The sequence below is a fragment of the Narcine bancroftii genome, chromosome 9 (assembly GCF_036971445.1).
Source record: "Narcine bancroftii isolate sNarBan1 chromosome 9, sNarBan1.hap1, whole genome shotgun sequence".
Classification (NCBI taxonomy): domain Eukaryota; kingdom Metazoa; phylum Chordata; class Chondrichthyes; order Torpediniformes; family Narcinidae; genus Narcine; species Narcine bancroftii.
The window spans coordinates 96,989,410-97,051,438 of record NC_091477.1 but is presented as its reverse complement, the minus strand read 5'-3'; the positions used below and the strand labels follow the sequence as shown (position 1 = coordinate 97,051,438).

The 62,029-nt window shown below is 39.2% G+C and overlaps 3 protein-coding genes across 7 annotated transcripts; 1 reads left to right on the top strand and 2 right to left on the bottom strand.

Annotated features, from left to right (window-relative positions):
• Window positions 1-8,051: 8,051 nt before the first annotated feature.
• On the bottom strand, window positions 8,052-19,842 carry ndufb5 (NADH:ubiquinone oxidoreductase subunit B5). Of its 3 annotated transcripts, none has more exons than XM_069896983.1 (6): window positions 19,695-19,842; window positions 15,213-15,316; window positions 12,974-13,040; window positions 12,612-12,673; window positions 9,585-9,691; window positions 8,052-8,285 (listed from the first exon to the last, which is right to left on the bottom strand). In XM_069896983.1, exons 1-6 carry the CDS (start codon window positions 19,807-19,809, stop codon window positions 8,165-8,167), a joined length of 576 nt encoding a protein of 191 aa, XP_069753084.1. In that variant the 5' UTR covers window positions 19,810-19,842; the 3' UTR covers window positions 8,052-8,164. The 3 variants fall into 3 exon arrangements, with proteins under 3 accessions (XP_069753084.1, XP_069753085.1, XP_069753087.1); XM_069896984.1 differs by having other exon boundaries at window positions 15,213-15,298; window positions 19,695-19,840; XM_069896986.1 differs by lacking the exon at window positions 19,695-19,842 and adding an exon at window positions 16,318-16,508 and having other exon boundaries at window positions 15,213-15,298.
• Window positions 19,843-19,903: 61 nt separating this feature from the next.
• mrpl47 (mitochondrial ribosomal protein L47) lies at window positions 19,904-28,881 on the top strand. 2 transcript variants are annotated; one of them, XM_069896982.1, is made up of 8 exons: window positions 19,904-20,590; window positions 23,462-23,619; window positions 24,090-24,150; window positions 24,305-24,401; window positions 24,598-24,728; window positions 25,829-25,924; window positions 26,516-26,624; window positions 28,808-28,881. In XM_069896982.1, exons 1-7 carry the CDS (start codon window positions 20,502-20,504, stop codon window positions 26,607-26,609), a joined length of 726 nt encoding a protein of 241 aa, XP_069753083.1. In that variant the 5' UTR covers window positions 19,904-20,501; the 3' UTR covers window positions 26,610-26,624; window positions 28,808-28,881. The 2 variants fall into 2 exon arrangements, with proteins under 2 accessions (XP_069753083.1, XP_069753082.1); XM_069896981.1 differs by lacking the exon at window positions 28,808-28,881 and having other exon boundaries at window positions 19,905-20,590; window positions 26,516-27,207.
• Window positions 26,512-52,131, bottom strand: actl6a (actin-like 6A). 2 transcript variants are annotated; one of them, XM_069896979.1, is made up of 14 exons: window positions 51,991-52,131; window positions 48,728-48,804; window positions 46,076-46,250; window positions 44,578-44,678; window positions 38,819-38,916; window positions 38,012-38,106; window positions 36,829-36,935; window positions 33,505-33,594; window positions 32,271-32,332; window positions 32,059-32,173; window positions 30,866-30,946; window positions 29,441-29,536; window positions 28,936-29,022; window positions 26,512-27,176 (listed from the first exon to the last, which is right to left on the bottom strand). In XM_069896979.1, exons 1-14 carry the CDS (start codon window positions 52,013-52,015, stop codon window positions 27,096-27,098), a joined length of 1,290 nt encoding a protein of 429 aa, XP_069753080.1. In that variant the 5' UTR covers window positions 52,016-52,131; the 3' UTR covers window positions 26,512-27,095. The 2 variants fall into 2 exon arrangements, with proteins under 2 accessions (XP_069753080.1, XP_069753081.1); XM_069896980.1 differs by lacking the exon at window positions 51,991-52,131 and adding an exon at window positions 51,654-51,834.
• Between the last annotated feature and the right edge of the window lie 9,898 nt (window positions 52,132-62,029).

Here is a 62,029-nt window from a genome sequence, read left to right as displayed (position 1 = left end):
CAAAAATAATCAATAAATTTAGCTTCCAAAATGAAGACAGGCGCCCAAACAAAATGGTGAAGGGGAGAGGCAGGGAGAGGAGCACAAGGGAAGGCAGGCAATATTAAAGAAGGGGGAAGGGGTCAGTGGTCAATAGGTGGACCAAGGAAGGAATAATTCTGTTATCTTATTGAAGATCAGAGTTCAATGGGAGATTAGATATTTTGAATCCCCTGGACATTGTGGAGTTTTCTGTAAAGGACCCTACCCATAATTAAGAAAGACCATATTGTAATGCATGTCGAAAGAACAAAGACTTGTTGATCCAAACCAAGGCTTTTATTAACTAAAAGACTGGAGCATATCACAAGTAGGTCGACCAGTCCAGAATGACCTGGTCTGGCTAGGAGCAATCCTTTAAGACCTGCCATTGGCTACACTCTCAGCCAATCACAGTCATCCTACACTACCATCTGTACATATCCACATTGGTGATAGAATCTGTACTATCACACATATAACATTTGTACTTCCTGATAGACATGTTAAGTAAAAACTGAAAGTAACTAATATTTTGTGACATGAAATATAACGTCTTCCAAGTATTATCGCACGTTTAATTCAAAGATTTTTTAATGTCAAGAATATTCTAACAATGATTAGTAGCTTCTGGGTGTCACAAACTATTCTTTAAATGGCTGAGTTCCCAGCTGTATCTTGATGTCAAGGTTCAAGGGCTTCCTAAGACACTATGCTCATAAAAAGAAAACAATTCCATGAGGACAATTCATGCATCTGAGTCATGGTCTTGTTTTCAACCTTCTGTGGCCACCTAGTTCATCACCAACAATGGAATGGTGTATACTTACCATCTGTCAGATCTGCAATCACAAAACCCTGACGTTTACTTTTAAAAGGCGAGGTATGATTTGCACTATTAAATGAAGTTTACTAAAAAAATAAAGCAACACTTCAAAAGCCACAAAACATCTTTAAAGTAATGTAACGTGAATATGTGACAACAATGGCTAATGCAAAATGTTAAATCAAGTTGCTATGTACAAATACTGCAGATAAATTAAAACACTTTAGATTCCTATGCCCCTTTATAAATTATTGCAGGTGGTGTATTTATACTTTGCAAGGTCCTTTAATCGTATGTAAATTGCTTGATTTTGTAGCTAATTGGAAATTGAGCCAAAGTTTTGCTCCCATTCCCTAAGGCAGATGACAGCAATGACGTGAGGAATCAACATGTTACCACCTTCATTCATTTTAACAGTATTTTCAGGAATTAACAGGAATTGTTAATTCCAGCAACAGTTATGGAATTGGTTAGTGTATTGCTATTGCAGTTTCAGAGACCAGGGTTTCTTATCCAGTACTTTCCTCATGGCTGCTTGGGTTTCCTCCATGTCCTCTGGTTTCCTGCCACCCTATAAAAAGGCCCAGGCTTGTAGGTTATTTGGGGTATTTGGATGGCACAGACTCATTAGCCAGAAGGGCCTGTTACCATGCTCTATGTCTAAATTTAAATTTTTTAAAGTAAATTAAGTTATTAAAAGGTGTAGAACCTAAATCCTTTGCTTAGTGTTGATAAAAATAGTTCAAACAATGCATGTCCTCAGAATATTATATTCTTCATACTATTTTTTATTGATATACAATAGAAAGTATCCTGTTGAGAATTTTTCAAGTCAAGTTTATTGTCATCTGATTACACAAGTACAACCTGACAGCACTCACTTGTCCTCGGTGCAAGAAATACACAACCAGACATTACACACATACACATAGACAAGCAATACACATGCAGGATAAGTCTTTGAAGAGGAATATACAAATAAATAAATAAATATTGTTTTGTGAATATGAGAGTTTCAGATTGTTAATGTGAGGAATTCTTTTGGTCGTTCAGCATTCTCACTGGTCGTGCAAAGAAACTGTTCCTCAGCTTGGTAATTCTGGCTCTGAAACACCTATATCTCTTTCTCAAAGGGAGCACCTGAAAGATACGGTGTGTGGGGTGGAAGGGGTCCTCAATGATTTTGTGCCCCCACTTCAGACAACAATCTTCAGACGTCAATGGGAGATGGAGACTCCAGTGATCCTCTCTGCAGCTCTTATAGTCCTGTGGATTGACCTCCAATCCATTTCTCTGCAGCAACCATACCACACTGTTCAGCCAGGATGCTCTCTATAGAGCTCATGTAGAAAGTTGACATGCATCGCAGCTCTAGACTGCAAGAAATTGTAGTGAGTTGTGAATGTAACTGAGGCTCCAGCAGTCCAGCCTTCCTTCCATTGCCCCCATCGGCACTTCCCACTGCCTCATGAATACAACCAACATAATAAAAAATTCATCCACCCAATCATATTCTTTCCCCTTTCTCATCTGGTGGAAGATACAAGAGTATGAAAGCATATAACACCATATTTAAGTACAGTTTTCTTCCTGTTGTTATCAGACACTTGAACCTCCCATACATAATCATGATCTCCTGATCTCACAAAACCTAATTTCTACCCTTGCATTTTGTAAAACAGTACTTTTCTCTGTAATGCTATATTCTACGATTTTGCACTATCTATTGTACTTGAGGGTTGATATACCCATATAGCACACAAAACAAAGCTTTTTGTTGTATCTTGATACATGAAGCAATAAACAATTCAATTTGAAATCGTATTAGGAGGCAGGAGAACAGGGTTGAGAGGAAAAATCAGCCATGTTGGGCTGAATGGCCTAATTTGTTCCTATGTCTTGTGGTCCATGGAAAGACATTGTAAGTTAAATAGTTAATAGTGCCAAAAATCAGCAAAAGGTAAAAATAAAATAGTGATGGCTCATGACATATACAAAGTAATTACTAAAGATCTAGTGTAAGTTTAAAGTGCAGCTAACAAGGAATATACAATCTTTACTCTAGTGCTAGTTAAGTGGATTCCAATATCCAAGACAGCAAAGTTTTTAAGTAGTGTAAATTATATCCTTGTGGTATCCCAAAGCATTTTATAGCCAGTTTCATTAATTTTGAAAGACAGGGTGCTTTAAAAACACATGGAAACCAATTTAAGTACCAGCTGACATCCATCAACAAACACCCAACTCAACAGCTTTTGACAGAGTAATTCAAGACTAAATGTAGGTTAGGATATTGAAAATCTCTCCTGCTCTTTTTCTTTTTTTAATTTAAAAAAAAATTTTCACACTGTGAACCATATCAATCAAAATACATACAAATATTTCCCTCTTAAATATACACAGTGGCATTTTCTTCCCTTTTTCCCCCTATCTTCCCTCCCCCTTCTCACTCCCCACCCCCCTCCAAACCCTCGCCTGCTCTTTTTCAAAGGGTATCATTGGATCTTTTACATCAACCTCATATAAAACCTCAATTTAATGTCACATCTAAACAATAACAGTTCTGTTCCTATAGAATGAATTATACATTCTGGAGTTTTTTTTTAAAGTTGAGGCTGCTGTCATTACTCCAAGTCTTGAAAATATGATAAGTAGACATAGGTGTCCTTGGGGTGGGTGAATCACAATTATTCCAGTTTAGACGCAGTCATAAATGTGTTCAGCTATTAAAAACTGTCAAGAGTTGTTTGCTTAGATTGAGATTTGCAACTTTAAAATGATACTTAGAGTAACATTATTAAAAACTGACCATTTTACAAATTAAGAATATACACATTGCTTGTTCTAAGATGCAGTGCTGGTGTAATGTACAATTACAAACACAAGCCATGTTTCAAACAGAGTTTAGAAGACTGAAGGTGATCTTATTGAAGCATATAAGATCGTAAATGGGCATGTCAAAAGGAAGATGTCAAGATGTTTTCACCAGTGGGAGAGTCTCAACTGAGGGGACCTACTTTCAAGGGACCTGTCACTTAAATCAGAGATTCCAGACAGCAGTAGGTTTCTGCAATTCTTTATCCCAAGCATCTGGAGATTTTAGCACATCTAAGTCAGATTGTGAAGAAATAATCCAATTAAATGCCAAAGTGTTGATTGTAAATGGAACAGAAAATAAATCATGATCCTGTTAACAGACTCAGAAACAAATTTGTTGCCATTTTTGACAGGACAGTTTGAATAAACATTGCATCGAAAAAGTTGGTAATACACTTTGGATACATATGGACAAGAAATTTCAGTATTCCCACTCATAGTTTAAAAGACAGCAAAAGGTGAAGAAGTTTGAAGTATGAAAACAGCTTAAATTAATTGTACAATGCACTTCAATCAAATGGACATAAAATATTTGTTGTTAACATGCCATAATTCTAACAACCCAATCATGGGTAAGCTTCTTTAATTCACAAAAAATCCACCCTTAAACATTGGATAGGCAAAGCTGAATCCAAATAACCACGTTGGGCCGCACGGTTGGCGTAGCAGTTCACATAATGCCTTTACAGCGCCAGCGATCAGGACCAGCGTTTGAATCTCATGCTGTCTGTACAGAGTTTGTAAGTTCTCCCTGTGTCTGTGTGGGTTTTCCCCGGGGGCTCCAGTTTCTTCCCACCATTCAAAACGTACTGGGGTGTAGGTTAATTGGGAAGCAGAGACTCATGGGCCGAAATGGCCTGTTACCATGTTGTATGGCTAAATATTTTAAAAATAATAATTTAAAGTTGAATTTCAAAATCACTGGAAACAATAAGCATATGGAATAAAAAGATGTATTTACAACAATGTTCTTTATGGGTTCAATCAAATTACATATTTGAATTAAAGACAGAATTATTAAGATAAATTATATTTTGTGTAATTAAAACAAAATTAAAAATCTGTATTTGGGATGCAGTGTGATACATATTACAGTAGAGGGCAGTAAAACCCTGACATTATTTGAGGAGGAAACATTGATGACTATTCTAGTTATTTTTAATCTGAAATAAATATTTCAGCTCAAAGGAAATGTACTTTCCATAATTTGTTCAAAGGCATGAGGATTCACCAGTACTAAGGCCACTGCCTAATGAGACCATAAGGTACAGGAGCAGAAGTTAACCATTTAGCCCATTGAGTCCACTCCACCATTCCATCAAGAGCTGATCCATTCTCCCACTCGACCCCATTCACCTCCCTTCTCGCCATATCTTTTGATACCCTGACTATTCAAATAACTATCAATCATTGCTTTAAATACACCCAACAACTTGGCCTCCACAGCCACCCCTGTAAGCAAATTCCAATGGTTCACCACTAACTAAATTCCTCCACATTCCTGTTTTAAATGGGGACCTTTCAATCCTGAAGTTGTGCGATTTGTCTGAGACTACTCTACCATTGGAAGCAACTTTGCCACATCTACTCTCTCCAGCCCTTCCAACATTCAAAATGCTTCTATGAGGTCCACCCTCATTCTTCTGAACTCCAAGGAATACAGTCCAAGAGCTGTCAAATGTTCCTCAAATGCTAATCCATTCATTCCAGAAATCATTCTTGTCAATTTTGTTTGAATCCTCTCCAATGCCGGCACATTCCCTTTGAAATAAGAAGGCCAAAACTGTACCCCGTACTCCAAGTGAGGTCTCACGAATGCCTTATAAAACCTCAACATCATATCCCTGCTCATGTATCCTATCCCTGCTCATGTATCCTATCCCTCTAGATATGAATGAAGACTGCATTCATCTTCTTCACCACTGTCTCAACCTGGAGGTTAACCTTTAGGTATTCTGCACGACCACTCTCATGACCCTATGCATTTCCGAATTTTTAATTTTCTCCCCATCCAAATAATCACTGTCCCTTTTACTCCTTCTACTAAAGTGCGTGACCGTACACTTTCCAACATTGTATTTCATTTGCCACTTCGTTGCCCATTCTCCTAATCTATCTGTCCCTTTGCAGCCTTTCCATTTCCTCCTCACTACCTGCCCTTCCACATATTTTTTAATTATCTGCAAACTTAGCCATGAGTGAAACACAGAAGTCTGCAGATGCTATGATTGCAGTAAAAACACAGAAATGCTGGAGGAACTCACAGAATCTATAGGAGATAAAAACACAGAAATGCTGGAGGAACTCACAGAATCTATAGGAGATAAAGATATATAACCAACATTTTGGTACTGAGTCCTTCTTCAAGGTGCACATAAAAAGCTGGCAGGTGCCTGAATTAAAAGGCTGGGGAGATTGAAGAATGGGCAAGGGGAGGGGTACTAAGGTGCAAATTGGATAAGAATCAAATGCAGGAGAGAGGAAAGGTGAGAAGTGACTGGGGGAGGGGTGGATTTGGCTTCTGCTGAAGCAGAGCTGGGGAAAGAAGATAGAGGGAAAGGGGAAAGGGGATAGGGGATAGGGGAAAGAGACAGACTAGAGGAAAGGAAATACAGGGAAAGATGGGGTGGGACTAACAGAAACAAGAGAAGTCGATGTCAATGCCATCCTGTTGGAGAGTGCCCAGACAGAAAAGCAATTTATTCTGTAATCCAAATCATTACCAAAGGAAGTAAAAAGATGTGGCCCCAACATTGACCTTTGAAGAACACCACTGGTAATCGGTAGCCAACCAGAATAGGATCCCTTTATTCCCATTCTCTGATCCCTGCTGATCAGCCAATGCTCTACCAATGCCCCAAAAAGTGGTCCAAAAAATTCAATCACATAAATATATACAGCATTCATATTTCAATTTCACTTTTATGAGTTTTCCATTTCAGATATTTACCTAGTTCCACAGAACATAAACATACTGTTCATCATAGCAGCTCCACGTCAGTATTTATGGACTCAAAGAAAATTCTGTCCATATTTCATCTAACTCATTTACTTCCTTCCATTCTTTTCTTTAAAGAAACATGGAAACAAGATTGGCCTTTCGAACTTTTTAAGCCTCTCATTACTCATTAGGCTCAATGACCTGATTTTCTGTACTAGTCTTTCCTCTACATCCTCTAACACACAACCTAAAGAGCTGAGAACAAGGCTACCAGCACAATTGAGATTGTCTTGTCTGGCTGCATCATTGTGTGGCATGGTTGCTGCAAAGCTTCGGACTGAGAAGATCACGGTGTCTCCCTTTCCTTGATTAATGGCATTTAGCAGGAGAACTCCTTAAATAGGGGCTCAAAGAATTATAGAAGGCCCTTTCCATTGAGCACACAGCATCTTTGACCCACTATCAAGAGAAACAGCTTCTTCCAACAGGCTGTGAGATTGATAAACAGTATCCTATAACTGAGTAAACTATCCCCAAATATTTATATATATTTGTTTTAAATTGCATCTCTATAGATATATGTGATTATTATGTATGTATGTGTGTGCATCATGCTCTGGAGAAGTGCTGTTTCGCTGGATTGTGTATACACAGAAGATACTTTTTAAAAACATGAATTTGACATTGGGTCATATATCTATCAATTCCAGATTTAAAGTTAACGATTGATTGATTGATATATCAATTGATATTTTCAGAGGTTTTAAAATTCTACTTTTTAATGTTTCCATACCATTCCTGAGATACCTGGCTATAACCTTTGACTATTTGGTCCCAGAGAAGCTAATCAGCAAAAATAGCTTCTCTCCATTTGCTCTGACTCTATTTGTTTAAACTTTCTATTAAATTGCCTTTAAAATCTTCCATATTCTCAGGAAATATACTCCTACTTCATATAATCCTTCACTGAATCCTTGAAGTCCAGGTATCATTCCACATTTCCTTACAAGCTAATATATTGTGGCTGGATGATCCTATTCAGAATAGGACACAAATAACAGAGTTTTGAACTTTATTTCTATTGTACATATTTGATAATATAAATTACATTTATTTTTTTAAATAAAAACTATCAGGACAAGGACTTCAAGGGCAAGATATAGAAATCTACAGATCAAGTACTGGCAATGAGATAAATTACGATGTGTACTTGGTCAGCATGGACATTCTGGCAGAAGGCTGATTTTTGTGTTATAGGACTCTATAAGGAGGCATTTCAATCTTTTTCTCGTCACTAAATGCAGATTTGCATCCATAAATCTATCATTGAAATGTCAAAAATCAGGGGAGAATAGCAATAAAAGAATGGTAACTTAAAGAACAAACATGTTTTGATTGGAATAAGAAATTTTATTTGTCAAAATGATGCAAACACAAACATGATAATTTAACTATTTCTTCATTCATTCTTGATAATGGTAATCTTATTATCTTTTGTTCATTTAGAAATCTGGGTTTGATTTTGGAGAATTATCAATCAAATTTTTATCCAATGTTTCATACTGATACCAAGGACCATCACCTCTTTCTCTCATCAGCCGGCGAACCTCAAGCTGTTTAAGCCTATAATTAAACACAAACAGGCATACACTGTCAACAGTTTTCAATCAGATTCATTATGTATGTTTTAAACAGTAAACTATTTCAATTCCAACCATTTTTGATCCCTGGTCACCCAGAATCATGAACAAGCCAGGCTTATTCACGACTTTAGTCTGGAGAAAGGGTTGTAACCCAAAATATTAACTACTCGTTGTGTCCCTCCAGGTTCTCTTTGTTCATTGTCCAGGAGCCAATTGCTTCTTCCAAGTCGAGTAAAAATATTAAATCAACTAGCAGCAGCTTATATGTAGCATGGAGCTGTGATTTATCCAAAATCAGAAGTTGTAATTTCAAGTCCCATGCCCAAGATTCAAGTACAAAGCTCTTTACTAATGTTGCTAGCAGGATCTTTGGAAGTGTCAATAAAATCTCGTCTGCTGTCTTAGATCGACATGGTCTGCTCTAAGAGCAGATTAATTATTTCTAGTATTCTTGCTAATACTTATCACTCAAATCAGTATCTTAAATGATATTTCAAAAAATTACTTTATCTACTGCAAAATGCCTTTGAATATTCTTAGATGAACACACATTTCAAATCTTTTATGTTTGTTCCTCTTTTATTTACATCCTAAATAGCAGAGTTTTTCATTACTTTTGTTTCATCATTACCATGGTTACAATCTATTCTTTCTGCAACCTTTGGGTAGAAAGTACAGGAGCCTGAAGATAGCACCCCTAGGTTCAAAAACAGTTCCCTTTCAACAGGTATCAGACTTTGAAACCTACCCTTGTCACATTACTCTTGGACTACTCCAATACCACAAGAAGTAAGTCTTTTTTTTTATATACACTACAATAACTTATTATTTATTTTCTATTTTTTATGTTTACAGTCTCTTTTTAATTTAATCAAGTATACTAATGTAGTTTTTTGGGTGTTTTGTAGTTGTTTTAAACCAAGTACCCTTTCAGCTGCCGAAATCAAAAATCTTCATTCATATGCAAGTTGTATAAAATATACATCAATAAACTCTTATCAAAATTAGTATGGATTCTGCAGTTTGTCAAGTAATACACTTGGGCCAGGGAAAATCAGAATTTACAAAAGTAGATTTAAATTAGATACTTCAGTCAAGACAAAGCCTATAAATTTTCATCACATTCTTTCTTGAAAATTATACTTACTTGAAAGTGGATGGTTGACAATACCACTGCAGTTAATTACATGCAAAGATTTTAATTTTAGTACACATTTTGAAATATATATGCCCTCAGAAGTAAAGATGGAAATGCTATTATAAATTTGCTCCAATTTACCTCAGATCTGCTTTCTCAGCTTCAATTGAAATAAGGGCCATCATTTTCTCATAATCCTTCTCAGGTGGGTCATAAATATTTCTTAAAATCCACCTGGTTATGGGATGCTGTAAGAATAAAACAGCAGAACTGTAAATATTTTCAAAGTTCAGATTTATTGTCAGAGTACATACATGGCATCAAATACAACGCCTAAGATTCTTTTTCCTGCAGGCGAGGGAGTGGTAGTGCAAAAATAAACAGAGCACAACATACACATTTAAACAAATAAATAAATATAAACAAAGTGACTAATACAGAAGAAATAAAAATCAATGAAGTGCAAACTTAAGAGTCCTTAAACGATCAAATTATTAAATATTATAATTCTCAGGTGGGTCAGAAATATTATTTAAAATCAATCTGGCTATGGGAAGTTACAAGAATAACTGTAAATATGATAATTTAGAAGTCCCAACAAGCTAGTAAGAAAGTAAGTTCATTCTGACAGGGCATGGATAAAAGATAAGGCCTTCTAACAGGAAATATATGTTGACAAGAAGTAACAAGTTGTATGCCATTGGGACTGGAACTGGAGTCTCAATTTTTTTTTGCAATTTATGCACTCGAGAATGGAGCCAAAGGGATTTATGTTAAATTTGCTGTGTGTCACAAAAGATAGGCTGAAAAGAGGAGGCCCAAGAGACAAGTAATAAACCAACTACTGAGGAACTCAATGGGTCAGAGAGTATGTGTGGAGGCAAGAGGGTGGCTGTCATTTCGGTTCCATATCAGGACTGAGCATGTCGAGAAAGTCAGGCAGCTCAGCCCAACTTGTTCACGCTGACCAAAATGCCATCGTGAGTGAGTACATTTGTCAGAATTCAGCCTACATCCCACTAAATCTGTTCTATTCATGAACCCCAGACCAAATGCATTTTAAAAATTGTAATTATACCTACCTCTACCACCATTTAGCTGCTTGTTTCATATACCCACCATGTTCTGTATCCCTCAGTGTCATGTGAATTGTGGAGGGTCATGTGGCCTCTCCGTCTGGAACTTGGTGGGAAGGTGGATTGCAGAGGGTCACGCAAGCTCTCCGTCTGGAATTTAGTTGGAAGTCGCATCACCTGCCAATCAAGGTGGGACTCTGCCCACCCATTAGTACACACCTGATCACTGGCTTCTTTAAGACCTCACTGAGGTCTATTGGCCACTTTTAATCATTTACTGATCACCTGGGCCAGGCACCCCAGCTTACTACACATTAAAAGCACACTCTTGCTGCTCCTTGGTCCTGACTACAAAAGCTGCTCTGCGCCAGGTGGCAAATTGTGGACATTGCAGGAGGAGTCATTGGTAAGGTGGGCACGTCTATACAAATGTAGTATAGTGTGGCAATACTTAGCGTTGAGCCCCCCCCCCCCCCACCAACCTCACCACTGGTACAAGGAACCAGGAGGGTGTGCTGAAGTCCCTGTCTTGCAAGATTGTGTTAGTAACCGTATATTATTGCATGCGTGTAACAAAGAAAGAGTAGGCGGCCATTGTATTGGAGATCGCTGTATCCGAATGTGAATGCCTATGTAGTTTTTAGTATTGTGTTGTTTTGTGCCTTCCCCATTATGATTTCCCCGTGTGTACAACAAAGGTTACTCCTTGTTTGTCAGCTTGTGTCTGGACTTGCTTCTCTGTGAACCCAATGAACTGGATTTAAATCTCACGTAACACTCAAGACCCTTTAAATATTTCCACTCTCACCTTTAACTGCATTTTTAAGACTGCCATACTTTGGGAAATCAACCATCACACTTCACCTTGTCTCTGCACTTTATGATTTGAAAACCTCTAAGGTTACCCCTCATTTCCTTTACTCCATGGAAACTAATCCATCCTACTGAATCTTCCATTACAACTCAGCCCTTGAAGTTCCCTGTGAATCTTTTCCATGTCCTCCTTAGCTTAATCACATCTTTCCTACAGAACTAGAAACAATATCCCAGCTTAAGTCTCAGCAACATCCTATGTAGTTGTAAATTAATGTCCCAATTCTTGTACTCAATTCCCCATCCAATGAAGGTAAGTGTGCCATAAGCCTTCTTCAGCACTTTGTCTACATGTGCTATTACTTTCAGGGAACTATTTGTTTGTACCCCTAGTTCTTTCTGTTCTACAATGCTCCTCACCATCATTTATTGTTCAAGTCCTGCCCTGGTTTAACTTCCTAAAACTCCTCACTTCACACTTATCTTGATTAAATTCCATCTGCCATTTCAATTCCCACATTCCCAGTTAACCTAGATCTTGTTCTAACTTTAGACAACCTTCTTTATTGTGCCTCCTACATTCTTATCCAAATAGTTGATATATATGACAGACATCCAGCATTACTCCCTGTGGCACAATAGGCCACCAATCTGAAATAAAACACCATCCTCCAATTCCTTCCACCAATACAATTTTGTATCTAATTTGCTAGCTCACCCAAGATCCCATGTGATCTTAACCTTTGAACCAGGCTACAAAGCAGGAACTTGTCAAAAGCCTTATAATCTATGTAGACAAATATTTACCACCCTGACTGCAAATCTTCTTGGCCAGATTTTCAACGTTCAATGAAATTTGTGAGACAATTTCTCATGCCGACTATCCCTAATGTCCTTTCCCTCCCAAATGCAGTTCGATCCCATCTTTTGAAACCTCTCTTGATGTTAAGCTCACAGACCTATAGTTCCCTGGCTCATCCTTGCAGCCCTTAAATAAACCGTGGCTAAGGAAGGCAAAAAAATTACTGATAAGAACCAGCCATTTTTTTTCTATTCCCCAAAATATTGGTCAGGCCCTGAGGATTTCTCTACCTTTATGCACCTCAAAAATGCTAAACATTATCTTTTGTAATATGGATACATTACAGGATACAACTGCTCTCTTCCCCGATTTCCCTCGCATTCACGATCTTTACCATGAAAAATATTAATTTAACGCCTTGGTCATCTCCCATAACTCCAAACATGAATGACCACACCTCCTTAAGGTGTACTGTACCTTGTGGTATTCCCAGTGTTCTGGAACATAACCTTCAGGAATCTCTGCAAGCTCAGCTTCACCTGTGAAATCCAATAAATGCAGCACAAATATATGTTTTTGGAAAAAAACAAATTGAAAAAAAATAATCAATCTTTGGTGGACATGAATGAGTTTCTCAACTCTATCAAAATAAATGCATTTAATATTTAATAACATAAAAAATATGTCTTATTACATTTGGCTTAGCCACTTCATACTTTAACTGAAGGTAAGACCCAGCGTGAATTTGTCTTAAGAAATTACAATGTGACAACATTAGCTTGTAGTACTATTTTTAAAATTTGTTTTGTACCATTTATGATTACCATTACACTACTTACCAATAAAAACATTCACAAAAGTAATTAATGCAGCCATCGGTAATCCAGTTAATAAAATATAGAATCTCTTGAGGAACAGAACAGATTGAGAATTAGAAATGCAATTTTACTTCAGTTTTAATTTAACAATCTATAGCAGGGGTGGCTAAACTTGCTTAACATAAGAGCCACATACAATAAACTTCAGATGTTTGAGAGCCGCAAGACATAAAAAAAATATTACATACACTTTGTTATGTCGCAGACCAGCAGCAATGGAAATTCACCAAGGAAGAGTTATATTTTTATTTTTAAAACACTTTATTAATAACTTCTAATAACACATTAGTAAGGGGGTGGGGGGAAAATACCCAAACCATTACAGCTTAGGCACCATTTTGGAAAGTCATTTCAAAGTTCAGTCTTAGAAATCCTGTGTCAAAATGCAGACTTTTAAACAGATGCACAGAAGTAATCACGAAGGACTGAATGGCTGGACTACCAAAAATCTCATGAATCCTAGTCAAGTTTCTTCCAGAGAAATATCCTTTCGTACAAACAGTTGTCTCAACTCCCCTTTTCCTTGCGTAAGGTAAACAAAACGCACAGCTTCCACAATCCTTCCAAAACCCAGGTACTGGTCAAAGTGACTTTTCCTTTGGTCACAATCTGATGCAACAATTCTCCTACTTCCAAAATGCAGGAATGGATCAATCAAAGAGACCTTTCCTTGGGTCACGGTGGGGTTCAGTAATTCCCCCGATTAGGAGTTTTTACACTGCTAATTTGTATAGTTTCAATAATCAAAAAGTACAGATTTACATACCAATATTTTCAAATTGCTACTGATTTTCTGTGGAATTTTCTGCTCAAGGAAGCAGTAGAGCCCGCCTCATTAAATATATTTAAGATACAGTAAGATAGATTTTTGCATTGTAGAATTGTGCTGGGGAAGGCGGAGCTCGGTCCACGACCAGATCAGCTATGATCTCACTGAATGTTGGAGCAGGCTCATCAGGCCAGATGGATGATTCCTGCTCCTATTTCTGACAGTTGCTCAGGGCAACTAATAAGACCTTCACTGCTGCTGCCAGCCCAGGTTCTGACCTGGCTTGGCACCTGCATGAGGTCCTCATTAGGGACCCTCTCCTCCTATCTCTGTCATCTTGCCAGAGTGCCTGCCTTGGAAAGATACCTGCCTCTGGGGCAGGCCATGCTTCATTGGAGCCCTACTAGCCCAGCCCTGGCTTCCCATCCTCCGCAACCACACCCCACATTGGCGATGCTCTGCTATGGTACGGCTTGGCCAAAGTGAGAACTTGACTCCACCGTGTGCTGCTCGCTCTGCAGGGGACATTCCTACTCCCTCTTCCCTCTCCTTGTCATACATCACAGACTGTGACCATCCTGGAACCCTCCTCCACCCCCTGGTCTGGCTATAGGAATTTGGAGTGTCCTAGAGTGACTTCAGGAGTGCTGGATTCTCCTCCAGCCAATATATGTCCTCGAGCTGCACATTACACATCAACGAGCCACATGAGCCGTGGTTTGGCCACCCCTGAACTAAATGATGGAATAAGCTGCCAAGTAACTAATTGCAATGGAATGAAATTCTCACAGGCAGAAGGGAGCATACATCTATCTAGGCACTTTGTTCTTAATTGAAGGCATTAAACACAACTCACCAATTTAAACAATGTTAAATAGTGCCTTTACCGTAAAAAAAAGCTCTTCATAACTACTTTAAAATTATTAACACGTGTTCAAAAGCTCAGTCAAAGAAGTCTATTTAAAGGAGCATTTTGGAGGGGGAGAAAGGAAGTGAAGTAAAAAATTCCAGAATATAGCCTACACCAATCAATAAATATTGAGGAACAAACAGAGCCAGAATTAAAAGAGCACAGAAATCAGGGGCTTGTTAAAACAAATTGTACTTGCAGAAGTGAGAATTCTAATTAATAAAGAAAATTATTCCAAGAACTGAGTGAAAATTGAATAAATATTCTGCATTAATATATGCTCCGATCATGGGATTGACAGGTCCAAAGTAAGCTTAAAGCGATTTCATAAAAATACTTGTTACCTGCTGCTAAGCTTGTGTTCTTTGGATATTCATTATATTTGCATGGACAATTAACAATAAGGCTTTTCTTTCCCTCGAAGTGACAACTTGGCCCAACAAAAATTAATCAATTCTCTAATCAAATAAATTTTCACAATCATGGATTTAACAAATTTCAGACAAGACTTTCATACATACCAAGAGACGCAAAAAACGACGATCGTAATACTGGCTGGCCTTGATGACAAACATCTTCTTCCCCTGACTACCATGGCGAACCACAACTGAAAACAATGCAAATACTTTAAAGCGATAAAAACACGCATCTCAGAAGCAAATTGTTCAGTGAACCATTAAGTAGTTCATATGCAGACCCATAGTGGCTGAATCTGTACAATGCTAAACTGAATTTTTTGACCTTAAAAAAACTAAGGGATACGATGATTGGGAGGAAAAGCAAATTTAATGGTCCGAATCAGTCATAATTTTATTGGGAGGTGGGGCAAATTTTCTTGAATCAATATTACTGTCAAAGAACAAACCACAATTGTCCAACACAAACTGAAAAATTGTTCAGAAGGAAAAATGAATCTTCTCAGCTCTTAAAATGGATGTTAACATTTTATTCAGCCCCAGAAAATTAAAGCAACTATTTTTCCGTGGGGAAACTGAAAAAGAGACAAGGACTGCCTAAAGAAATCTCTTGGTGCCTGCCACATTGACCACCGCCAGTGGGCTGATATCGCCTCAAACCGTGCATCTTGGCGCCTCACAGTTCGGCGGGCAGCAACCTCCTTTGAAGAAGACCGCAGAGCCCACCTCACTGACAAAAGACAAAAGAGGAAAAACCCAACACCAACCAACCAATTTTCCCCTGCAACCGTGTCTGCCTGTCCCGCATCGGACTTGTCAGCCACAAACGAGCCTGCAGCTGACGTGGACATTTTACCCCCTCCATAAATCTTCGTCCGCGAAGCCAAGCCAAAGAAGAAAGAAGAGAATTTACACACCCAGTTCTTGTACATAGTGCAGGTAATAGAAAAAAAGATGCAAAAGGTTATAGACAATTAGCAATCCAGCCCTCCATAATGTTGGGACAAAGACATCTTTTTTCTTTGGCCTTGTGCTCCAGTTTTCAATTTGTAATCAAACAATTCACATGTGATTAAAGTGCCCATTCCAAATTTTATTCAAGGTTATTTGTATATATCTTGGCTTGATCAATTAGAAATTTCAGGGCACCATAATGTTTGGGACATTTGGCTTCTCAGGCATTTGTGACAAAGATGCAATTTTTCCTTACATGAAATTCTTTGATTTTTGTCTACCGAAAGGCAGTCAGAGACCTCAGGTATGCTTAATTGGTTCATTGCTGCAGGTATCGAGATTTGGGGTTGCTTCTAAGCTTTTGATAATCTTTGGAGTCTGTATTTGCCATTTTTCAACACAAGGTCCAGAGTTGTGCCAATGAAAGTCAAAGATGCCATTATAAAGCTGAAAAACAAGAATAAACACATTGCCCAAACCTTAGGATTATCAAAATAAAGTGTTTGGAGCATCATCAAGAAAGAGTGTACTGTGAGCTGAGTAATTGCAAAGGGTCAAGGAAGACCTCCACTGCTGATGTCAGAAGAACTCATCATAATGAAGAAAAATCCACAAACACCTGTCCAAAAGATCAGAAACATGCTTCAGGAGACAGATGTGGACGTGTCAATGACTACTGTCTGCAGAAGAATTGATGAACAGTAGTATAGAGGCTACACTGCAAGATACAAACCACTAGTTTAGCCACAGACCAGGATGGCCAGATTACAGTTTGCAAAGAAGTATTTAAAAGAGCCTGCAGAATTTTGCAAAAAGATCTTGTGGACAGATGAGTCCAAGATTAACCTGTATCAGAGTGATGCCTAGAGCAAAGTATGGAGCCGAAAAGGAACTGCCTAAGATCCAAAGCATACCACTTCATCTGTGAAACATGGTGTTGGAGGTGTTATGGCCTGGGCATGTATGGCTGCCACAGCTACTGGCAGAGTCATCTTCAATGATACTGTAACTGCTGATGGCGGTAGCAAAATGAATTCTGAGGTGTATAGAAACATCTGATCAAGTTCAAACAAATCCCTCCAAACTCATTGGATGGCACTTCATCCTCCTGCAAGACAATGATCCAAAATATACTGCTAATGCAACAAGAGTTTTTCAAAGCTTAAAATTTGGAAAAACCTTGAATGGCCTAGTCAGTAAACCGATCTAAATCCAATTAAGCATGCCTTCCATATGCTGAAATGAAAACTTAAAGAGTCAAGCTCCCAAAACAAGCAGGAGCTGAAGATGGCTGCAGAAGAGACATACCAAAGATGCACAGCACCTGGTGATGTCTATGAATCACAGACTTCAAGCAATCATTGCAAGCAAGGGATATGTAACAAAGTTTTAAACATAGCTACTTTAATATTGCTCTGTCCTAAATATTATGGTGCCCTGAAATGGGGGGACTATGTATTAAAAAGTGCTGTAATTTCTACATGGTCAAACCAAAATGTACACAAATTTCCTTGAATAAAATCTGGAACATGCACTTTAATCATTACAAATTTAAAACTGTGGAGCACAGGGACAAAAAGGAAAAATTCCATCTTTGTTCCAAAATATAATGGAGGGTACTGTACTTCAAATGAAATACTGTAATTTAATTATCAGCCAATAAAAAAGTAATGCTCATGTTTCCATGGCTGTGAAGGCAGGTTAGAAAAGTGTCTGACATGCAGCCCAAATTAAGGATGTGTGTGGCCAATACAATCAATGGAGCTGAATATGTTGATCTGGCTTTGGAGAAAGGTTACAATATCAGCTTTCTGGAAAAAAAAATTAGGTAGTAAATAACTAAAGATAGAAATACTCAAAAGAATTAAAAATACTCAAGTGCTGTCTTAAGGAGTCATCCTGCAAATGTGGTTTGTTCCACATATTCAAGAGGTTCTTGAATGAAATGTGCTTGCTTAACACTCAAAATAATTAAAACATTCTGCAGAGTAGGAAACCACAGCAACAGACCAGGTTCCAATTCAGAGCTCAGCAGCTGGGATGTCTCCTCCTTGGGTTTCCACTGCTGGATGGGAGGCCATGCAGTGAGGGTGCACGAGGCGACAGCAATCAGAGGAGGCATTGGGATCCAAAGGCATTTTTGTATAGACATGACATCACATACAACCCTGAGATTCCTTCTTCCTGCAGAATTATCCCTAATTGGTAGTGCAAAAATAAACTGTATACAGTGTAAACAAATAAAAGAACTGTAAACAGATAATGAATATAAACAAACTGTGCAATACAGAGAGAATGAAGAAAATTGATTAATAAAGTGCATGAGTAAGAATCCTTAAATGAGTCTCTGACTGACTTTGTCATTGATGGTAAAGGGTTAGCAGCTGTTCCTGAACATGATGGTGCAAGTCTTTCCTGATGGCAGCAGCGAGAACAGAGTATGTGCTGGGTGGTGTGGGTCTTTGATGATTGCTGCTGTTCTCTGACAGCAATGTTCCCTGTAGGTGTACTCAATAGTGGGGAGTGTTTTGCCAGTGATGGCCTGGGCTGTGTCGACTACCTTTTGGAGAGCTTTACGCTCAGGGTATTGGTGTCCCCATACCAGACCGTGATGCAGCTGGTCAGCACACTTTCCACAATACCTCTGTAAAAATTTGTCAGGGTTTCTGGTGTCATACCAAACCTCCACAAACTCCTAAGTATAGACACTTGTGTGCTTTCTTCACGATGCTATTGGGGTGACAGATCCAGAAAAGATCCTCTGAAATAGTGACTCCCAAGAACCTAAATTTTTTCACCCTCTCCATCTCTGAGCCACCAACGATCACTGGATTGTATACCTCTGGCTTTCCTTTCCTGAAGTCGACAATCAGCTCCTTGGTTTTGGTGACATTAATGCCCCTGCAGGGATTCTCTGTTGCTTTACTTTATCTTTTTTGTTAGTGGCACTGTATTAATAGTGCTTCTTTGCAGGCCTTCATCAGACAAAGATTTTTGTGCACATGACAATAAATGGAATCTTGAACCCTGTCTATTACTAGTGTATTTTTAATATAGCAAGTCTCATGCACCATTTATGCCAACCTCTTACAACATATTAAGATGAATTACAACATTAGTTGCATTTCCAACTAATAGCTTCTCTTTTCATGGAAGTCATTGCTGGATCTGTTTATATTTTCTCTTTTAAAAAATCAGCAGTGTTTCCCAGTTCATTCATTATTCTCTTTCACTTATTCAACCTAATCATTTTTGCTTTCCATCACTCCTTTGATGCTCGTGAACCAACCCTACAAATTCTGAACAGTGCACCGATCAGAAAAGCGAATTACTGAGAACTGGAAGCACCGAGATGGAGGGCCCTGTGAAGAGGGAAATAAGCATTAATGCACAAGTCGGCGAGTGACCTTTCTTCCGAAGAGCCGACCACCTGAAACGACAGCTCTGTTCCTCCCTCCTGCATTATCCCTGATTCTACTTTGATCGACTTCTAAGCCTTCACAGGTAAACATTTGCGATCAGTGCCGAGTTTCCTCCGAGTCTCATCTACCCCCACCCCCCTCTCTACAAGGTCAATCCCAGAACAGTTAGAGGTCGTGCACTGAAGAAGAACACGCTGAAAGTTAGCCGTACCATGGGATCCAGGGAGGGGGCGAAGCAGGGTATTCTCAGCCAGGTGCTGCAGTTGAACGGGAGGCCGCCGAGCCAGAAAAGCGACCGCGGTTCGCAACACGCTCAGCGCGGCCATGTTTGTTATTCTGAGCGGGCGTCACCGGAAGCGAACGTGAGGCGGCCAATCGGCACCTCCGGCGGAGGTCGAGGGTGAAGCGGGGCGTGCGTCATGGCTCGGGGTCAGAGGTCAGGACGGCGGGGAACGGGCTCTGTCTGGTCTTCACGGAAGATCCGCGGCTTTACGGGATTTGAAGGAGGGATTTAGTCCCCAGATAAAATGTCGTGGATGAATCTGGACTTAATAATGAGGAGGAGAAACCCGAGCCGCTGCTGAGGTTGTCGGGCCGGGCGGCGACCATGAGTAGAAGTTTCGGGTCTGGGAGCAAAGCCAGAAATGAGGACGTGGAGGAGTTCCGGCTGCATGAGCCGAGATGCCGGTTCCAAAGCATCCTGGACCCTTTGCCTGGACATGGGCGCTGCCAAGCCCCGCCCGTGAAAATCAAGGCTTCAGGAGGCACAGATGGTCGACCAGCAGCAATGATGCCGGTTTCCCCGACACCTCAAGCCTCGGTCATCATCTTTTCTCTATAAAGACACACTTGTTCGACCTCGCAGCTTCGCCTTTTACTTCAGTCGCGGACCCACCGCTGAAAAAGGGAGCCCGATGGTTGTCGAAAGGGTCCCGGACGCTGCCCCGGTCAGCGGGATCCAATCCGCGGGCGGTTGCCCTGGGAACCGCGGCGCGGTGCACTGTGGGCGAGTGCGAAGATGGCGGCGAGGGTGGCGGCTTGGTGCCGGCGGTTGGTGCAGACGAGCCCTGGCGGCGGCGGCACGGCGGTCGCCACTCGCCCGGCACTGTGAGTAACTGGTCACCCGAGCGCCGAGGAGGGGCCGAGGGCGATCTGGATTGCAGCTTGTTTCGGAGGAACGCTGTCCCAGTGGAGTTCCTGTTGGGCCACTGGCGTGTGCATCAATTTCCACAGACAGTTCTCAAACCAGTGAAGTGAGGTGCCTGTTGTAGTTATAGGGAACGAAGGAACAATTTGAACTTATAGTACTGGCCGATGCTGGAGAAACTCAGCTGATCAGTGTACTTTATGTAGTAAAGATACATAACCAACGTTTCCCTTCATAAGGTATGGGAAAACGTCGGCTGGCACCCGAATAAAGTGGTGAAGAGGGGAGGAGGACATATTTGAAGAAAATGGGATGAGTCAAAGGAGACACTATTAAGAGTGAGAACAAGGCGGAGGAGGCTGGTCGTGGAGGGTGACTGGTTGGGTTTCCTGGACTTGAAGAAAGTGAGATGAGTCAATATTTCAAGAAAGTGGGTGCACATCAAGTGAAATAGGAAAGACCAGGCTAATTTTGGGTGACAAGGCTTGGCTAGTGGGGTGCCGCAGGGATGGGAACTGGAGTCCAGCTGTTTCACAGTTTGCACGTCCATCATGTGATCAGTGGGATCGAGTGGAATCTATTCAAGTTTGGTTTCTGGGAAGTAGGTGTGTGAAGAGGTGATATTGGCAAGTGTTCCAATAAGTCATGGCCTGAGTCGTTAGCTTGTTTCTGCTATTTCCTGCATTTACTTTTTCAGATCTCTGATATTTGCAATTGTTTTTGCTTTTCAAACCCCTGACTGGTTCCGATGGCATTATTTTTACCACTGCCATGACCTGATCTGCTGCGCCTTCCCAACATTCTTGTTTATTTCAGATTTCAACCAACTGCTCTTTTATATCTGAAGTTCTGGCATGTTTTTTGTTGGAACTCAAAAAATGCTGCATTTGTCAGACAGACTGTGAATAGAAAAAGTTAATGTATCAGGTTGAAGGCTCTTTGTCAGAAAGAAAGAAGGGTAGGAGTTTTAAGTTGCAAAGAAGGATTGAAAATGATTAGGATAAGGACAATACTTGATAGGTTGGCCATGGAAATGGTTTGTTAGCAGGAGGATGGCCAAGTGTAATATTTGCAGCTAGCAGGCTATAGTGTGCTGATGGAAAGGAAAATAAAACAGTCAATATCACAACCAGATCATCTACAACAAATGTGACTGAGACAATGAGTTATTAGAAGATGGAGAATTTAGTTGAATCTGGAAACTTGAAATGAGCCCAAGTGGATCTTGAGGTGCTGCTCCTCAAGCTTGCATTGGCCCTTGTTATAACAGTGCAGGCCACAAATCGATGGAAGTGGGATGAAGAATTGCCATGGACTTGTTAATTTGTTAAGGAGTTCCAAATGGTGTAGAGTATTATAAAATCAGTAAACATCCTTAGTTATAATCTTATGGAAGGAAAGAAGGGCATTGAAGTAACTTAAGGTGTTTAGACGTACAGCACGGTAATAGGTCATTTTGGCCCATGAGTCCATGCTGCCCAATTATACCCAATTGACCTACACCCCCCGATATGTTTTTGAACAGTAAAAGAAAACGAGCCCTGGGAAAAACCCAAGCAGGCATGGGGAGAGTATACAAACCCCTTACAGATAGTATGGGATTCGAACCCCAATCCTGGTGCTGTAATAGTGTTGTGCTAACCACCACACCAACCGTGGCGTTTAGCGTAACTTGGGATAATGCCTTGTGGACCTCCTGCAGTGATGTCCAAGGAAAGGGATGATCAACTTCCATATAACTGCCACCTATAAATCAGTTTTATTTAATTGGTTTTGCTGCTTCGACAAGTCTCAAATGTGCCGCTGTCAGCTCCAATGGTTGTATTGATTTCAGCAAATATGTAATATATATTAAGCAGTTTTTATTAAACACATTTTTAAAAGTTCCTGATAAATCTTTCAACTTCAATACTTCAGTTTATCACAAAATATGGATTATTAATCACTTTTAATCTACCACCACTGAGTAATTGGATTGAAAAATTATGTTAACTATTTCATCAGTAAATAAATATGCACACTTCACATTTATAAATGGAACGTGGTGACCTTGTGCCTGAAGAACCAGTTTTTCTGAAGCTTCCTGAAAACCAGAAAGAGTTCATTTAATGGAAATATCCAGAAGTGATAAATTCGAATGTGTGAGTAATTTCATAGGTGGATAATATTTCTAAACATGTCCAAGATACTAGCACAAAAGATCATATAATACATTTAGGACTTAAAATCCATTACCACCAATTTCAGGGAATTGCTCGGAAAAGAATAAAAAATAACATAATTAAAGTTAATTAAAATTAACCCCAAAAATAACAAACACTAGTATTTATGGTAAATTCCTGATTCCCACCAATAAATAACATTTATGGCATTTGATTCCAAGCTGTAAGACGACAAATTCCTCTTTGTTAGAATTGATCCTAAAAAGTACATTGTAATTTATGCATAACAGATTGCTGCCACTCACTGGCTTAATAGATGGCAGTAGGATATCAACTATGAATATTAGGCAAGAGACTTAGGAGAATTCAAATGCTTGTTTAGGGCTACCATTTCTGACAGTACAAAATGGAAGATGAAGATGGCACTCAAAGCATTGTGGCAATTTAAATACTGGAAAACTTAATATAACAACATTTTAAAGTATATAATCCAGGATCAAATGTCTTAAGTGCTATGATAATGGACATAATTTATTTTCCTGTACTATGTTTATAATGAGATTATAAATGGTGCAAAATAAAGGATTTCCAAAAGTGACCATTCATTAAGCTTTGTTGCAAATAAAGTCATTACTTTGTTTAAATGAAAGAATTTCTTGTTTATTAAAGGATAAACTCTCTAGAACTTCAGAAAAGTAGACTGAGATCAGAAAAATGGACTGGATTGTCTCAACAGTGCAGAATTTTGCATACTACTGATTCCCGTAAAGGACTAGATGAATTCTTTGATGATCCAAACAACTGGGGAGAGCCGACTGTTAAATCTGGTGAGTCCTTTGTGAAATGCTGCAAGCTGCAGTGCAGATCTTGCCTTCTCTTTTCTAAATCAGTATGACGTGCTCCAAGTTTTTTTTTGTCATTGTTTAATGGAAATAGCAGGTTTTCCCCACAATAGCTCCCATTCACATCTACACTGAAGAAGCAATGCACCATGGAACCTAAGAGGAGCTGCTTAATTGACAATGGGCAAATGCAGCAGGCTAAAGGTGAAATGCACACTTGAATGAATGAATTACTTTTCCCAATGGGCCCTAGTTTACAGTTGCTGTGCTCTGGTAAGATGCAGGAAACCACTTTTTTTAATCAAGCCTAAACCCTCTCGGATATTACAACCCAAAACGAATGGTTAATCACTTGCATTCTTTTCAACCCTAATAAACTAAGATTCTCAGTATAGTTTCTAAGCATTTCTATTTAAGAACTCTATCTAAATGGAGCTTTTGAATTTGCTTTTTAGGTGCACCCTGGACAGCAAAACAGCTAAGAATAAAAAGCAATGAGGATTTACATAAACTCTGGTATACTTTTGTTGTACCTTAGTTGCATGCTGTAATAGCTAATCTTTTGAAAAATCTTACTGTGTAATTTTTATATTATGTCATAGGGCATTTGAGTAAATTTTTTTTTAGATTCTTTTGGTAATTCATAATTCTGACCATATCGTTGATCCAGGTATGTCCTTCTTAAAGAAAAGAACATGCTTTTGACAATAGAACAAGAAGCAAAGAGACAACGATTGCAAATGCCAAGTCCAGAGCGTTTAAAGAAAGTAAGGGATGAATACCAAGGTTCTTCTGGTGTGATTTTTTTTTAAAATTATGTTTATTTTAGTTGTAGACTTATGCATTGTTGATTTCTAAGGATCAATGATACAATAATTTGCTAAAAGTACCTTAACTACAAATATTTTGCATTGAAATTTGGATTTCCATGCATAATGATTTGGTTATCTATTTATATTTTAGATAGAACGGTCTATGAATAGAATTGATGCAGTTGTTCAGGAACGTGAAAATGCACTGAGGTTGTTGCAGACTGGGCAGGAGAAATGTTACCCTGGTGCTTGGAGAAGAAACATCTTTGGGCAAACCTATTGGTCAGAAATATTTTCTTCACACATCAAAGTTGTATTTTGTAAAATTTGTAAACATGTTGCAGTTTGGTCTCCAATTTGTCTTTCACATTTTGTTCCCACTGATTCGAATGTCTTTTCCCTGAGAAATAATTTTCCTTTTGTGCCAGTACATCACTACAAGACTAGCATCTTCCCAATAATAGCATTACTGGTCTGTAGTTCCCTGCCTTTTTAAATCAAGGGATGGAGAGTTATCTATTAGGTGCACGCAGCAGTTTTAGTTTGATTTGGACATCATTTGGCACAAACACACGCAATGAAGGTCAAGTACATGTGCTGCACTGTTCTATGTTCTGTATTAAAAGATGTAAATTGGAACTTCAGATCATTTAGACCTTGAAGATTTAAAAATCAAAATTCTACCAAATATTTTCACTCAATTCCTTGTGACTGATGTCCTTAATGACCTCATCTCATGCAACATGGGACTTAATTAACTGCAGCTTTCTCATTCTTTAAAGTTGCTTAGCATTCAGAACACAGCCTAAAGGCCCAAAATGATGACCACCTCATTTTTCAAGGAAACCTGGATGTCACCTTAAACCATTATGAACTTAAAATGCCACAGCTTGGAATTGATACGCTGCCTATAACTCAAACCTTGCTCGTTTCTTCCAATGAAAAATTGGCATTGGAACTTCCACAAAAAGATTGAGGCTTAATTTGAAATTAAAGAATCAGTTCCTGTCTAGAACTATGGACAAAACAGTGTTTTCAGTTATCGGACACTGAAAATATTAGTACTGGAAAAGGAATCCAATCTGGCATGAATTTTGTATTTAAAAAATGCAGATGCTGAAAATTAAAGTGTTGGAGGCATTACTTACATGTACACTTCTCAATTCTGATCAAGAGTACTGGACCTAAAACTATTTCCCCGTCTCCTAATGCTGCCTGATGTATTTTCTATGTGGTTCTTGCGTCTGTTTATATTTGATGTTGGAATTTCGTTCTATTGGAGTTTTAAGCTTCTTCAATTACAACTCCAACATAGAAGTGGTAGGATTCTTCTGGTTGTGATTTTACCCCTCCCCCAACTAATTTCATGTTCTTCTGCCTAGGTATAAATTTAAAGAATGGCCTATCCCTTGGTACCTAAACAAAGTGTACAGAAAGAAACGATTCTACACCCCACCATTTGTGGACATTTTTGTTAGGTAAATTGAGCTGTATGGTATTATCCATGTAGAATATTCTAAGACAGCTACACAAGTGATATAAATATACTATGAGTGACAATGGATGCTGGCCTTCCTTGTATAAACATAGGACTTAATGTGAAATGTTGCTAAAAGATGGAAACAAAATAATTTGGTGTAATTTATAATTAACTCACCTATTCAGTTCATTTAAATATTTGATGATAAATGTGGTTACAGACTTACAGCTATGTGGCTGCAACATGATTTATCTAAAGTTGGTTCGTAATATTTAGTTTAAGTAAACTGAGTAGATTCTTAAGCTTAAGTTTTGCAAAATTGAAGTGAAAAATTAAAGGTTAAAAAGGATTTCTTGAAATTTAGGACAAAAAAATTGTGTTTTTTTTTAAAAGATTTTTATACAGTATCTCTATACACACATACATTCCAGGATCAATGATTTCTGCTGAAAATTGCCCAAGGCCAGGGAGATGATAGGCCACATGCAAATAGTTAACTGATATTTCTACATGGCCAGTAAACAAGTATACTATACTCGGGCTGAAAAACAAAATTACAAAACAATCTTTTTTTTTAAATTTCCATTAGGCATCGGATTGAGAAGTACCTACGCAAAAAGAATCGTGCAGAGAAGAAAAAAACAGCGCTACCCGACAAAATCTCTCAAGTTACTGCAACATAAAATTAAGTTCACAAGGTGTAAATAAGGAGAGTTTATTGTCTGTTATAAATTGCAGTACAAATTATACATTAAACTTTGTTATGAAGTCATACAGGATGGTTGCCAAAAAGTTAGATATTAAGGATTATGGTTCCATTTTTTTTCCCAAGTGATGATAATGTAAACAACTGATTCAATAAAAGGCACAAGATCTGATTGTATTACAAAAATATCAGTGAAATATTTGGTGTTAATTGTTTTGAACAAAGTATGATTTACATCAAAAATGAATTGAAACTTTAAAATTTTGCATCTTTGATTTTGGGAACCTGGTTGTTCTATAAATCAGTCTTAAAAAACCTTAAATATACATTAATATCTAGCCACTATATTAAAAAAACTGAAAAAATTTGTACAGATTTAACACTGTTCCTGAGAATCCTACTTGGGGGAACAAAACCAGGCATAGGTAATGTTTGCCCTTCTAATTGCTTTAATTTTTTTTTTTTAAGGACACTTTCTTTCAACACATTGCTTCCCTCCTTCTTCATATTCTTGCTTAGAGATCCACATCTGCTGGAATGTACCCTTTAAAAATAAAAAAAATCTTGTAAGCAAATTTAAGTAATGGACTGTATCATTTACATCTTTTTTTTTTGCATTGCAATAACTAAATAAATTGTCCGAAGAAAAAGCAAACAATTGAACCAAGTTACTTAATAAGTAATCACAAAAGGCCAAAGGCCACTTCTACATTTCCACATATAATGTGGGCAAATACAAAGTAAAATTACAGGATGGCTGCACCAAATAGAAGGCAGTAGAAATAAATACAGGTACCTACCACCATTCCTTCCTCCTTCCCCCCTCCCATACGTCTGTGTTCTGTTCTGGATGACCAATTGTATCTTGGAATGGACACATGTCAGAATTGCATACTTACCTTGTTAGTCAGTGTCCTGGGGTCCATAAGCCATCTTGGTTCCTGCGTGCATGTGCAAATCTTCGGAAGGCACATGCGGGGTGGGTTCAATATCGTTAGGGGGCTTAACTCTTGCGCTTGTGCCAATCAAACCCTAATAGGTGAACCCACCCCGCATGTGCCTTCCGAAGATTTGCACATGCACACAGGAACCAAGATGGCTGCACCCCAGTCCCGGGAAGTTGACTAACAAGGTAAATATGCGTATTTTGGCTCTTACATGCCCTGTATCCAGGTTATAGTTTGTCAAATACAGCATAAATAGTGTAAATTTTATTTTTTTCTTGTATATTTTTTAAAAATTTGGACACGTGCAGATGGGCATAGGTCGCAAGTCGGGGAGTACCTGTAGTCAGACCAGTTCAATGCAGGAAAACAAGTACAGTAAAACCCCTGGTGTCCAGCACCAATGGGGATTGGTAAATACCAGATAAGTATTTTCTGGTTGCTTGAGATTGCATGTTGCATTATTGGTGAACTAACAGTAAGGCACATCAACTTTACACATGTATTTTTTTTACCTATTTTCTGCATTTTTTTTGCTGGCTGCTTGAATTCTGGATAACAGGTTTTAGTGTAATAGATTCTTAAGCAAATGGAAGGATGAAGTTTTTAAAAAGGGAAACCCTTTGCGAATTGTGTCCAAAATTTTATTTGCACCTTTTTGCCACAAGGCAAATAATTCTAGTTTTCACAAATGACAAAATGCTAAAAGAAACACGAGAATTAAACTTGAGCCGCAAGGAAAATATTGTATGTAAAATTTTGACATCCAATTAATTGATAGAATTTTTAACATGTTAAAACAGCTTCAGTTTAGTATAAATTTAACTTTTGTTTATTGAAATTTAATTGGGCGACTATAAGAAAATTCATTTAACATTTGCATAACATTCCCTTGAACTTCACAGTGAAGTATTTTGAGAATTGGAATCTTATTTAGGTAAATGAGTTGTTTATTTGTGCAAAATTAGCTCACATAAACAGTATATAAACAAAAAAAAGATATAGGAGGAGTGCCATACATTTCCTTACAGATGCACTGGCTCCCAGGAAATTCAAACATCTTGAATTAAATTACAATTCACATCCTTTGGCTTTGGTGGAAGGATCTGGGCTTGCCATGTGTTACTGTGAAAGGACATCCATATAATGACAAGATACCTGGAGCTATATGATTATAGCTTCAGTTGCACAGCTGGAATTTTGAAACCTATTCTTTGGTCTTGTTTAATAGGATTCTGCTTTCCATCACCTTTGAAGTGGCAATACCATCAATGGAAAGAATATTTAATAAAGTATTAAATATCAGGCCTCTGCTCAGGATTCAAATGCCATTTTAAAAAAAAATCAAACAATACTCACCAAAGAGGCTAGAATCGAGCCACCGATCCATGAGCTGAATCTACGTTCAACTGTGGTGTTGTTGGCCATCAACTTCAAGCGCATACTCTGAAAGCATCAAGGTAAACAATAAAGCACACAACATAGGAAAACTTAATAGAAGGTTTAACTTGGAATTTATGTTTTAAATAATTCTCAATACAGACTCTGTCATGCTGCAGAAGGATTCTTCTGTGATTAGTTGTGAAGCTCTAGTACACTTTGGCCCCAGAAACTCTTCAGAGGGGGCTATAATTGAAGTTTTGAAATCCCAGCAAAAGACTATCGAAAGGTTGGAACATTTATTTAGCATGGACTGCAAAGTGCAGGCTATTATCCACAAAATGACACTTTGAAACTTCATGTATCGCAGTTTAGAATGCCTATTTGTAAGCCTTTTCATCAAACGTAACAAATCTGGTAAAAATCAATCTCTTCAGCAAAACACAAAATCACTTCATAGAAATTATACATGACGGATACTTACAGGTGGAGTTTTCTGAGAAAGTTCTCTATTCAACCTGTCAGTAAAACTCTGTATCAATGTATTTCCACCTGCTGCAATCACACTGCCATACAATCCCTTTAAAAACAGTTACACATTTGTTATGAATTTACTATTCGTTCATTGGAAAACGTAAGTTTCTCACTGCACATACTTGAGTTAAAATACGATGAATTAAGAAAGAATCATCCTTCATAAGCCTGTTTTTGACTGGACATCCATATAGTATCTCTTCAAACAAGTATTATTGAATATGCCAATGGACAAAATTTAAAAGTTATTTTAAATGTGGTGCAAAATACAATAACTTTACTTCATTCCCATGTTTAAAAACATTTAACAATACATTTGTACTCAGGATCTCTTCTGTTTAAAGAAGACTGGCAAAATTGTCTTGCAACAAGGGAAATAAATGTCAGCTACTAAAAAACAGACAGTGCCTCCGGCATTTCAGTGTTTTTACTACAATCACAGCATCTGCAAACTTGTGTTTCACTCCAAATAAATGTCAGCTTCCTGGAATATTGTATTGTACAAACATGCACCCAATCTAGTTTTGATGCTTTTATCCAAATTTTCATTTTCTTTTATATCCTGGTAACCAAGGTTATTACACTGGTAGGATTAAATAAAAAGGCTAGTGACTAGTATTGGAAGGTAAATCTTTAAATTTCTTTTCAATTCATTTGAGTCTAGGGAAGAAATTTGGACTTTTTACATTGGGCATTTACTTGCAATTATTTTGAGCAATTGAATTTATTCGGCAACTGATGATGATACAAACACAAATGGAAAAGCAATAATTGAACATCATATAGCAGATCGACACAGCCCATAGATCCCACTGTCAGATTTCTGTCTGTCACATTCTACTTGCTTCCATCAGGTTTTGGGGGAAACCCATGAGCCCCATGTCCAATCCGCAGACCTTCAGCCTCACCTTCAACAAATTTCACACTGGATTGATGCTAATTTAGAGGACAAGCAGGAAACTATTCTTAAGTTCTAATGATAGGTATTTCAGAGTTATTTTTTTCACCTGCATTGCAATTCTGAGTAAAAAAAAAGATGGGAATATTTTATTTTTATGCTAAAAACCTTTTATTATTCAAAGTAGATTTGAACTGATCCAGAATAATTAGTATACTTCGATAATCAGTACTAGTGTTAAGCTTAGCAGAACCAAATGTTTCATCAACAATTTGAGAGAAAAACTACGCATTTAAATGAAAACCCACGAGTATTTTTTTACATTTATGTTGTGAGTGGGCTGTGTGAATATTTAGTTTCTCCCCCCACCTCCCACCCCGACAGATTCCCAACATTCAATGACCTTAAATACATTTCATTAAAGTAATAGAGCAAAAAAGCTGGTCATCGTGCTATTATTATGGGTAAAGGACTCACCGGTCTAATATCAATGTCGCACATTCCCACACTTGTGGTCACCACATGGCTGACACCCAGCATTGTGTTTCCAGATAAACCCTGAAATTACAGAAATAAACTTGGACGTTGAAATGAAGAAAACAACTCAGAATTCAAAAAAAGTTTATAAATATGGTGCATTTGACAATACTAAATGTATGGGTGTAGGGTGAAGTAAAAGGGTTTTTTGTAGTCCTAAATGAGAGAACTGCTGGACATTGAGAGTCTAAACATAAACACCAGAAAAATAAAACCAAAAGATAGTGCACAATAAAACTGGCTCATATAACCAGATTACACTTATGAAGTCTAATTATTTTGGATGAAGTTTACGAAATCTGGTCCTGAAGGTAAAGAATAGAGCACAAAATTGGTTGGCAATCTGAACTCATTAATTTCTCCCCAAAGTTTTTGGGTTCAGTAGGATTGTCAACTAGAATACTCTGATAAATAAGCAAACCTTTCAAAAGAGGTGGCCATGATCCAAGATAACTAAGGGCTCTTAATTTTTTTTCCCTTCATCACTGCTGAAGACAATGCAACACAAGAAAGACTAGAGATATGGTCAATAACCCAGCTCCATACAGATTTATCGATTTAGTCAGAAGAGTTAGAGATTCTAGTCGACTTAAAAGATTAGTATCTCTAGAGTCAAGACGGAATAGGACTCAGAACGAGCTTTTGTTTTACAAATGGCCCAACATGGCAAAGAATAGAACGAGTTTTTGTTTTACAAGTGCCCAACGTGGCAAAGAATAGTCTAATTATTGTGTACGTTTAATTCTTCCATTTCTCTCCTTTGAAATTAAAAGACATGACTGAAAGATTTGCCAAATGCTAAGACAAATGTAGACATAGGAATATTTAAACAGAACTGAATTCAAGTAATTAAATGCTCATTTATGTTTAATGCTATTTTAAGGCCCCACATATTGGTAAATTGGTTGCTATTTGTACATTCTTAAAAGTGAACTCTTTTGTAATAAAAGTAATGGAAATGAACTGGGTTATAAATGTGTTATAACAAGCATTTTTTTTTAGTGTTACATATGAAGTTTCTAGCAAGTCAACAATCTCATAAATATAGCAACTTTTTCCTGTCTGCTCATATTATTCAATTCTCCATGACTTTAAAAAGAAAGTTCCTTCCATTTCCTTTCTCCGTTTAGTACCTTGACATTGGAAGGATCAAATAAGCCTTCTGGAATTCTCAGTCTCTCAGCGCCAAAATCACAGTTATAGCCATTTGGAAATTCGTAATGAACACTGGGCATCTGTGCAGCCACTCTGGAGATAAAGGAAGGGTCAAATTTTACATTTTGGCCTTAATGGAAAAAAGTTAAGGAACAATTGTTGTTAGAAGTAATAAAAACGTGTTACTTACTGTTCATCATACGATGAATCAGATACCTGTAGTACTGAAGCTTGAAAATCCTGAATTACTTCCTGTAAATTAATATCATCAGTTATGCTAAAACAGCTTTACAAAAATCTTCTCTATCATTCATTTCCAGCATCCTTTTTTGACTCTGAAATTTCCAAAGCAAATAAATACAACTGCTTTCAGGCCTCTGATCTCAGAGCTAATCCTTGATGCAAGTGCCTTTCAAGCTACAGCACCAGTTGCTCGGAGAAATGAAGTTGACCTTTGAACCCCCTCAATTCTCACAGCTACCATCACTTCCTGGCTCATTGTTGGACAGAAAGGATCCTTAAAGTCCATGTAGCCAATGGTGTCAAAATTAGATCCCAAATCAATTCTCAAAATCAGTAATCTCAGCCATCAAGATCATAATAAAAGGATACACTCAAACTTCGTTCAGTGGATGGGGGCGAACTTGTATTAACAGTACAACATCAGACATTGGAAGTTAAATTTTTTAAGAAAACAGGATGCTCAGAGAAACTGGAGATGTTAGAAATTAAAACATCTGGTAAATAATCATCCAGACTGAACTTTCCAGCAACTTCTGTTAATGTTCAGAGCAATTAAAACAATCAACCATATTAAGTCCAAGAACAGAGTGATGGTGGATAAAAATTTCCAATAGTCTTATCCAGATTAGTACAAGGGAAAGCCAACAAAATACCCATCCCCTCCAAACTCCTAGATTCAAGCTCACCTTCCATTTCCCTATCTGCCATGGAGTTTCTGCTATTAGTAAGCAAGAAACATCTTTTGTCCATGATTACACTCAATCCCTGAAACACAATAATCATCCAACAATACAGGCACAACCTACATTCCAATTGTTCCAAAGCCTCATCCTTTTCAGTGCAAGTGAATCCCAGGCATTAGGTCATGACCTCCATACTGCTTCACATATGAAGTGATGCAACACAATAAACAGATTTTTAATTGCATTAAAGACCAGAGAAATAGTTTCCCTTCAATCGCACAAAGGCTGCAGGTTTAATATTCGTACAAACTTGTGGAGCACTCATGAAATTTATGAAAAAGTGAAATGCCAATAGTGCGGTCGCTAAAAATTTGTACTGCTCAAAATACTTTGAAATAACATGGTCCAACTCACATGAACAGAGATACAATGTCTGAAATGTGTCTGCAGAGTTCAAAAATCATTTACTTCCTTGAAATATACATAAATATTACCTACATTACACATGTAGTTGTGCCAGGATCGTGTAACCTGAGGTAGCTTCTCTTTCTTCTTCCAATTGGAAGGAGATCCTTCATGCACTGACTCCTACAATAATGACAACAACAGGAACAAATGTTTAGTCACGTTTCCTTCTCAGCACTGCTTTAACTCTAAAACCTCAAGTCACAAAGTAATAATGTCACTGAAAATCTCTGAACAGTTTTGGCTGAACCAGGTGCAGCTCCTTTAATGACTTAATGGGAAAACACACTCTGGGCATTACAGCAAGATAAATTAACTAGGAGAGGCAGCACTTACCTTCCCATTTGTAAAGAATTAAACAATTTTATTGGAGGCAACAATTTATCAATCTTGGAATATGATTAGCTCCAGTTATCACACCTGAAATTGTGCTCTATCTGGCAGTGTGAAAACTAGCTAAATGGGCACTCATATTATGAAATGGTACCACAGCAAACTTTAATGTCTGTCAAAAACCTGGAAACAAATGATCAAGAGCAAATTACGAAGTGACATATGAATTACCAGACACAAATACCCAAAGAAAGGTACAGTTTGGTAAAGGGAGAATACTTATTTTTTTTTGGTATGGTTGGCATCATTCCACAAAAAAAAAGAAATGATTATACCAGTTAAGATCAAAAGTTAATTTGCTGCAGCCCTCAAAGTTAGCTATGTAATCTCTTTATAACACCAACTGAAATTCAGGTCATTAAATAATCAGTTGACTAATGAAAATTAAAACATTGAAATCTGAAATAAAGCAGGAAATTCTGGAAAGTCAGCAACATTTGTGGAAAGAGAAACACAACTTGGAAAGAAAGAAACTGATTTACAGTCAGAGAGAAGTTGAGGGAGGTGTCAAAAGAACAAAGGGAGTCTTTGATAGAATGAGAAAAATTAATGTGGAAGTTAAAAGTGCATGATATTTATTTGTCTGTATTGTGTTACTAAAAGAACAGCTATACCCAGCAGGTCACAATATACTAATTTACTTTAGAGACAGTGGTAGCTTCAAAACACACCACTTTTCCTGAAAGTAGCAACAGGTAGACATGGTAGAGAGGAATCCACATTGTCTATTTATCTCATCAGCCGCGGCACTTCGCACAAGGTTTGGGATGTCATGTTACAGCTGAACAAAACTTAGGCTATGGGGCTCTGGGAGTATTGTGGGCAGTTCTGGTCATCACATTATGGATAGGATGTAATTATGCTAGAGGGTCACAAGGATGTTGTCTTGAACGGAGGATCGGAGTTATAAGATGTTGAAAAGTTGAAACAGTTTTCCCTGGAGCAAAGGAGGCTGCGAGGTGCCACGATCGAGGTAAAAATTATAAGGGGTAAAGATAGGGTAGATGGCCAGCATTTGTTTCCCATAGTATAGGGTATATATTCAAAGTGAGAAAGATGTTTAAGGGGATCTTGAGAGTATTTTTCTCCACATAAAGAGTAGTTGATATCTGGAATGAGCTGTCAGAGGAGGTGGTAGGAACAGAAACAATGCTTAAAATATATCTGGCACTTAAATAAGCAATGCATAGTGGGATTAGTATGGATAAGCATGATGGCTGTCATAGATGTGGATGACCAAAGGGCCTGTTTCTATTCTGTGCAACTCCCTGATGCAATGTCTCAATGGAATTGACTGCATAAAACTAGCACCTCAGCAGCAGATCATATTAATGATCAATTAAAAAAAATACTTTGGTTTATTTCTACAAGCACACAATTCTTAATTGTTGAGGGGAGTAGGATGTAGTTGTCGGCAAATCAAACATTTAAACTTTTAACTGTAAAGGACAAGTGTAGAAGCAACCTGACTTTCCAATCTGCAGAGGCCTCATACTGAGGGTCTATCACCCATTCTAGGCTAAACTCAAGGAGGAACTTTCCAAAAGCTTAAAAATTAGATAATTAACCTTCAGTTACAAATTCCAATGTCAGAAAACAATGGATTAATAATACATGATCTAAAATGAATTCGTTTTTTTGACAAACAATTTGCAAATGAAGTCTACCTAACAATATACTGGACTGAAATAACAAATGCAAATGACCATCTCAAAGGATGGAAGATAATCCTATTAATATTTAATATTTAAAGTCAACTGAGAAATGTTGCACTTTGGATAGGTTAAATTTGGGCAGGATTTGCATGATGAAGGGTAGGGTCCTGGGGAGTGTCATAAAACAGATGTTTGGGGAGGGAGGGGATACAGTGAAAATGAAGGCACAAATTGACAGGGTGGTGAAAGAGTTTAGCATGCTTGCCTTCATTGGTCATGGCATTGAGTATAGGAGCAGAAATATGTTAAAACTGTACAAAATGTTCAAAAGACTGCATTTGGAGTATTGTGGGCAATTTTGGTTACCTAACAGGAAATTATCATCAAGCTAGAAAAGATGCAGAAAAGATTCACTAGAAACATTACTGATGAATTATAAGGAGAGGCTGAAACTTTTCTTCCTAGAACATATGAGAGACATAGATATGGTAAATAAGTGCCCTTTTCTACAAAACTAGAGAGAAATAATTTAAGATGAAGGGGGATTTAAAAGGCACCTCAGATTGGGCCATATACCCTACTTCCTGTTGTACAAATCTATGACTCATGAGAAAGCTTCACTAGGTTATTTGCTATTGCCAAGCAAAAGAAAATAAGAATGGAAGTCAATTTGTGCAGGCCAGAAACAGGACTTAGCACGATGCTGTAGGTATTAGAAGCTATTTGAAAAATCATTTACAGTGAAAAGCATGAAATAGCTCCTGAGGAAATATTTTTTATATATATCTCTAGTGTTTGGAGATTTTCTTCCTTGCATCCCGCTTTACCAGATTAATAAGAAGGATTCAGAAGGATTTGTGGCAATTCTTCTGGAAATATTCAGGAGAAAAGACAAGTATCATCTAGGTTGACAAAGTTGCTTTTGTGCACCTGGTGGTAAAAATTAATATGCAATCAAAAGGTTAGTAAAACGGCAAATGATTTCTAAAACATTGTTTAATGAACTTCAGTTTACAGGCAGAAACTTCTTGCAGCTAAAATGAAATACTGAATGAAATATTTATGAAATACAGTGGGATCCAGTCAAATAAATGGAACAGATGGAGTTTCAAGTTTGTACATTCAAAGTACAATATTTTCAGAACATAAAAAAGTATACTTCATATCCAAAAATAGTTATCTACTACTTCTAATATACATTGGGGAATTTACTAACATATACATTCCAATGACAAACTTCAGTATTAATAATATTATGAAGGACTATTTTATACAAACACATGTGCACACACTTTAGCTTTTCCCTCACCTTTGAGGCAATCATGTATGGTGGGATTATTTCCACATTCAGTTCCTGAAACAGTTCTCGGCACTGCATAGAAATGAAGTCTCCTGCGAGTGGTGACTTAACAATGCCTAAAATGATTGAGAAAATAATTTCCAGTATACACATGATTGTCAGTATTGTATCTCAGATGTTTACAATGTACCAAAAAAATTAATATACCGTAATTTTAAAAAAAAATTTACACATAATGCATCCTTTTGTTTTTACAAACCAGGTATTCCCCTGCATGTTATATGCATGTGCACGCTATATGAGAATATTTTTACATATTGAAAGAATGCGCACAATTTTTTAGCACGGGAAAGTTGAAACAGCAATTTATAGTGGGCGTGGGAAATTTTGATTTTGAGAATATCCTCTTGGCCTGAGTGCCATGGTATTCGGAGAAACAGGATATTCTGTCTTGGGCACTTCACCTTATCAATGTTAATTACCCAGACCTGTCCCCTGAGGGAGGAGATTAGCATATTAAGTGCATCTGATCTGAGACAACATTGGGATAATTCTGCCCTATGACAGGTTTAATTATCCTCATTATATCAAATCAAAGCATAAAATTCTCAAATGCACACCATTTTTTAACAAGGCTTTAAAGAAAGGCTTTTAAAATCATGACAAAATTTAAATCTTGCTCAACTCTGGAGCCGGTCTTTGATCTATTTAATTGATTCCTCTCCCAAAGCTTGTTAATGTGTTGCAGGAGGATATCATCTATATAATGGGTGATTGACACCTGTGGGAGATTAACTGTGACAGATAGTGGGATTATGGATTGTGCTTTGTCTCATGTCCCAAGTAAATGCAAATTGCTATTTTAAAATGGAATGTAGAATATTACACTCGGCAGTATATGCGTGTGCGCAGTATACAAAAGTTTTTTTTACTCTATAATTTTTTGCATGTTATATGCATGTGTGAGGCATGGTAACATTTAGAGGCAGAGCATAGAAGAATGTAGAATGGTTTGAGAACTGGTGGGATCACAGGCAAGAGCAGTGGATAGAGGACAGGGGTGTTGACAAAAAAAATCTAATTTTTAAAAATAAAATAAAATTAATATCTGCCAAACCTTGAAATATTTATTAAAATAATTAATAATGTCTCATTTACATCTTTCAGTATCAAAATTTGCAGTTATCCTTACTTTGTTGAAGAACATAGCCATCATGTACAGGAATAGCTGTTGTATGTGTGGCTCCACTATCTAAAACCAAGCCTGTAGAACGACCATTTGCAAATCTAAATTAGTAAGTAAAGGAAAATAAAGGCAAACATGAAATTGAAACACAAAAAGCCATTCCAAATTTAAAACACCATTTTCATTCATAATCTGTTTTATATTTTCACAAGAGTACAAATTTTGTATTCCAATTCTGCCGAGTTACATCTTACCCCACAATTAATAATCTGCGCAATTAATATTTGTACATTTATTAAAAATTTGCACATCTACTTTGTCTGAAACTTGGGTGCTCAACAATTTCTTTCAGAGATATTTAATTAAATTGCATTGTTTGCTCCATTTGCTGATCAAACAAAAGAGACTACACTATCTAAAGTCTCCAGATACTCACCATACAATAAAAAGTTGGTCTTTATATCAAGTGATATTACAGCAAAGTAACTTTATATTGGGACTCCCTTAAGAAAATATGATAGCAAAACTAATCACATGTAATCTCAATAATTTGCTCAGGAATTTTGATGATGGGTGATGGCAAATCAGAAGAAAATCATAACTGAAATTATGCTCTTGAAGCTGTAATTTTTATATTTAGCTGTTCAAAAGCTGTTAAACTTGTATATTTACATGACAGTAATTTACTACCTGCTTATGTTTAAGTCAGTTTTCCTCCCACATGAAAATGAGGAACTATATTTTTATTTTGTTTTTAAATGCCAGGTTCTGTACCACATTCATACTTGAAAAATATAATTCAATGAAGGATACGCTGTGAGCACAGCTGTTTTACACAGGAAAAATGCTGGGATATTATAATGTTCAAACATTAGCTCAGTAAGCCGCTCCCTCTTTGCCCGTGTATTCCACTATGAAAAATAGAAAAAATTAGACAATTAGTTAAAAGAGAAGTATAACAAAACAGTACTGCACACAGAGCACCAGCAATTTTACCAAAATGATTTTGTTCTCAAATTTAGTTATAATTGTCAATTTTTATATGAAAACAATGTGCATCAAAATAAGAAAGTGGATGTATAAACTTTAATTTTTGAATTTGAGCTGCCAACTACTAGGCACCAGGAATGTAGTGACTTCACAGGTTCTAAAAATCACCCTTCATCAAATGCAAACTCTAAGATTTTTAATTTAAGAAAAAGTAACTCATGCAATTGGTTTTAAATTTAAACCTGCCTTCTCCCTCACAGTTCTTGACAGTATTTTTTCCTGAGTCAGTTACTTCACAACACAGCATGAATACAAACTTCAGCCAATGTTACATTCGCTTGATGCACAAGGCCAAGAGAAACTGAGTACTGCGTACATCCAACATATTTTTTATAAATCCTAAAGTGTTGACGTCTTGCTTTTCCATGCTTACATAGCAGACACTGCAAATGTTACACTGAACAAATGAAGTGCATCCCAGAACAGCATATTCACACATCAACATATCACTTTGCTTTAATAGTGATATTTTTATCTAATGGTTTTTATTTTCTGTTACAACTTTTCAATAATTCTTTCCTTCAGATATCTCCCTCTCTGATGTTAAATGGACTGTCCTCAGTAAAGGTCTCATCTTTATACCTCTGCATCCATACCTCAATGAATTCTATGCCCACAATAACATTGAGCAATAACATCCATCTCCATGCCTATTTCTGACAAGGAGCCCTATCTCTCCACAGAAACCAGTTGCCTGTTTCCAACCCTCCTCTTTGATCCCCAGCTAGTTTCCCACTCTCGATCTTTTTAATCTCTAATTACCAATGGGACATCAACCACCTGACCTCCATCCCCTCAAGCCTCACTCTCACTGAACACACAGCTTGTCATTCATCTGCACAAACTCCAAATTTATCATTAAACTCACAGACAAGGGAGGTGCAGTTGTGGTCTGGCAGGTTAACCTCTACCTTGCAAAGGATTGATGGCAGCTCACAGTCATCACATCATATCTACCCCTACACCAGGACCTTACCATAGATTTCCAGGCAATCGTCTCCCATATTATTAGGTATTTCATTGCTTCAGATGATCTTCTTGTCACACCCCCAACCTGATAAGATTCTCAACCCAGCAATGACTGCTTCTATACCCAAGATTCACAAGTGGAATTGCCCTGACAAACCCATGGTTTCTTCCTGCTCCACCAAATTTATATCCTCATACTTTTACTCGATCTTGTTCCCACCTTCATCTGTGATACCTTGTATGGTGATCTACTCCAAATAGTTTAGTCCAGTTAGCAGAACTTACATTCATCCTTAACTTCTCTTTCATTTCCTCCTTTTTTTCCCCCAAATCTAGGGTTCAGTCATGGGTACACACATGGGCCCCAGCTTCACCTGCCAATTCTTCTGGTTTGAGGGCCAGTCCACATTCCAGTGTTACTTCTGTACCATCCCCAATGTCTTTCTCTACTAGTGACAACTGCATTGATGCTGCCTCTCGTGCAAGACTCAGCATATTTCATCAACTTCACACTCGAATTCACTTGGTCCATTTCTGACATCTCTCCTCTCTTTCTGGACCCCTCTGTTGCTATCTCATGCTAGGGTGGCCAAACGTCTTGTTTTAGGCTGGACAGTCTGGCATTTGAGCACTCTGTCCTTTATTTGGTGCCACCTCGAGCCAGACATTCATTTGTCCTGCATTTGGGAGTGTAGGGGCAGAGAGGGCAAGAGAGAGGGTTAAATACGACACCCCAGGATCCATTGGCCGTGCGCAGACATGTCTTCTTGGCGCACGCACAATGCATTGCAATACTGGGGCTGGCCTGCACATGCGCGGTGGATTAGTTTACTGGGGCCATTTGGCACATGCGCAGTGGGCCCGTAGCGTCACTAGCGTCAGCATGCGCGTTTGTGTGTTCCATTGGGGGTGGGGGGGTGGAGTGTGATGGAGGTTCATGGCAGGTGAGGCACCCCTCCACGCTCCCCCACAGAGAGTCTTCGAAAATCAGTTTGTGCGTCACCCCTCCCCACCAACGCAGTTACCCTAATGTCCCCGTTAGACTTGTTCTGACAACTCTGCAGGTCCTCCTTTTTTGGAAATAGCCACCCTACTTGATCTGTATTTTTCACCTCTGCATCCAGTGCACCATTTGGTCAACTATTCTACCAACTACAATTGTGCCACCAGACACATTTCCCTCCTGTCTCCCACTTTTCCATCCACCCACTTTTCCATCCACCCACTTTTCCATCCACCCACTTTTCCATCCACCCACTTTTCCATCCACCCACTTTTCCATCCACCCACTTTTCCATCCACCCACTTTTCCATCCACCCACTTTTCCATCCACCCACTTTTCCATCCACCCACTTTTCCATCCACCCACTTTTCCATCCACCCACTTTTCCATCCACCCACTTTTCCATCCACCCACTTTTCCATCCACCCACTTTTCCATCCACCCACTTTTCCATCCACCCACTTTTCCATCCACCCACTTTTCCATCCACCCACTTTTCCATCCACCCACTTTTCCATCCACCCACTTTTCCATCCACCCACTTTTCCATCCACCCACTTTTCCATCCACCCACTTTTCCATCCACCCACTTTTCCATCCACCCACTTTTCCATCCACCCACTTTTCCATCCACCCACTTTTCCATCCACCCACTTTTCCATCCACCCACTTTTCCATCCACCCACTTTTCCATCCACCCACTTTTCCATCCACCCACTTTTCCATCCACCCACTTTTCCATCCACCCACTTTTCCATCCACCCACTTTTCCATCCACCCACTTTTCCATCCACCCACTTTTCCATCCACCCACTTTTCCATCCACCCACTTTTCCATCCACCCACTTTTCCATCCACCCACTTTTCCATCCACCCACTTTTCCATCCACCCACTTTTCCATCCACCCACTTTTCCATCCACCCACTTTTCCATCCACCCACTTTTCCATCCACCCACTTTTCCATCCACCCACTTTTCCATCCACCCACTTTTCCATCCACCCACTTTTCCATCCACCCACTTTTCCATCCACCCACTTTTCCATCCACCCACTTTTCCATCCACCCACTTTTCCATCCACCCACTTTTCCATCCACCCACTTTTCCATCCACCCACTTTTCCATCCACCCACTTTTCCATCCACCCACTTTTCCATCCACCCACTTTTCCATCCACCCACTTTTCCATCCACCCACTTTTCCATCCACCCACTTTTCCATCCACCCACTTTTCCATCCACCCACTTTTCCATCCACCCACTTTTCCATCCACCCACTTTTCCATCCACCCACTTTTCCATCCACCCACTTTTCCATCCACCCACTTTTCCATCCACCCACTTTTCCATCCACCCACTTTTCCATCCACCCACTTTTCCATCCACCCACTTTTCCATCCACCCACTTTTCCATCCACCCACTTTTCCATCCACCCACTTTTCCATCCACCCACTTTTCCATCCACTCACTTTTCCATCCACTCACTTTTCCATCCACTCAGAGAGCTATCCCCACCGCATCACTTTTCAGCTTTTTTTCTCTCGTGCCCTTCCACCCATGAGCCTGGGTGCCTATGTTCCTCCCCCCCCGCCTGCTTTTTGTTTACATAATTTCCCCTCACCATCCTTTTCACAGGGCCCACTTTCTCCATGACTCCTTGGCTCAGTCATTCCCCTCATCCCCATCCTCCCTACTACATCTGTAGTAGGTGCAAGACTTTTGTTGCTGCACATCCCACTCACCTCCTTCCATGGAAAAACAGAACTTACAGGTGAGGAAGAGATTCACATGTGCCTCCCCCAGCCTAATGTACTGCATCCAGTATTCTTGTGGTTTCCTCTGCATCAGTGCAACCAAACACAGATTGGGCATCAGAGGTCTTTGCAAACACCAAATGGAACTTCTAGTCGCCAGCCATTTTAATTGCCATTCCCACACAGTAGGATAGCATCGTTAGCCTAGCTATTGCAGCGCCAACAACCGGGGTTTGAATCCAGAATGGTCTGTAAGAAGTTTATACATATTCCCCCTGTCTGCGTGGGTTTCCCCTGGACACTGGTTTTCTCTCACTCTTTAAAATGTACAGGGGTTATAGGTTAATTGGGGAATTTCCCATTCTCCCCACCCATTGCAATATTACTTTTCACTCACTGACCACCTCCACATCCCCTATCCCCATTGCCCTCAAGTGGTCTCCACCCTAATTCCTGTCCGTCTCTGCACTTAGAACACTACAGCACAGTACAGGCCCTTCTGCCTTTAATGTTGTGCTGACCTATATATTCCTAAAAAACTAAATCCTCCCTACCCTGTAACCCTCTATTTTTCTTCCATCCATGTGCCTGTCTCTTAAATGCCCCTAATGTTTCAGCCTCCACCACCATCCCTAGCAAGACATTCCAGGCACCTCTCTGTGTTTTTAAAAAAAACTTACCCCTGATGTCTCCCCTAAAATTCCCTCCCTTCATTTTGTACATGTCCTCTAGTGTTTGCTATTCCTGTCCTGGGAAACAGGTGCTGGCCGTCCACCCTTTCTATTCCTCTCATAATCTTGTAGACCTCTAAGTTTCCTCTCATCCTTCTGCACTCCAAAGAGAAAAATCCCAACTCTGCTAACCTTGCCTCAAGATTTATTTTCCAATCCTGGTTACATACCGGTAAATCTCCTCTGCACCCTCTCCATAGCTTCCACGTCCTTCACTCTAAGGGTGGTCTTGCTAGAAATTTGTAGAGTTGCAATATGACCTCTTTACTCTTGAACTCAATCCCCCTATTAATGAAGCCCAGCATCCCATAGGCCTTAACTATCCTATCAACCTGTGCTGCAACCTTGAGGGATGTGTGGATTTGGACTCCAAATTCCCTGCTTATCCACACTCTTAAGTAATCTACCATTAACCCTATATTCAGTATTCTGGTTTGTCTTTCCAAAATGCTTCACCTCACATTTATCCAGTTTGAACTCCATCTGCCATTTTTCTGCCCTACTCTGCATCCTGTCTATATCCTCTTGTAACCTTTGACAACATTCAACTCCATCGACAATTCCTCCAACCTTCATATCATCTGCAAACTTCCTGTCTCAACCTTCTGCCACTTCATCCAGATCATTTATAAAAATTACAGAGAGCAGGGGTCTCAGAACAGATCCTTGCGGTACTCCACTAGTCACTGGCCTCCAGGCAGAATAATTTCCTTCCGCTACTACACTCTGCTTTCTACCTGCAAGCCAATTTTATTTTAATCCACACAGCCTCATGACTTTCTCAACGAGTTTCTCATGGGGGACTTTGTCAAATGCTTAACTTCATTCATTCAGTATCACATTACCTCTTGGATAATTCCAAGTTCTTTCACTCTCTTTTGATGCTTGCCATCTTCCTTTCCATCTTATCCTCAAAAAAAAGTCCCAACCCAAAAATGTTACTATTCATTTCTCTCCACAGATGATACTTAACCCAGTAGGTCACTCCATTTTCTCATTGTTTGTTCAATAATATGCTTCGATACATTTCTATATTTTGTAATATTCTATACTGATTACTTACTGGTGCCTCGGACATCAAAACCGGATGGAGACCAGCTTCAGATTTTATATGATTCTTATATGTATGGTCTAAAATTGCCTGAAAACTATCCCAGTCTTCAACTGCAATAAAGCACAAGATTTCAAATCTTTAAGTAAGAAGAACTATGAGATACTCCAATAATTTATCTTGATTCAATCTTGGCTGCAGCTGTTTTAAAATAAAATTTAAAAAGAGCCATAGAGTATGACAATCCATTTTAGGCATTTGAATATTTTATAAATTAAATGTTACATTCACAATGCTTCAAACAACAAAAATATCAAATTTAAAGTCAGCTAAGTCCAATACAATCCATGGTTTACTAAGAATTATGATGTATACTTTACCCAGCAATAATATTTCTACAAAGCTGCATTCCTACAAGTTCTATTTTAATGAGCTCATCACATGAAGTGTAAATCCATTGTAATTCCAAAGCAATGGCAAATTCGTATGCACGTAAAATACAATGTCCAGTTGTGTATTTGTCCTATATGCTCACCTATACAGTTGACTTTGGCTGTAGCCTATAACTTTTAAATGGCAGGAAAATGCTGGAGAAATTCAGGAGAATTAAAGTGTCATGACATCCACCCTTTTAATGGACACAAGATTTATTTTTATCTGACAAATGTTGGAATCTGGAATGCACTGCTGAGTGGTGACAAACAGCCCATTTTTGTGCTCTATGACTACGAATCTTTAAAAATGACAGCTGTGGGGAAAGGAAAAAGCAGTGGACCAAATAAAATCACCAGAGGAACATATGGGACAGAAAGACATGGGCAGAGAATGAAATGGAGATAGTGTGAAAAGAGGGCCAACATAGATATACCTGGAAAACAATCGAAAACAGATTGAAAAATGGTTATTTTTCTAAAACTACTGGGTTGGTGACAATGAAATTCACAATGTGAAAAAATAAACAAGAAACATGGGCAAGAATATGCCTAGGCATGGATTTCGTCTCCTTCCTGGGAAGGCATCATGAGGCTGTAAATCCTAGCATTAGGACAGTACAGTAAGCAAACGATTCAAGGTTTAAGATTCCTTTACCATCATGTAATAAAACAGATGTAATATTACACAAAATTTGCTTAATCATAGAAAACTCATCCTTGACAAAATAACAGTGATAGCCTTTTGACATTAATCAAAAGTAGCAATGAATTTCAGTCTCTGGGGTCAGTTGGATGAATTTCACCACAAATGTTGCAGGGTTTCTACAATTAGTCTCAGGAATCTTGAATTGTAGAGAAGGGGGTGATGAAACTGAGAAGGAGAGAACTTTGGTTGAACTCCAGCCTTTTCAAAACCTGGCCCGCTCGTGTTCAATCACTCAAGACTCCAGGATGTACAATTTATGCAAAAGTATCCAAGAGAAAACAGAGCAAAAAAAAGTAGTTTACAAGGGGACTTCAGATAGAAGAGAAACAACTAAAGGAAATAGTAAATAATATTTAAAATGTTGACTTACTCATTCCATTTTTCAAAGGAGAGATAACTTCCATATTTTCTCTGGGAACTCGTAGAGAGTTCGTATCAATAAAGTAAGTTGTGCCACTTGGCTTTCCTTTGTCTCCTTCGATTTCCATTGGAGTGCTTCCATCATCCCTCTCCAGCAGCATCCCAATAGCTGTTGGAAAGTCTGCCTTTTAAAAATAAAGATCATCTTAGAATATATTTCCCCATGGCTAATGTGATTTATGGTGTGAAAAATAAAAAATTTAAAAAAAAAGAATATATTTCCCAAGATTTAAAAAAAAGCTTTGGTTTATTTTTCATCATACATACAATATGGTATTCAAACATAACATACTATTTTCTTCCCTGCTCCTCAAACCTGTTCTCTCTTGTTCTATACTTTCCTGGCTTGGTAAAAAGATTCTGGCCATGCCTATCATAATTTTATAAACCTCAATAAAAGGTCAGCCTTCCATATTTCATGGAGAATAAATCCATCTTATCCAGTCTCCCTTGTTAACTGCAGCATCCTGATGAATCTTCTCTGTACCATCTCTATATCTACCATACCATTCCTTCAGGTGGCAACCTGAACTGTATACATTACAAGCATGGCCTAATCAATGTTTTGTACAGCTGCAACATGGCATTCCAACTCTGATACTCAATGCCTTGGCCCATGTATCTTCTCAGTACCATGTACAACAACATTAACATTTTCAGGAAGCTCTGGCCTTGCAACCAAAGTGCATCAACACTCCTACGATTCCTGCATTTACTCTACATGTCCATTATCTCACATCTGTCTGAATTAAATTTCATTCACTCCACCCAACTTTCCTGCTGGTTAATGTCCACTGTATCCTTGTACAACCTTCTTCACTATGTACAACACACTATTTATATATCTAAAGATATATATTTTTTTTTAAATTACACACACACATACTCGTCTCAGTATATCATGAAACTTTAGAAATCTCTGCCTCACATAGCAGATTCTTTGAATATTAAAGGACATTAAATAAATTCTTGGTGAGGGGGTGTAGATTATCATGAGTGCATGCTGAAGACCCATGATCTATTTGAATGATGGCTCCTAATCCGGCTCCTAATCCAGCTCCTAGTTTGTGTTTCTATCCAGAGCAGAATAAAACAAAACATGGATGAGGAAATGATATCAGAGCTAGAATGCAAGAGTATCTGAGAATAGTACTTTTCTCCAAAAACATCCACTAACAGGAAATGGGCATCACCAGTGTGTCCATTCCGAGATATTTCCTTCTATATAAAAAAAGGTGTTAATGAACTAAACAGATACTTATGACAAAGCTGAAGTTTCATCAATGTGTAGTTTATTTTATTTAATTACTCGAATTTAAATTCATCATCTGCTTTGGTGGAAATAGAAGTGGCATCCCCAGACTTCTGGATACTTGACCAATATTAATCTCTAAGCTACCAGAAAAAAAATGCAAGAGCCAAGGAAAATTAAGGCACACAAAACTTAATTGTTCAATAATGTGTGCCATCAGTCAAAGAAGCCAGCTAAGAGAATAACATTCTAATGAAATTCCCAAAATAGTGTATATTTGGAACTGTAACCCAGATATTAAAGACAGCTCAAATAACAGATCTTGAGGAATCACGCAAAAACACCATCTTGGCATCATCTAAATATATGGTTTAACATAACCTCTGACTGAATTAGGCAAAAATATGTTAACATAATATACTACCAGTGTGAAGGAAATTTATAAAACCTGTCAATTCTGAGTTCAAGATGCTTTTAAAAACTGGGAAGTAATGAATATAATCTTGTATTAAGATGGAGTGCAAGAAGGGGTGGGATGGATGGGTCAAAGACAATGTCTACGATAGGGTAAAGCTGCACATTTGATCAATGTGGGCAGCTGGGGGTGGGGAATTATGTTTTAATTTTTTTTCCTTTAAAAGCTAAGAATCAGGATCAGTTACAGTGAGAGCACAAACAAGGGAATATAAAACTTGTGAAATGGAGATTTCAGATTTATTGTCAGAGTACATACATGACATCACATAGAACCCGGAGATTCCTTTTTCCTGTGGGCATGGCAAAATTACCCTAATTGGTAAGGCAAAAAAATGCACATAGTATAAACGTGTAAATAAAAGAACTGTAAACCGATAACAAATGTAAACAAATTGACTGTGCAATAAAGAGAGAACAAAGAAAAATCAATCAATAAAGTGCACAAGAGTCCTTAAATGAGTCTGATTGTAGTTGACCTTGTAGTTGAGGATTCTGATGTTTTCTACAGATCCAACTGTAATAATGGAGAGAGGAAAACTGAACTAATATGAAGATGAATAATGTCACCTGCTCAGACATAGCCTGTGACCTGATATTGTAGAATTCAATGTAGAACACATAATTTGCAATGTACCCTAACATGGAAGATGCTGTTCCTCAAGCTTATACAAGGCCTCATTATAAAAGTACAGGAGGCCACAGAGTTAGGTCAGAGTGGGAGTTAGATGGAGAATTAACATGGCAGGCAACAAAGAGCTTGGGAACTACCCTGAAGACTGCAATAAATTATGCCAGTTGCTCTTCTGTTAAGCCTGTTTATTACATGGTATCTCAAATGTTCTTGTGGAGATAATAAAGACAGTTAGAACTTACCTTTGGACAATCTTGCCCAGCATACCCTGCTCTAACAGTATATGATCCAATGTCAAACACAAGGGCACCAACCTCATCTGAAAAATTAAAACAAGGTAGTTCAATGGACAACATTCCTTCTTAAGATTAATAAAACAAATAGCACTGTAAGACACTCAGTTCTGAAATAAAATTCTAATACTTGCTGATGTCGTATATTTAAATTATATACACATCTTTACTTGTACGTAAAACATGTTTGCATTTTTACTTTAATAGCCAGGAGATCCATTTTACTAAATTGGAAAGATCCTAAACCACCTTTCAATGGTTTTCCCAAACTACAGCATGTTTAAACTTAGAGGAAAAAAAAATCAAAAGTGGTACTATTGACCCTTCGGTTAAATTTGAAGAAACATGGAGGCCATTTATTCAACATTTTCATATGATGTAAGTCGATCCTTTCTGAATCCTCTCAACTTTTATTTGAGTGTAGAGGAGCAGGGTTAACAACAAAATAATTCTTTAACCTGTGAAATATGGAGGCCCAACTTTTGTTTTCCCTTTTCGTTTTTTTTTTAAAAAGTCGGGATATTTTGTAATAAAAGCTAAACATGAAAAGATCAAATTTTAAGAGGTTGAGAGGTTCAGTTTTCATATATTACTCGATATCTGTGTTTGTATACATTAACTTATTAATGTAATCTTGATTTCTTTGTATTATTCATACGTTTAATAACCTGAAACTTAACAAAAGATTGAAAAGAAAAAAGAGCAAATCCATTCTGTACAACTCACAAAATCATAGAAATGCCCAAATGTTTGGAAGCTATGTTTCAAATTCTTGAAAGCAGAAAAACTTGAGGTTGGCATAGTGGATAAGGCAATGCCATTACAGTGGCAGCGATCTGGACTGGGGTTTGAATCCCGTGCTGTCTGGAAGGAGTTTGTACATTCTCCCTGTGTTGGCATGGGTTTTCACCAGGTGCTTCAGCTTCCTTCCACCATTCAAAACATACTGGGGCTGTAGGTTAATTTGGCAGAATGGACTCATGGCCGAAGTGACCTGTTACTGTGCTGTAGATCTAAATTCATTTTCTAAAACACTCTGGCATAAAGGCTATGGCTATTTACCTCATCTAAACTCCTAATGATTTTATAAACCTTTAAAAGGAACCCCCCCCCCCACCTCCTTAGCTTCCTATGCTCCATGGAGAAAAGTCCCAGCCCATCTAGCCTTCATCTTCCCAGTCCAAGCAACATTCTTTTGAATCTTCACTGCACCCTTTCCAGCTTAACAATACTTTTCCTCTTACTGAGTGACTAAAACTGCACACCTAAATCCAAGTTAAGTCTCACCAACATCATGTTCAGTTGTAATAGAAAGTCCTTGTTCCTGTAAATGCCTAACCAATGAGGGCAAATGTGACAAAACACCTTCACCATCCATCTACCTGGGACTCTGCTTTCATGGAATTATGGTCCTGCACCTCAAAGTCTCTTTGTACTACAATACTCCCAATCATTCACCATGCAAGCCTGATTTAACATACTTGTCAGGGTTAAGCTCCATCTGACATTCTTTAACTCACTTTCCCATTCATCCTGTTGTAACCCTAAATGACCTTCTTCACTCTCAACTATAACATTAATTTTGGCGTCATCTGCAAATTTACCAACCATACTAACTATATTGTCATCCAACCCATTACTATTTGGGGTGGCACAGTGAGCATGGCAGTTATCGCAACACTGCGACAGCACCACCATTTGGAATCTGGGTTTGAATCCCACACTGTAAGCAGTTTGTAAGTTCTGTGTCTGCATTCATTTCCTCCGGGGGCTCCAGTTTTGTCCCACTGTTCAAAACATATGTAGGTTGAATTGGGTGTAATTGGGCAGCATTGCCTCGTGGGCTGGAAGGGTCTGTTACCATGTTGTAGGTCTAAATTTAAATGGTAAAATATTCATGACAAACACCATTGGACCCAGCATCAAATCACTGATTATGGAACTCTAATCCAAGTAACACTCCTACCCTCTGCCAAGTCAAGTCTCCATCCAATGACCAGCTAGCTCATTCTGGATCCCATGCGATCTGACCTTCCAGGTTAGGCTATAATGCAGTCCAGACCAAATACACAATTGTAATTTCCTGATTTAAATTCAAACAAATCCTTTAAATGCTATACTTTAACTTTGTTTACTTGCTTAGATCAAAAGGAAATCAAAGTAATTAAAATTAAATCCTCTTCAATGACCTGCTGGTCAAGTTAGTGATGCAATGCCTGTCAGAAGGATCTAGCTTCAGGTTGATGTAGTGAGTTCAACGTGATACAATAATCTTCCTCCCCTCCTCCCCTTCCTCCCCTTCCCCCCTTCCTCCCCTTCCCCCCTTCCTCCCCTTCCCCCCTTCCCCCCTTCCTCCCCTCCCCCTTCCTCCCCTCCCCCTTCCCCCTTTCCCCCCTTCCCCCTTTCCCCCCTTCCTCCCCTTCCTCCCTTTCCCCCCTTCCTCCCTTTCCCCCCTTTCCCCCCTTCCTCCCTTTCCCCCCTTCCTCCCTTTCCCCCCTTCCTCCCTTTCCCCCCTTCCTCCCTTTCCCCCCTTCCCCCCTTTCCCCCCTTCCCCCCTTCCTCCCTTTCCCCCCTTCCTCCCTTTCCCCCCTTCCTCCCTTTCCCCCCTTCCTCACTTTCCCCCCTTCCTCACTTTCCCCCCTTCCTCACTTTCCCCCCTTCCTCACTTTCCCCCCTTCCTCACTTTCCCCCCTTCCTCCCCTTCCCCCCTTCCTCCCTTTCCCCCCTTCCTCCCTTTCCCCCCTTCCTCCCTTTCCCCCCTTCCTCCCTTTCCCCCCCTTCCTCACTTTCCCCCCCTTCCTCACTTCCCCCCTTCCTCACTTCCCCCCCTTCCTCACTCAACGTCCAACAAGTTAAAAAGCAAACGGTGCGAGACCTGCCGAGTTCCTCCAGCATTTGTTTTCTTTTTTTACAAATGTCCCTGTGATGGTCGTGCAATACCGAAAAGTTCTGGAGAAGCTCAACAGGTCACACAGGGCGTCTATGGGAAGCAAAGGGTGGCCACGAGTTTAGGCCCGAGCTCCTCGCCAGGGTGTAAGCCAACAGGCTCCTGAACAAACAAGTGGGCGAGGACCTGAAGGGAACCGGCTGCGCTCCTTGGCCGCGTCGCGTCTGGCCTCGACCTATCAAACTCCCTCCGGCGCCGGGCAACCACGCACAACTGCGTGGGCCGGGCCTACACGATCGCCCGCCGCCCGCCCTCTGCGCCTCACCTCCTCCATAAACGCCGCCACTCATCACTGCTTCGCCCCGCAAAAGCCCGAGGGAAACGGCTCGCGAAGCCTCCTGCAACACTCAACTTCTCCACGCCGCTGCCGGCAACAAAGAGCCGTGAATGGTCCGACCGAACCAATCCGAAGCGCCGAGGGGCGGTCCAATGCATAAATGACCGGGATCTGACCAATAGACCTTCACTGCCGCCCTGATAGGAGCGTCACGAACCACCAGCCAATGACGTGGCCAGGATTGCAGCGTCTGCATTCGAACGAGGCACTTTCAAAGTGGATCTTTTTCTTGGGCTGCGAACTTTTCGAAAGTTTTTCTTGGTTGTGGGGGGGAATCGAGAAAAAGTACGTGCTGAGCATGAACAGACAAATATCATCGTTTTACAGCAAAGAAACAGACCCTTCGGCTCAACCTGTCCATGCCGACCAATCTAATTCCCATTTAGCATCTCCTGCTGAACCAAATGAGCCAAATATTGTATTGGTTATTCATGGCAATTGTATATTCCTCAGGCAGGTTGGTCTATTTAACCACCGTACTCTGTGTGAAGAAAGAGCCCCTTAGTTTCTTTTTAAATCTTTCCTCTCATAGTTTTAGGGGAAAAGCAATCCTGACTATCTACATCCTCATTATTTCATAAGCCTCCATAGGTAAGCCTTCAGCCTTCTCTACACCAGGGAGAAAAGTCCCAGCCTATTCCAGCTTATAACGTTCAAACCCGCTAGATAGTCCCTGTTACATTCTTGTGAATCTTTTCTGTACTCTTTCCAAGGTAATTCTCTTCTTCCTTTAGCTGGGTGACTAGAATTGCTCATGCTCCAAGTGTGGTCTCACTAACTTCATGCACAGTTGTGGCATGACATCCCTGCTCCTGTACTTAGTACTCTGACCAATGAAGGCAAGTAAGCCAAATGCCTAATTCGCCTCCTTTGACCTGAGTCGCCACTTCCATGCAGCTATGTAGATGTACTTCGAAGTCTTTTGTGTTGGACAATGCATTCCAGGACCCTACATGTCTTGCTTTGGTTAGCTTCACACAAGTTAAATTCCAATAGAGAACTGGAAATTAGGGAAGGAGATAATATTACAAAATGTGTTTATGACCTGTTCTCTTTTTTAAAATTTTTTAAATTTTTCGCACTGTGAATCGTGTCAACCAAAATAAGTACAAATATTCAGATTAATATTCATATTAATATTCTTTCTCCAGAGGCACAGATCTTTTATTCTTTCTCCAGAATGGATTTATGGCCTTATCCAGCAATTTTCCTTTGAGTTTTGTGTTTCAGCACGAGCTTTGATCTTCACTGCTCTAATGTATACCATTGTTGTTTGTGTCCCATAGATGCTGAGTAACCTGTTGAAAACTTTTCCATGATTGTCATTGTCATTGTTATATATGGATGGTGTTGTTCTGCAAAAAGGTTGAGAAGGCATAAGTCAAATAAATAGAATTTGTATTGATATCTATGACTAATAACTGGCAATTGTGACGATCTAAAATTGTTGAACTTAAATATTAAATGAAGAGTTATTCTCAAACATATATAATTACAAGGAATGGATGCAATTAAAGTCTCACTTGCTACAGCTTCCCAGTAAAACACACTAGCAACAATTCAAATATATTTAACACATAAGATTCCACAAAAAGAAAAGAAAAATAATAAACATAAAATGAACCAATACAGATTAAAGAAAAGGAGATACTTGTTGTCTTAAGGCATATGAAAGTGAATAAATCATCTGGACCTGACTAGGTATTCCCTCAAACTTTGAGGGAGCTCGTGTATGAGCATGGGCCCTGGCAGATGTATTTAATTTGTCCTTAGCCATTGGTGAGGAGCCAGCAGATTGGAGGATAGCTCCTGTTGTTCCGTTGTTTAAAAAAGGCTCCAAAACCATTGAGTCTGACATCAATGGTTATTGTAAAGTGATCTAAGAAATCAGATATACAAGTATTTTGAATATATTAGTGCATGGTAGATCATGTTTAACTAATCTTGTAGAGTTTTTCAAGGAGGTTACCAGGAAAGTTGATGAAGGAAAGGTTAGTAGATGTTGTCAACATGGACCTTAGTAAGGCCTTTGACAAGGTCCCATGAGAAATTAGTCAAGAAGGTTCCGTTTCTTGTTATTCATGGTGAGGTTGTAAATTGAATTAGACGCAAAATTAAACTGAAAATGAAATTCGCTGTAGGTATTTTTGTTCGGATGGATGGATGAAAATGGTGTAAAACTATGAATAGACAATATGTGGACAGGAGGCCAGATGGTTTATGCAAAGAACCGAGTTTGCTGGACTGGGATATGTTTCATAGCCACTTAACTGAGAACACTAAAAGTAGATTAGCACTACATAATAGATACATGGCAGTTATCCCAGATGGTTTGACGTCTATATTGCAACCTCTTGATGTCTGCTTGAAGAGGTCATTCAAAGACCATGTGCACGAGAAATGGAATACATAGATGTTGAGTACAGAAAAATTGTTTACAAAAGGTAGGGAAATGCATGCTGCATCACTTGATATGCTGTGTAACTTCATGCACTTTAAAAAGTGCAGTATCTTTTGTGCAGTTGATGGCACGGAAGATGATTTATTATGGGACACTGATGACGAAGTTGAAAATGCCTCATTAGATACAGACAGGGACCCATACGATGACCGTTTAAACAGTGAGAGAATGGATGTGCTTGCTGCAAACTTTGCTTCAGACGATGATGGCGAGAGTGATTTTGAAGAGTTCTAAATGTGTTGTTGTTTTCAATAAAAATTGCAATGAAAATTTTATTGCAGTCAGGTTTTTTTTTTGGTTTTTTTCAAGGGTCGACTTACAAGCCGAATTGGTTTTTCAACGGTCAACTTGTTTGCTGGATCAGCGTGGATTGGATTTTGAGCTGAATTTAAGGTCTCAAAATTATATCTGGCGTATAATATATCTGGCGTATATCGACGCACATTTTTTTGGAGAGTTTTTTTGGGTTTCACAACTTGACTTAAATGCCGAAATATATGGTAGCTTTTGACACTTCAGTCTTCATAAATCAAAATATTGAAATAGGAGTTGGGATGTTATGATGAAGTTGTGTAAGACATTGGTGAGGTCAAATTTGGAGTATTGTGTGTATTTTTGGTCATCTAATTACAGGAAGGAAAGCAATAAGATTGGTAGAGTGCAAAGGAGATTTAAAAGGATATTGACGGGACTTGAAGAAATCGAGTTACATGTTTGGACTTCATTCTCTGGAGTGTAGAAGAATGAGGGAGATTTGATAAAAGATTTACAAAATTATGATTAGGGTAAATGCAAGCAGGCTTTTTTTTTACTGAGATTAGGAGAGATTTTTTTAAAAAAGAGGACATGGGTTAAAGGTAAAAGGGGAAAAGTTTAAAAGGAACATTGGGGGAACTCCTTCACACAAAGAGTGGTAGGAATGTGGAATGACCTGCCCCTGAATCAGTAAATGCAGACTCAATTTTTATAATTAAGAAAAATTTGGACAGGTACAGTATATGGATGGGATGGTTATAGAGGGAGATGGTCCAGGTGCAGGTCAGTGGGTTTAGACAGATTCCTAGTTCAGCACAAACTAGAATGGCTGTTACATGGAAGAGAACATATATTAACTTTTGCTGATAGTGCAAACAAAAGTTTGTCAGTAATGCAGACAGATCTTTGGTGGTCCTGTGGTAGCATTATATTTAAGGTGGTAGGGAGAGGTTAAAGATGTTCAATCTACTGAGAAAAACTTTTCATGAACCTAGAAGTGCTTTACCTTCCACCTTATGGTAGCAATAAAAGAGTGCATGATTATGCTCATGTTGCGGGTTGCCTTCTTGACTCAGTGCCTCATGTTGAGGTCTTCAATAGATGGGAGTTTGGTGCACTGGCTGCTTTCTGTAGCCTTCTGCATTCCTGGGGGTTCAAATTTCTAAATCAGACCAAGCTGCAGTCAGTACTGCAGAAGTTTGATAAGTTATTTTTTAATGACTTGCTAAGTCGTCTCAAAATTTGTGGAAAGTACAAGTGTTGGGTTATCACTTTTAGGGTTGCTATATTGTCACTAGAATGCTATGAAATACCTAAAGAAAAAGTGGGATGTTGTTACCAAAGGGTACTTCAAGTTTTATTGAAACAGAGATGAAGCCTTGGGACAGAGAGACCATCATGGGATTTGAGCAGAAAATTTAAGTAAAAGGTATCTGAATGTGATGTAATTCACAAAGTCTTTACTCAATCTGTATTGGTCTTCCTATTGTAGACAAGGTACTTCCACTGTGAGCACTGATCTTAACGTGAAACAACTGCAAGCAAAGCATTATTTTATCTTGAAGAATTGTTTGGTACCAGAAAGTGGGAAGAAGCAAGTTCCATGTCCTGTAGCGTTTCAAGGTGCTGCAAGAAGTGGAGGTAATATTAAGGGAGATTGAGTGTCAGAAATAAAACTTCTCACACATGAGTCTCTTTAAAACTGATGACACGACAAGCTTTATTTACAAGTCTGCAGAGTTGGACTCAACTGGTTTCTCACCAGTTAAGCCCCGATACATACAGTGCATTGATTTTTATACCTTTATTATTTGCCCTTCCCCTTCTTATTAATACTGTTTTAATTGGTTAGTATTACAAAAACATTCTAAGTATAACTGCATTATTAATTATCACGTTCGTTACGTACGCTGTGAACTCTACATTCACTGAATTCTGTTTCTCACACTTCTTATCAATCCTTTGTCTCCTGCATGTCTCTCACTATGACCATGAAAAGATAGGTTTAAAAAAACATATTCAGCAGCTCCTTCTGTCCTTGTCTGCTAGTAAACTCTCTGTCCATTCTGGCTTCCCTGTTTATGATTAATCATCACATTTTAACTTAAGTCTTTTTAACCTAAATTCTCTATATCACATTGAGGAGATAGGGAATTAAAGGAAAGGATGAGATAAAAGTGCATGGTTATTGGAAGTAAAATTTACAAAATGTTCTATTTTGCAGCACTGATAAATAAATCTATTTGAAAGAATGAATAAGGATGAAATTAAAACATTCTCATAATTAGAGGAATTAAATAAAATCAAAGGAGAATTGCAAGAACAAGAGTTGGCAGCCAGAGAAGGCGGTTGTGTGAAAGGGGCCTGGTTTGCCCTCAATTCAAGGATAAAGTGGAAAGCCCTTCGGCTATCCTGGTGGAAAATGTTAAGAGTTTGAACATTCAGTCTCTGATTGCAGCAGCAAATCTAGTTTTCAGATCTAGTACTGACCTGAAGGTAGCTGCTGGAAGACATTTGTTGCAGGCCACTGCAGGAACATTTCAGAAAACAAGACTTCAACCTAACCAGCTTAAGTCGCATAGGAACAAGCATAATCAGTTCAATCTCTAGATTCATCTTTGCCATCTGTTGGATTGTCATAAACATTGCACAATATATGATAAAAATTCTTACCTGCTGCAGCTGATCAGGTTCTTTATTTAAAAAAAAAACAAATACAGGTACTCTCCAACTTGCGACCTATGTGACTTACATCCTTCTGTACATAAAACTGATTTTTTTTTTAAATAAAGAAAAAATATAAACCCTACATGATTATGGTCAAAATTAGGCCTATCTAAGGTGGCTGCAATGTTGGCTAGTGACTAACCTGTCACAAGAGCTGGCCTTTGTGGCCACTGTGTTGAGGTATTTCACTGCATTTTAACTCCTTGTGTCCTGTTTTTTTTTCTGATTCTGTTGCTCAATATTCTGACAGTCAGACAGATTTTAGAGGCCAGTAGAATTTGCAGGGTGCTAAGGGTACGCAGCAACAGAGAGAATTAGAAGAATTCGGAGATAGAGAACGGAAGGAAATCGATTGTTTTACTCTTCAGTATCACAGGTAAGGCAATTCCCCAACCTATGTCTATTCCAAGATATGACTGGTTATCCAGAACAGAACACAGATGTATGTTGGCGAGTACCTGTACAAACTAAATATTTAATTGAATTAAATTGACAATAAATAGACAAAGCATGGATAGATAATAAATGTTCACAGTTACCCTAGTATAAAAATAAAGAACAGCAATAGTGCAGTCATTTTATGCTTTTGGAGCAGTCCATAATTAGGGTGACAAGGGGAAGTTCAAGAGTTTGATAGTTGTTGGAAAGAAACTGTTTGTGAACCTAGAGGAGCTGGTTTTCAGGCTTCTGAGCCTTCTGCCCAAAGGTAGCCATGACAACAGGGTTTGATCAGGGTGATGGGGGGTCCTTTATAATGTTGGCTGTATTCTTGAGGCAGCATCTCACATATTTGTTTGCAATGGATGTGAGGTCGGCTATGTTCGTAACCTTCTGCAGCCTTCTACGTTCCTGGGCCCTTGAATGTACAAACCAGGCTCTGATGCAATTAGCCAGTATACTTTCCACAATGCACCTGTAAAAGTTTGATTGAGTATCTCAGATTCCTTTGAAACTACAGACATTGGTGTGCCTTCTTCATGGGTGAAGGGACACCAAGTGATCAGTGCTCGCATATGTTCCTTCCTTTAGAAGTCACAGGTGAGTGATTTTCATGAGTCAGTAAGGATGTAGATCTTCTTCCTTGAAGTATTTCCTCTATTCACTTGATAATCTCTTGCCATGACAGGGCTCAGAATGGAATATCCATTTCAGGAGCCCAGTGTCTAACATGTAAATGACTTGGGCTGCCCATCAGAAATCATTGAATGTGGGCATGGCAAGATGGCATAGAGTCTAGACGTGCAATCTCGACCTCTCTGGCCAGACTTTTAAATACCCGTTTTTTAACCCTTTGTTTTCAAGTTTAAACTTTCTAAATTTTAGTTTAAAGTATTAAGGAATTATTATAGCCACTAATGGTAAAAAGACTAAACCTCAAGTTCAAAAGAAGATTCATTTTCGAAGTGTTGAAGATCTTGGGCCTAGACGACTTGAAACAGCCCCAGGCTCAATTTCTTCATTACCTAAATCCCAAAGATCGCCTGTGGGGGCTGAAAATAAAAACCTATTACTCATCAAATGAAGGATGGCGCTGGAATTACCCGTTCTCCAGAAGAAGGTGCGTGTTCCCAAGAAGTGGACCCCGATTTGGAAAGCCTTTCAATTTCAATGGAGGGTGCATGCAGGAAGACGACTCTATTGTTGGAAATGCATCAGGTAGCATTTCAATCTGAAGAAATTGTTTTTCTTCGTGAATTGATGAGAAAACAACAAGATGCAGGGGGAGACCAACAGCGACCCCCAGAGGAAGACGGGGTACCGTCGCTGGGAGTCCAGACCCGCAGTAAAACTTTTAAAATGCCTTCTGTTGAATTGTAGCAGGAGCTGCAGTGACCTTGTTCTGCTACCATGTCAGAGAGAGCAGAGCTGAGATTTACTGATTCACAGTGTATGCAATTGAATGCAGTTATTCAAGCTGTTATAAAACCTGGAGACTGCCATCCGTGCGGTACCGGATGTAAACAGCGTCTTCATTGTTGGGGTCTTTCATGGCTTGGTTCAGCATCATGCTGAAGAAGATTGAAAAGAGGGTTGGTGCGAGAACACAGTCTTGCTTCACGCCATTGTTAATGGAGAAGGGTTCAGAGAGCTCATTGCTGTATCTGACCCGACCTTGTTGGTTTTCGTGCAGTTGGATAATCATGTTGAGGAACTTTGGGGGACATCCGATGCGCTCTAGTATTTGCCAAAGCCCTTTCCTGCTCACGGTGTCGAAGGCTTTGGTGAGGTCAACAAAGGTGATGTAGAGTCCTTTGTTTTGTTCTCTGCACTTTTCTTGGAGCTGTCTGAGGGCAAAGACCATGTCAGTGGTTCCTCTGTTTGCGCGAAAGCCACACTGTGATTCTGGGAGAATATTCTCGGCGACACTAGGTATTATTCTATTTAGTAGAATCCTAGCGAAGATTTTGCCTGCAATGGAGAGCAACGTGATTCCCCTGTAGTTTGAGCAGTCTGATTTCTCGCCTTTGTTTTTGTACAGGGTGATGATGGTGGCATCACGAAGATCCTGAGGCAGTTTACCTTGGTCCCAACAAGGCTTGAAAAACTCATGCAGTTTGGCATGCAGAGTTTTGCCGCCAGCCTTCCAGACTTCTGGGGGGATTCCATCCATACCTGCTGCTTTGCCACTTTTCAGTTGTTCGATTGCCTTATATGTCTCATCCAGGGTGGGAACCTCATCCAGCTCTAGCCTTAGGGGCTGTTGAGGGAGCTGGAGCAGGGCGGAATCTTGGACTGAGCGGTTGGCACTGAAAAGAGATTGGAAGTGTTCTGACCATCGGTTGAGGATGGAGATCTTGTCGCTGAGGAGGACTTTGCCGTCTGAGCTGCGCAGCGGGCTTTGGACTTGGGGTGAGGGGCCGTACACAGCCTTTAATCTGAGGCGCCTGCAAGCTCACACCAAGACACAAGAGAAACTTGTCCGTGAACTACTCTTTGCAGATGATGCCGCTTTAGTTGCCCATTCAGAGCCAGCTCTTCAGCGCTTGACGTCCTGCTTTGCGGAAACTGCCAAAATGTTTGGCCTAGAAGTCAGCCTGAAGAAAACTGAGGTCCTCCATCAGCCAGCTCCCCACCATGACTACCAGCCACCCCACATCTCCATCGGGCACACAAAACTCAAAACGGTCAACCAGTTTACCTATGTCGGCTGCACCATTTCAGCAGATGCAAGGATCTACAATGAGATAGCAACAGACTCGCCAAGGCAAATAGCGCCTTTGGAAGACTACACAAAAGAGTCTGGAAAAACAACCAACTGAAAAACCTCACAAAGATAAGCGTATACAGAGCCGTTGTCATACCCACACTCCTGTTCGGCTCCGAATCATGGGTCCTCTACCGGCACCACCTAGAATGCTTCCACCAGCGTTGTCTCCGCTCCATCCTCAACATCCATTGGAGCGCTTACACCCCTAACGTCGAAGTACTCGAGATGGCAGAGGTCGACAGCATCGAGTCCACGCTGCTGAAGATCCAGCTGCGCTGGATGGGTCACGTCTCCAGAATGGAGGACCATCGCCTTCCCAAGATCGTATTATATGGCGAGCTCTCCACTGGCCACCGTGACAGAGGTGCACCAAAGAAAAGGTACAAGGACTGCCTAAAGAAATCTCTTGGTGCCTGCCACATTGACCACCGCCAGTGGGCTGATAACGCCTCAAACCGTGCATCTTGGCACCTCACAATTTGGCGGGCAGCAACCTCCTTTGAAGAAGACCGCAGAGCCCACCTCACTGACAAAAGGCAAAGGAGGAAAAACCCAACACCCAACCCCAACCAACCAATTTTCCCTTGCAACCGCTGCAATCGTGTCTGCCTGTCCCGCATCGGACTTGTCAGCCACAAACGAGCCTGCAGCTGACGTGGACTTTTTACCCCCTCCATAAATCTTCGTCCGCGAAGCCAAGCCAAAGAAAGAAATAAAACCTGGAATGGATTTGTTGACATCTCAAATGAATGAAATGGTTCAAAATAATGCTGGTATAAGTTCAGAATTAAATATGGTTAAGACACATGTGGATGCATCTTATGAAGTTTTTTTAAAAATTCAGACTGCTTTTTTGGACTGTAAACAACAAGTGATTTCCAACATAGAAAAAGTGTTGAAGGTGTAAAAATCAGTCATAGAATTAGGAGATCGTGAGAAGGAGCTAGAAAGAAAAATAGATTATTTGGAAAATCGAAGCAGAAGGAATAATGTGAAAATTGTTGGTTTGCCAGAAGGTATGGAAGGACAAAATCCTCTTCGTTTTTTTAAAGACTGGATTCCACAAATATTAGGGCAAGAATTTTTCCATGGGGGATTGGCACTGGAAAGAGCCAAGAGAGCTTTAAGAAAATTGCCCTCAGCTGGTCAACCCCCGAGACTGGTAATAATTCGATGACTGTGTTATTTGGATAGAGAAGCAATACTTCATCTTGCAGTACAAAATGCGAGACAATGACAAACCCCATTATTGATTCAGAATAGCAGAGTCTATTTCTATCCTGATCTGAGTCAAAATGTCATTCAACGTCGATGTC

Bases quoted from the DNA above. Each gene is read 5' to 3' on its own strand.
- actl6a (XM_069896979.1), bottom strand. From the start codon at position 52,015: ATGAGTGGCGGCGTTTATGGAGGAG. The intron at 29,023-29,440 runs GTAAGTATCCGT...TGATGCTTTCAG, and splicing joins TTTCTCAGAAAACTCCACCT to AGTATGCGCTTGAAGTTGAT. The intron at 27,177-28,935 runs GTGAGTATTGTT...TTATTTTTAAAG, and splicing joins GCTCGATTCTAGCCTCTTTG to GGTACATTCCAGCAGATGTG.
- mrpl47 (XM_069896982.1), top strand. From the start codon at position 20,502: ATGGCGGCGAGGGTGGCGGCTTGGTGCCGGCGGTTGGTGCAGACGAGC. The intron at 20,591-23,461 runs GTGAGTAACTGG...TGTTTATTAAAG, and splicing joins GTCGCCACTCGCCCGGCACT to GATAAACTCTCTAGAACTTC. The intron at 25,925-26,515 runs GTAAATTGAGCT...AATTTCCATTAG, and splicing joins TTTGTGGACATTTTTGTTAG to GCATCGGATTGAGAAGTACC.
- ndufb5 (XM_069896983.1), bottom strand. From the start codon at position 19,809: ATGGCCGCGCTGAGCGTGTTGCGAACCGCGGTCGCTTTTCTGGCTCGG. The intron at 13,041-15,212 runs GTATGTATGAAA...CTGTTCCTCAAG, and splicing joins GTCGTTTTTTGCGTCTCTTG to AGATTCTATATTTTATTAAC. The intron at 12,674-12,973 runs GTAAGTAGTGTA...TGGATTTCACAG, and splicing joins TTTTGTGAATGTTTTTATTG to GTGAAGCTGAGCTTGCAGAG.